This window comes from Aegilops tauschii, chromosome 7 (assembly GCF_002575655.3).
Source record: "Aegilops tauschii subsp. strangulata cultivar AL8/78 chromosome 7, Aet v6.0, whole genome shotgun sequence".
NCBI lineage: Eukaryota > Viridiplantae > Streptophyta > Magnoliopsida > Poales > Poaceae > Aegilops > Aegilops tauschii.
The window spans coordinates 28,914,053-28,986,141 of NC_053041.3; the positions used below are offsets into that span (position 1 = coordinate 28,914,053).

Below are 72,089 nucleotides of genomic sequence, written 5' to 3' on the forward strand. Positions count from 1 at the left end.
AATGCTTGCCTTTCTTTTTTACGGGATGCCTGCTCGGAAGAAATCGACGATGTCCCAGGTACACATTCTTCCTACAATTGTCCAAATATATAATGTCGGTATCATCCAAACAGTGCGTGCATGCGCGGTATCCCTTGTTTGTCTGTCCTGAAAGGTTACTGAGAGCAGGCCAATCATTGATGGTCACGAACAGCAAGGCCTTTAGGTCAAATTCTTCCCCCATGTGCTCATCCCACGCACGTACACCTGTTCCATTCCACAGCTGTAAGAGTTCTTCAACTAATGGCCTTAGGTACACATCAATGTCGTTGCCGGGTTGCTTAGGGTCTTGGATGAGCACTGGCATCATAATGAACTTCCGCTTCATGCACAACGAAGGAGGAAGGTTATACAAACATAGAGTCATAGGCCAGGTGCTATGGTTGCTGCTCTGCTCCCCAAAAGGATTGCCATCTGCGCTTAGACCAAACCACACGTTCCTTGCGTCATCTGCAAACTCCTTCCCGTACTTTCTCTCAATTTTTCTCCACTGCGACCCGTCAGCGGATACTCTCAACTTTCCGTCTTTCTTACGGTCTTCTCTGTGCCATCGCATCGCCTTGGCATGCTCTTTGTTTTGGAACAAACGTTTCAACCGTGGTATTATAGGAGCATACCACATCACCTTGGCAGGAATCTTCTTCCTGGGGCGCTCGCCCTCGACATCACCAGGGTCATCGCGCCTGATCTTATAGCGCAATGCACCGCATACCGGGCAAGTGTTCAAATCCTCGTACTCACCACGGTAGAGGATGCAGTCATTAGGGCATGCATGTATCTTCTGCACCTCTAACCCTAGAGGGCAGACAACCTTCTTTGCTTCGTACGTACTCTCGGGCAATTCGTTGTCCTTTGGAAGCATATTCTTTATCATTACCAGCAACTTTCCAAATCCCTTGTCAGATACACCATTCTCTGCCTTCCATTGCAGCAATTCCAGTGTGGTGCCCAACTTTTTCTTGTCAGCTTCGCAATTCGGGTACAACAATTTCTTGTGATCCTCTAACATGCGCTGCAACTTCTTCTTCTCCAAATCACTTGCGCAGTTTCTCTTTGCATCGGCAATGGCCCGACCTAGATCATCAGCGGGCTCATCTGATGCCTTTTCTTCAGCTTCTTCCCGCATTGCCAGCTCAGCTTCTTCCCCCATTGTTGTATCATCGTATTCAGGGAACCCATGGCCAGGATAGCTGTCGTCGTCCTCTTCTTCTTCTTCATTGTCTTCCATCATAACCCCTCTTTCTCCGTGCTTGGTCCAAACATTATAGTGGGGCATGAAACCGGACTTAAACAGGTGGATGTGAATGGTTCTTGATGTAGAGTAATTGTGATCATTCTTACAGACTAAACATGGACAAGGCATAAAACCATCCGCCCGCTTGTTTGCCTCAGCCGCAAGCAGAAAAGTTTGCACGCCATTAATGAACTCGGGAGAGCATCGGTCATCGTACATCCATTGTCGGCTCATCTTCATTACACAACACCGAATAGACCAAATTAATACAAGTTCATACATAAAGTTCATACAAGACTTAAATGCAACAAACAAATAACTCTCTAACTAAAGAATTTAAATGCAACAACAAATGCGATCAAGATCGCAACTAAGGTAACAATTGATCCAACAGCATAATGATACCAAGCCTCACTATCAATGGCATATTTTCTAATCTTTCTAATCTTCAAGCGCATTTTCTCCATCTTGATCTTGTGATCATCGACGACATCGGCAACATGCAACTCCAATTCCATCTTATCCCCCTCAATTCTTTTCAATTTTTCTTTCAAATACTTGTTTTCTCTTTCAACTAAATTTAACCTCTCGACAATAGGGTCGGTTGGAATTTTCGGTTCACAAACCTCCTAGACAAAAATATCTATGTCAACTTGATGGGCATAATTTGTCATAAACACGAAATGCAACAACTAGTTTTAATATACCACATCCGAATCATAACAAGGACGAGGGCCGACGGGGACGGATATCAAAACCATGGCACTATGTATATCAAACAACGTACGGGTAAGATAATTATACGAGTAACTATATATCCAAATCACACAAACATCAATTTGGTAATGTAAAACATTCATGAACAAGAGGCTCACCACAAGGTGGTGCCGGCGACGGAACGGTGCCGGCGATCGACTGTGGTTACGACGGAGATTTAGAAGGCACTAAGTAAACCACACCTACATATGCAAACTAAGTGTTAATTTTGACCACAAATTGCATATAAATCAAATACTAGCACATATATTTTCTACCAAATTACTAAACTCATAAATTAATCACTATACAAAGCATTGCAAGAGCTAATCTAGCAATGAGAGATGAAAGGACAAAGTTGCTAACCTTTGTGATCATTTGAATGGATGGGGGCCTTCAAATCTTGACAAATTTTGGGCAAAATGTGTGATAAGTTCGAGAGGAAGAGGGGAAGAACAGAGAGGAGAGGGGAAAGGGGAAGAACAGAGCGAGCTCGGGTGGACGAAGGGTTTATGTAGGACGACCTTTAGCACCGGTTCGTGCCATGAACCGGTACTAAAGGTGCTGGAGGGGCCCCGGACTGACAACATCCTGCCACCACTCACTTTAATACCGGTCCGTGGCACGAACCGGTGCTAAAGGTCGGCCACGAACCGGTACTAATGAAAGCGGGTGACTAGCCGTTGGAACCGGCACTAATGCACACATTAGTGCCGGCTCAAAAGCAAACCGGCACTAATGTGCTTGACATTTGACCCTTTTTCTACTAGTGCTTGGACATCTGAAGACTATGAGCACTTACCGTGGGGGCTGTCTGTCTATCATTATTAGAGTCCAGCCAATGCTACTGGATGGTCCATGATTGCCACTTAAGTAGGGAGTTGCTTAGTAGAAACACGCAGCTTATCTCATCTATGAGGAACAACATGGCTGCAGTCTGCCGGATCGAAACTGCTCGCATATGAGATTTCTTTTTTAATCTTTTATTTCCTTTTCCTGTTCAAGGGATTCAGGGGAGATCAGCGCCTCAAATAGAAGATGATGGGAGAGTCGGAGGATGAGGAAGAGCGGCCGCAGGGAACACCTGATGACACTGATTCGATCTGTAGATCGTCGGCAAGGAACTTACGCTGGCTTTGTCGCTACTGCCATGACAAAAACTGCAGATTCTCCAGTTTGAGGCTGGGTGTGACGCTCCCGACGGAGTAGGCCATGGAAGTTCTGGGACGGGAGGTCTCGACGGAACGTTGGCGGAACCCGTGGAAGACCGTGGGTTGAGAGGACTCAAGGGAAGTCTAGGAGGAGGCAAAGTAGAATAAGCATATGCGTTTGGTAGGACTCTAGGAGGAGGGCTTATCCCCTAGAAAAAAAGGAGGGCTTGCACACGGGGATGAGTTGGAAACGTGGGGGAACTATGTACGTGGCTTATTAGGAGAGTATATATTTTTTTTCAGAATTATGTACGTGATGATTCATTTTGGAGTATTATTTACGGGGTTTCTGGGAGTTTTTTTTCCTTCAAGTCATTACATACGTGTAGGTTGTGTCAGTTTGTCTTTTTTGGGCAAAAGTCATGTAACGTAAATTGTAAGGTCAAGATAAATCAATTACATAGATCAAACGGTTAAATTATTCTTAATGATGTGGATTAACATGGGAGTTTGTATGGTGCCTCCAATTAGTAAATAGAAGAAGATTGAGCCCAACACCACCGAAGAACTTGGCAATCATGTAGTGAGTATGACACACCAAGTAACATGTACAACTAATGAGCTGTATTATTTATCGGACTTTTTTCATCCAAATCTATCCATCCATCCGTGTAGCATGTACCATGATTTTTTTCATGTGGTCGACACACTATCTGGATGATCTCTTTTTAAAAAAATCACTATTGAAAGCATTATAGCATAATATCATCCATGTACTATCGAACTCATTTTTAATATATTTTTTCCATTTGACTAGTATGAAAAACCATGGCCTATATGGTCTATAGGTCATGTGTTTCTAGGAAAGCCATGGCAAATGCTAGCTTTCCACGTAGAAAATATCTTAAGTATCGATATCGTTCTCTTAAGGACATGTACAATGGTTGATAAGGCGGTCCTCAGTTATGTATTCAAGTCTTCTAGAGAAGCGGAAATAACATGCTACACAATGTATTATCTCTAACAATTAATAATTGCATGATCTTAAAATATGGGTGATTAAAATTCAACTAGAAAATTTGTGAATAACAGAAGACATCTGGTACAAGACATAGGCTTCTATTTCTTATTAAGAGATCAGCAATTAGCTTAATCATGCCTTTCTTTCTTTCGCACTCTTCCACTTCACCAGTTATCGTATGTAGCATTGTTAAGATAAGGCCACTCTACACACCCTTACTCAATGTCACTCTCACTCATCCCCATGCACCCTAGCCCTAACTATTTGTCTCGCCCTTTCAACTGGCGGCCGGAACCATTACGCACTTTCGCCCCCACTCTCCACCACCGCACCTTCTGCTCCCCCACCAGCCCATAGACCCGCATGCCACCTTACTCCGACGAGTCTTCACCACCATCCTGCACGTTCATCATTCTACTATTTTGCTCCGTTCCGGCCATCATTAGTTAGCCAATGTTCTGTTTGGTTTTGCATTGATCTATAAAATGTTGGACATGAGTATTGCCACCTCAAATCATCATGTTTGTTTATCGTATTTATTTTCTTCTTCCAATAAAGTATCCGGTGTTACATACTACATATGTTCTTCTTTGCATTATAAATCCAACATGTTTCCCATACTACAAAATTTCACATTCGCACAGTTTCACACCACCATAAAAAAAATCTCAAGTGCAACAATTCACAGGAGTGCGGCAATATATGCGCCGGTTTTTCCCTCTCTACCATAGAAATTGGGTGAATACAACTTGTACTTCCCTCAAAAAAAGATGAACCTATCTATTTAAATAGAAGTTATAACTAATGTGATTATCTCAGTTTAATGGTCATATAAATATGCATAGTACTATAGCGACAATGTGTATTGTTCTCGTGCCTCTCTCCTTTTTTAGTGATGGTGGTGCTCAGTATGGTGATCCATGTGATGCAAGAAGTATGACACTACCTACTCAGGAAGACGAGACGGTGGCGACTCCCTGAAGATGGAATAAGGTTCTCCCCGCTTAACCCCCGTTGCAATGGTGTGTCTAGCATCATCGTTGGGTGTGTGGAGGTGTGTCTCCGGCGGATCAGTCCTTGGTTGATTTACTCGGATATGGTCGTAGTTCGTCTACGTTCATGTGTTTTCAGGTTGGATCCTTCCGATCTATACTACTCTTCATCGGCAGCGGTTGTTGTTTTACAGCGCTGGTCCTATGGGGCCTTAGCACGACGACTTCCCAACTGTCTACTATAGCAAGTTTTGCCCGGTTCCGGCGAGGGAGGGACAATGAAGGCGACGCGCCTTCGGCTCGCTTCAGTACTTGTAGTCGTCGCTAGGTGGTCTACAGATCTGGATGTAGTTTTTGTTATTTCTGGTGTTCGTTGCACTGCCATGGTTGAAGATGAATAGGTCACTCGCAAAGAAAAAAGAAGAAGTATGACAGTAAGATAACAGTTGCCCAACTTGCCTCACTATTTGGGCCTGCTTAATCTTTACGTGGTTAAGACTTGCAAACGCTGGGCACCCGATCTATTTGCTGAACTACGGGGCCAGCCAACTAGAGTGGTCAACTCCATACCGGCCAAAGTCTTGTTTCTCGGGCGAGTTGCCGAGTTGGATATCATTGAAATTATCAAATTCTTCTACAAAAAAAGGCTTCAAATTCAGTTTATACACACACACACACCGGATTTTCGATTAAAAAGCATACTAGGATCACACATAATGCAGTGCAATGCAAAGATTTTTTTCATGAATGTGTGTGTTTAACACGGTCTGTCCATATCATGGAGCATGTGGATTGCTCCTAGTCTATCCCACTAATTCTTGAGTCTTGTGTTGAGCTTATCAAAGCACTGCCCTTCGCAGAACACGACTATTAAGGTGACAGCACGGATCTAAGGTCCGCCACTCGCGTGGTGTGACGTGCGCCAAAGTCCTAAATGCGCGTCTGATGGCAAGTTTACCCAATGGAACTAGGTTGTACAGCTATTCGTGTGATCTTGCGGTGTCCTTTGCGTACGGAGGTAGTAGCTCCGGGTAATAGTGGCCAATGGGCAATTTGGTGGACCTTGGGCGTGTAAGTCATCATCGCAAAGAGCAATGGTGGCTGTCCACCCAGGTACACTGTCCAGCATGTTAAACATAATAAAAGGTTGGAGTGAATTGCAAAAAACATCGACATTGAAGGCTAGGGTTGCAGAAATCACACTTCTACGGTTTTGTGCCAAAAATCACTAATCCCGAGGCTAATTTTTTGCAAAAAACACTAGTCGGTGGCTTAGGCCGTTTTGAGCGCGATTATGACAGGTGGAGCCCACATTTGCTGACGTGGCATAACGGTTCACGATAGACAACGTTAGACAGGGATTTGTATAGATTTGCAAAACAGTCCCTGTAATTTTACAAGGACACCCTTCTTCAAAATGCAAGAAAGCAATCAGCCCCTCCCATCTTCCTCGCGGCAACCAGCCCGAGCGCTCGACTCCTGCCTCCATCTTCCCTTGCCGGCGCCGCCCCGACGCCCTCCCATCTTCCTCCGCCGGCGCCGGCCCACCCTGCCTTCTTCCGCCACAGACGAGCTGCTGGACGAGATGACGGCCAGAGCACGCCCGGAGGTGCGGCGATGTGGGCGAATGGCTGGACGAGGCGACGGCCAGAGCACGCGGCGGCGTGGTGAAGTGGACCAGCGGCTGGACAAGGCCGTGCACATGCAGCAGCGGGGCTGCCCGACTCGACAGTGGCTGTGTGTGGGTCGACGACGCGCCCGCCAGGTTTGGGCTCGCGTCTGAGTAGCCGCCATGGTGCAGCAGCTGAGACTGCTGCTGCTATGGTGACGCTGTGGAACGGACCCCCGGCAGCCGCTGGAGGGCGGATCTACGTCGCCGGCGACCATGCAGCGGAGGCTGTCGTCCACCCCGATGCGCGCGACGGTGACAGGGAATACGACGACAAGGGCGCCCGACAGGAAGGAGGCAGCGACCACCTTGGTCCAGGCCGCGGCGGTGCGCCGTACACCAACGGCGACACGCCGGCGACGATGTCAGAGGAGGCGAGGGCGGTCTTGTGCGCCAGTGCGGGAATACTCGATCCGATCTGGATCGGGCTGGGCAGGGGAATTGTTTGGGAGGGGAGGAGTCTTTTTGGAAAAAGGCCTGGTCTAACGTCGTCCATTGCGAACTGGTAGGCCACGTCAGCAAATGTGGGTCCTATCTGTCATAATTGTCATTAAAACGGACAAATAGGCCACTTAGTGTTATTTGCAAAAAATTAGCTTCAGAATTAGTGATTTTTGGCACAAAACTGTAAAAGTGTGGTTTCTGCAACCCTAGCCTTCAATGTTGATATTTTCTGCAATTCACTCTAAAAGATTGGGTTGGCCCTCGAAAACATCCAGCCTGGGGGCAAGAAACCTAGGTAACGAAACTTTTCGTGGGTCGCGACTGCCAAGGTATCTCAGTTCCATCTAATATCTCAACTTGCAGTCGCATCACACAACAAAAATTATATTCTAGACATGATACCTAGATCATCAATGTGATGGTTGGTACGTGAACTTGAATTTTAAATTCCTGGCTAAATAAGAGAGGGCTAGATAGTGCAAACATGAGTGAATATGGTGAAATATGAGAGGGTATATATTGAGCTCAATACCACTGAAAAAACTTGGGAAGCATGCCACAAGTATGACACCAAATAACATGTACAACTCATGAGCTATATTGATAATTGGATTGTTACTTATGACGCAAAATCTATCATCCATGTAGCATTTGCCAAGATATGTCTGTGGTCTGTCACAATATCTGGATGATCATTCTTAGACTTGATTTTATATATACTCCCTCCGTCCTGAATTTCTTGCCACAAAAAAGGATAGAGATGAGTGTATCTAGAACTAAAAATACGGCTATATACATCTATTTCTGCAACAAGTAATTCGAGACGGAGCGAGTAGTAAGTGTACATAGTGCAAAACAATCATACTTGTCAAATTAATAATTTGCGGTGTGGGCCATATGGCTCGCACATTTGTGCGGCTAGTTTTATCTTGTATTACCATATACTCCCTCTATTCCTAAATATATGACGTTTTGGCAATTCAAATTATTTATTCATACACTACTAGGAGAAACCTTATAGGTAAAACCTTAATAGTAGCGCGGGGTAATTAATGGTGCAACGCTACTGTACGAGTGCTACAGGTAAGTGCCTAGCAGTAGCGTCGGCTCGCGACCCCCGGAGGTGCTAAGTAGTCCCCTCCTCACTCACCGGGCCTACCCGTAGTAGCAGGGTTGGTCATGAGCCCGTGCTCCTGCTAAGGCAATTAGCAGTAGCGCGGGCTCCATTACATGCGCTGCTACTGCGGCCAGCCCGGGCCCAGCTCACCGGCCCAACTTAGCAGCAGCGCGGGCTACAGACCCGCGCTACAGCTAAATGGCCTAGCAGCAGCGTGAGCTGGTGCCCCGCGCTACTGCTGATCCCACCTTATCTTCTCTGCGCGCACGGCCTCACTCTCCCTCAACACTCTCCCCATCCTCTCCATCTCCCCCCGCGCCGCCCCCGCATTGCCTTGCTCCGCCGCCGTCGCTTGCTGCTGTCGTCGCCCGCTGCCGCCGTCGCCCCCAGTATGTCTTCTTCCACCCTCTCCCTCCATCCCTCCCTCCCTCCCACCCTCTCCCTCCATCCCTCCCTCCCTCCCACCCTTTCCCTCCGACCCTCTCCCACCATCCCTCCCTCCCTCCCTCCTGCATTGCATAAATTGATGGGTACATAGATAGATAGATAGACAGATGGATGGAACTAGATTTTTTTAGTAATGCTTGGGTAGAGAGATGGATGGATGGATAGATGTTAGGGTTAGAACTAGGGTATTTTGGGTAATATAATTTTTTAGTAAAGAAGTTAGTAATATATTTTTTAGTAAATGTAGGTCTCTCTGAATAGAATACAATAGTAAGTGTAGAATAGAGTAGCAAAATTAGAAAATGTTCAGTAAATTTAGGCCTTTTAAACCAAATACATTTAAGTAAAAATATAGTAATAGAATAGATTTTTAAAATAAATGTAGGTCTTTTGAATAGTGTTGCTAATAAAATTTTCATGAATGGTAATAGAATAGAAAATTTTAAGAAAAAAATAGAAAATTTTAAGTAAAAGATAGTAATAGAATATAAAAATGTTGTTGGCAATTATATTGATGATATAATTTTTAAATCGGTGGACTATGCAGGATTTCTCGTGTCGCGCCTCTCCCGCTCGGTCCCATCCCGCCACCGTGAGCACCTCCCTCTCCTCTCTGTTTAGTTTTATTTTAATATATATGTAGATGTATGTATGTTTGCTAGAATGGATGGTTAGATGGATAGATGCATGGATGCATTATTGATTGTTTCATTATTGTTTTTGAAAAAATCTGACAAAATGGATGCATTTTGCAGGGAACACCTCCGAGTGGCCTATGTTATGCCGGAATGTTGATTAATTTCTGTTCCGGCAAATTTTTGCCGCTCGATATGTCCTCTTTTAGCAAAGGTCATGCCGAAATTTTCCGTGGATTTCAGCATGACTTGTGCTATAAATTAGGGAATATCAAGTGCCCATGATTTGCCAGAACAGGAATTAAATGACACTCCAGCAACCCATAGGTCATTTTTATGTCATTGCACGATATATAACGGGTTGACTGGCATTCTGTCAGGGCTCCTTGTGTAACTTTCAGTCTGCTTTTAAAGGAAGGATGTCGACTGTTGTCGTGGGGGTCCCTTTGTTTCCTTCTTCTTGTGATATACCTTGGTAATGCACGAGAGAAGGAGGGGAAGCGACCATAACTGACGGTCGAAATATCTGTGAGGGAGAGTCCACCATATACTGTCGAAATTTGAGAGAGGAAGAATGCTGACTGTTCTCGTGGGGGTCGCTTCCTTTCCTTCTTCTCTTGATATACCTTGCTAATGCATGAGAGGAGGAGGGCAAGCGACCATCACCAACGGTCCAAATATCTGTGAGGGAGAGTCCACCATATACTGTTGAAATATGAGAGAGGGAGAATCCCGAATATTGTCGTGGGGGTCGCTTCTTCTTCATTCGATGGTGCTAGACATTTTGATGTTATGCACTTTCGATTGAACGGAGGAGCGACCATCACCGAAGGTCACAAAGGTCAGAGAGGAAGAATCCCGACTGTTATTGTGGGGGTCGCTTCTCCTTCGCTCCCCTGTGCACATTTTGGTGTAATACACTCGGCAACGAAGGGATGAGCGACCATCACCGATAGTCGAATATATTATAGAGGGAGTGCCCACCATATACACCATGTGAGATGAGAGTTTCCAAGAAAAGACTCGACAGACCGACAATCAACCCGTGATGAATAATAATGATCAGTGTGTTGAGTTCCTGTTATTTGCCATCGATTTTTAATCTCTGACTTATGAACACAGGAAATATCTGACGGCGATAGGATCCCTGAGTGCGAGTACTGTGAAGAAGATCGGGGCATGTGCGACAGGATGCCTCATCTGCAAAACGGTATGTGCTTCACCATCGTGCTGAATGAGACTTTCGACGTTTTTATTGTACGTAACGACGACAAGTAGTTTTCCCTAATTAAGCATGACTTGTGAATTTTGGCTTCAATGTGTAATTTCCTTCTTTTACAATTCAAATAGTTCATCCAATGTCATGAAAGGCTTGGTTTCGAAGGTAGGGAGAGAACGGAGACGAAGAGAGCTCACCTTAGGACCAAGCATGGTTTCACTTTTTGGTTTAAGCTATTTAATGAACCAAATAGCTCACATTTTGATTGCTCAACTTGGAGAGGACTTTGCAAGGCCTATGAATTTAAGGAGGATATGAAAATAACATTTGATATTCGGCCCGAAGATGACATTGAAGATAATATCGGCATTTGGGTGGATGTGGACACGCTTCCAGTTCTACCTCTTTGTGAGTTTATTAAATAAATTTGTTGAGTAATTTATATTGTTTATTTAAAAATCATTGACGGTTTATTTCCATTGACAACTTATTTCCATTCTTCAAAAAATGTACGGAAGGTGGTAGACAAAACCTACTACATTGATGGCTCTGAACTAACTTACAAGAAGAAAAATCATATTATCTCATTTATTATTGATGTTGAGGCTTTCAATAACAATTATGAAACTCCTCCACATCATGGTCAATACGTGTCACTAGTCCGCGTTTTGAACTACGATAACATCCATGGAAATGGCATGGTAAGATTTTTTACTATATTATGACACAAGGCATCTTTTGCATACATTCTTCTAAAGCTAATTACATTGCTAACTACGTTATTATTGTGTTCTTCAATAGAAAACCCCGAATGATTGTCTGCCTCATCTAATGCATATTAAAGGTTACCTTGATTTTATTAGCTTACGGCCAAGTCTGCCTACGGTTCACCCTATGCATACACGATTTCTCGAAGAGATGAAGACCTCACAATCAAAGGATGGAAAAAAGTTATTGATGATCGCAGGGAGCTACTTGGAGGCAACATGGTGCGAAGCCCACGAATTGGAGACAGCATGATCTCCATTCTCCATAATGGAGAGTCAGGGGCTGTCTTGTTTTATGCTGTTTTACCTTAGAGAGGGTGGCGGGTCCTAGCTAGTACTCATGATCATGTGCTACGAACAATTAACTAGTGTTGATTATGACTATGGTGACGAGGAGTTGTTATTATGATGATGAGTGATGTGCTAGAATGATGAGTTGTTAGATGACGATGATGATGAGTATGACTTGTTATTATGATAATGATGATGTTTAGTTGTTATATCATTATGAGCATGATGAGTTATTATATTAGTGGGTGCCTCCATTTGAATCTAATCCATGTTTCTTTCACCCACTGATATAATAACTCCTCATGATCGGACGTGGAGTTTCTACACCCAGGAGCAAATGCTCCTGGTGCGAACAGTAACACCAAATAAATTCAAAAATAATTCAAAAAAATTTGAAATTTTTTTGTGGTATACTTTCACAAATGTTTGTTGTGCATGCAAAATTTCGTCGCGAAATCACATTGGTGGAAGGTGTGGTAAAAAACAAAATCGATACTCTGAAAATGTTACTTACAAAAGCATTTTGGAGCTCTGATTTTTTGGCACGCCTTTCACAAATGTGATTTCGCAATGAAATTTTGCATGCGCAACAAATATTTGTGAAAGTATGTCGCAAAAAAATTTCAGAACTTTTTGAATATTTTTTCTATTTTTTTTATGTTACTGTTCACACCATGAGCATTTGCTCCTGGGTGCAGAAATGTACTTTCGCTCATGATCATAATGATATAACAATCTATAAATTGCTATTGTATCAAAACTTGTAGAACGGTGTATAAATACATTATAAAACAATAGAGAAATGGAATACAGACAAGCAGTAGTTGCGCAGGTCCTGGGTGCGCAACTAGTAACTATAAGTAGCGCTGGATAGGGCAAGTGCTACTACTATCTGAGTTAGGCGTAGCGCGTGAGTGAACCACACTACTGCTAAAGTTAGCTGTAGCGTCAATACTAGTAGTGCGCCGCTACTATACCAAAAACACCCGCGCTACTGCTAGGGTTTTCCTAGTAGTGATAATATTGTTGATCTTACTTGTTATTAGATCACAACTTCACAGTATAATGTTGGACACGAGTATTGCCTAACCTCTATTTCCCATTTCCAATAAAGCATTCAGCATTATTCACTGTAATTTATGGACCTCGTCTCTTCAAAGTATTTCTAGTTTCTCTACAAAAGAAGAAGTATTTCTAGCTTCTCTCTTAAAAATTAAATATTTCTAATTTCTACTCCCTCCGTTCCTAAATATAAGACCTTTTAGAGATTCCAATACAGACTACATACGAAGCAAAATGAGTGAATCTACACTCTAAAATGCATCATGCATCTATAAACATCTATATGTAGTCCTTATTGAAATCTCTAAAAGGTCTTACATTTAAAAACGGAGGGAGTACTACCTTATTTGCCTATGTATGATTTTACACATTACATATGTCTTCCTTTGCATCATAAATCCAACATGTTCCCCATGCTAAAAAAATTCATCTCCACATGGTTTGGCACCACCATAAAAAATCTCAAAGGGTGACAATTGACGGTACTCAAGAATACTTGGCCTGGTTCTTCTTTCTCTACCATATAACCCCAAATCGCCATCTATAGCAAGTGGATGAATACAACCTCTACATTGCTTTTGGGACTCAGCAGTTTATTGTAAAGATATATTCTAAATTCATACTATATATCGACACTTCAGAGATTTTGGTACTGAGGATAGAGGGAATATGTTGCCCTTAGGTACTCTATGATCTCAGCGCTTTCGAACATCTTCACCCCCGTGTTAGGATCCTCAATATAAGGCGCCTGCAATGACAATACGATAAATGTCACACACTACTAGGGCATGCGAATGCAAAGGCTTAGCATCAGCATGAATCACAAGGTTCCAGACCTGGAAAATGCCATGTTTCTTGAAAATTTCCTGTCGCTTGGGGTTGCCACGAGCACAGCTGCATAAAAAAATAGTAAAGTTAATTCCAGTATTGTTTGATGCTACAAAGATGTATTGTGTCAACAAGAGACTGCACTTATGCCATACATAAGTAGTAGATGTTATGATGGCAGAGCATTTAGCTATCTATTTACAGATGCGTTGTGAAGTTTCCAGTGTCGAATACCTGTGTAGCAAGTGTGGCAACTCCAATTCAACAAGGGCCTCTCGTGCTAATTTACAGAAAGGAGATCCCTGATGAGAAAACATGTACTGGGCAGGTTCTGGAACTGGTACCACACGAGAACAACAAGAAAATAATGACCCCAGATGCTACGGATAGGCAGAAGAGAAGAATTAGACCTCGTATGCCCAGATCTCTATCGGCTGGGGTGGAAGCTTTGAAACAGTGTAGGAAGATCCCTGCAAACAAAATGGGTCAGCCTGATTTGAGCAAACACTTTCAGAGGTCACACACTGTATACATGCTTATATGGTTTACTGGCAATCTACCTTCCATACACGCCAAATCATAGCAAGCCCTGCTGTTATTGTCTACAAAATAAACCACAAAGCATCAGCTTTTGCACAACTGATGACTAACTAATACTAAACCATCATACTTAAGTCAAACAGTAATAAAATCATGAACATATGGCAAATAAAGATCGCGTATAAATAAACGGTAATGTGCTTCTGAACATAGTCTATACTTTTGGATTATGGAATACTTAGTTACTTACCGTAAATAGACCAAGCGATAGCATAATCGGGACAGTTCCATCACCTGAAAGACAAACACAGGGAAGGAGCTAACAGGAAGGACCCTGTCACGAACAGGGGAAGCAAGGTCTGGTTAAATAAATGATGAGATACAAACCGTATGTGTCTGCAAGGTATTTTATAATGGCATCTGATTCATACATGGCAACTCCTGTGTTTGGATCCACCTGCAACATATGATTATCTTAAATGAAGATATAATTTTGCTTTCACATAGCACTTTTTTTAGGCAACATAGAAGAACTAACGATTTTGACTAATAACTGCAGAACACATTGCAAGCAGAAGACTGCAACAACATGACAAAACACCCGATGTCTGCTTACTAATTAATGGCAAAACACATTGCAGCAGAGAAGTATCTGCTTACTAATTAATGGCAAAACACATTGCAGCAGATGCATCATTATGATGCAGAGGCCGGGGGTAAGCCTCCATTTCCAAAAAAAAGCAGAGAACTGCAACAGTATGGCAAATCATAAGATGTCTGCTTACTAATGAATGACAAAACACATTGCATTGCAGCATAAGACTGCAACAATATGACAAAAAAACCCATCTTGCCAGGAAACATGATGTTCAGAAATATTAAAACCCCCTCTGTTCCAAAATCTAAGTTCTATCTTTGTCCTAAGTCAATCTCTATCAAGTTTAAGAAAATTTATAGAAAAATACATCAACATTCACAACAGTACAACACCAAGTGAGTATATTATATAAACATATTTCATAATGGATTTAGTGATACTAATTTGATGTTCTAGAATGCAGATCTTAGTACAATTCTCTATAAACTTGGTCAAACATGAAGAAGATTGACTTAGAATAAACCAAGAACTTCTATCATTTTGGAACGTAGTAAGTATTAGTTAATGGTGATTATGCTGGGATCATGCTTGTTTGTCAGAACATAATTCAGAAACTACATTAGAAAGATATGTAAAATTGGAAATGGTAGCGATCACATATAACCTGACAAACCATAGAACTGGTGAGGAATTCTTGCATACCATGTAAGGGAACTGTTTCTTCCCACCCATCTCTAAAACCTTTGGACGAAATGTTGGCCCCTTTTGAGGACAGGGGTAAAATAAAACATCAAGGTCCAAGACAGATACCATCTCTCTCACCTGCAAATTTTACATGGCAACCATAAACAGCAAGATTTTCCATACATGGAAAATGACAGCTACAAAATGCAGATACAGCAAACTAAAGGACACTCACCTTTCGACAAAATGGACAGCCCTTGATATATATGAATGTTTTAGCCAGAATACACCATCAATTGAAGGAAAGAAAATCAGAAGCAGAGGAAAATATTAGCCCTTGATATATATTAAAAAGCATGTCCAATTAAAAATATGGAGGGAGTGTCATTTTTTTCATAGGAAAGATATGAATCTCAATTGAAAGAAAGCCTGTACCCTTCAAACTCGTATATCTCAATAGGTTTTTCTGGTCGACGGCACTGATCTATCTTTGAGGTCTCCTTCACCTTCAGACCTTAAATAAGAAACATATGCATTTGTGTACTACTCCTTTAAATTGAAACATAATAGGCACTGAACAAGTGAAAATGGGGAATTAGAGAAATTCACCAAGAAATCCCAGAGAATATTGGTCTGAGGGTATTTTATCAGCGGAGACTAGTGATACCGAGTATCTGCACATCACAGGCACGTAGAAATGAGAAACTGACTACATGATATGAATACAGCTTAATATGAGACGTAATCTTCAAACTGAACAGGAATTTCCGATTCGCACTTCTTCACGGGCGGCGGTGCTGAGCTAATTTTCTCGAATTATTGACATCAAAGTAACTAGGCATTGCTAATTACTGGCATCAAAGCAACCACACATTGCTCATTTGGATAGCATCGAAGAAGAAACAGATGAATACACCGAGATTCCACTGTGGTGCTCTATTTGGTGGGTGAAACGAAACAGATTTGCATCTTTATAAGCACAACTGGAGGAGGATTGATTGGAGGGGACCAACCCTAGGACGAAGAGGCCGGTGCCGAGGCGAAAAGGCAGCGCGAGGGCCGCGCCGGCGACGCTGCCGAGCTGGCCATCCTTGACCGCGAAGCGCTTGGGCACCGGAGGCGCGAACCCTGCCGACGGCGAGAACTCCGGCCGCTCTTCAGAGGTAGAGGTTGGGGCGGAGGCGGAGTCCGGCAGCGCGGCGACCCTGAGGGTGGCTGGCGCCGTCCTCCGGGTGCAGGTGGCGGCGGTGGTGGTAGGCGCGGCGCGCGAGGAGAGGAACGGCGGGAAGCGGAGCGCCGCCGTGGCCATTTGCCCGCCGCGCACGGGGCGATGCGAGCGGAGCGGGGGAAGGAGGCGCGAGTGGACAGGGAGGGGTGGGGAGTGTAGCTGAGAGCATCTCCAGCCGGCCCCCCAAGACGCCCCCACGGCCACTTTTTGGGCGCCGGTAGTAAAATATCCCCCCACTCGCGTCCCCAAAACCCCACTTTTTACCGGATTTAGAGAAAATTGACGCCGGCAGTCTCACCCCAAACCCAGCCCCCCGGGGAGCAGCTGGGTGTGCCGGCTGAAAGAGCGTGGATGACGCCTAGGGGGAGGGGTGAATAGGCGCTTTAAAATAATTACGGTTTAGGCTTGAACAAATGCGGAATAAACCTAACGGTTAATTTGACAAGCACAAAAACTAAAACAACTAGGCTCACCTATGTGCACCAACAACTTATGCTAAGCAAGGTAAACAACTAAGTGATAGCAATATATATGACAAGAAACAATATGGCTATCACAAAGTAAAGTGCATAAGTAAAGGGCTCGGGTAAGAGATAACTGAGGCACGCGGAGACGACGATGTATCCCGAAGTTCACACCCTTGCGGATGCTAATCTCCGTTTGGAGCGGTGTGGAGGCACAATGCTTCGCAAGAAGCCACTAGGGCCACCGTAATCTCCTCGCGCCCTCGCACAATGCAAGATGCCGTGATTCCACCAAGAGACCCTTGAGGGCGGTCACCGAACCCGTACAAATGGCAACCCTTGGGGGTGGTCACCGAACCCGTACACTTTGGCAACCTTTGGGGGCGGTCACCGGAACCCGTCAAATTGCTCAGGGCGATCTCCACAACCTAATTTGAGACCCCGACGCTTGCCCGGAGCTTCACACCACAATGATTGAGCTCCGAACACCACCAACCGTCTAGGGCGCCCAAGCACCCAAGAGGAACAAGCTCAAGGGTACCAAGCACCCAAGAGTAATAAGCTTCTCAACTTGTAACTTTCACGTATCACCGTGGAGAACTCAAACCGATGCACCAAATGCAATGGCAAGGGCACACGGAGTGCCCAAGTCCTTCTCTCTCAAATCCCACCGAAGCAACTAATGCTAGGGAGGAAAATGAGAGGAAGAACAAGAAGGAGAACACCAAGAACTCCAAGATCTAGATCCAATGGATTCCCCTCACATAGAGGAGAAAGTGATTGGTGGAAATGTGGATCTAGATCTCCTCTCTCTTTTCCCTCAAAAACTAGCAAGAATCCATGGAGGGATTGAGAGTTAGCAAGCTCGAAGAAGGTCAACAATGGGGGAAGAACACGAGCTCAAGAGATAAGGTAGAATGGGGAAAAAGACCCCCTTTTATAGGAGGGGGAAAATCCAACCGTTACCCCCCAAAACAGCCCCGCAGAGACCGGTACTACCGCTTGGCCAGCGGTACTACCGCTTCCCCTCGCGGTACTGTCGCTGGGCCCAGAGCGGTACTACCGCGGTGGTCAGGGCGGTACTACCGCACACGAGCGGTACTACCGCCTCCACTACCGCGGCTAGTACCGTAAAACCCGACACGGAAAAAGACCCCTCGAATCGAGGCGGTACTAGCACGAAGCCGCAGCGGTACTATGACTGGGGGCTACCAGTGGTACTACGCTGTGGAGCGGTACTGCCGCTTGTAGCACCCAAGCGGTACTACCGCTCCGGCCCGCGGTACTACCGCTTGGACCAAACAGAACTGCCAAAACTTCTTCATAGGAGCTCCGAATTGAGCAAACTCAAGCTTGTTGGATACAAGACGACGAGTAGCATCAAAACAGATATGCCAACAAATAGAGGAGTGAAACCTCCAACCGAGAAGAACCGGTATAACCTCCAACATCGAAAACATCATTGAAGATGCGAGTGAACTCCGTTTTCGATGAACTCGAGCTTGTCATCAAGATGACCATAAGCTCCAAAACTCACAAAGAGAAGAACCAAACAAGAACCAATAAAGATGATGCAAGGATGCAATGGTTTGAGCTCTCTATGAACGATACGATCAAGCTACTCATCGAGAGCCCCCCTTGATAGTACGGCAATCGATCCTATAACCCGGTCTCCCAACTACCATCATGAGACCGGTAACATAGAAAACCTATCAAGGGCAAACCTTTGCCTTGCACATGGTCCACTTGAGCTAGATGATGACGATCTTGACTCCCTCAAGATGGACCACCTTTCTTGATTGCGTTGGCTCGATGAAGACTAGTTGATTGCTCCCCCATACTCCACTATGGGTGAGCCACCCTTCCGCACATCTTCACAAGTCCATTGTCACCACAATGGACGGCAAGCTTCAAGCACTTGATCTCTTCGTGATGCTCCACTTGAACTTGCACACGGCAATGTTGATGACGATCACCACTTGATGTCATCCTCTCCATGGGTTGAGTGATATCTTCCTCTTGACGTAAGCCCATGAACACGTACCTAACCCCACATAGAACACTCACGAAGACCATGGGTTAGTACACAAGGCGTAATTGACAATGCTTACCATACCATGGGATCGCTTGATCCCTCGGTACATCTTGTGCGCTTTGTGTGTTGATCAGCTTGATTCACTCTTGACTTAGTCTTGATCAACCTTGACTCTTTCCAACTCTCTTCATTTGGATGATGTCTTGAAGGTAAACATGAATGATCACACAATCTTCTTCTTCAAGACATGCTTGCAATAAGCTCAACTCTCACATGACCAATCTTTGGATAATTCCTTAATAACACCTTGGTCACCACATAAACTCCTTGAAACCAACACATGGACTTCAAGAAATGCCTATGGACAAATCCTTTAAATATAACTCAAGGCAACCATTAGTCCATACAGATTGTCATCAATTACCAAAACCAAACATGGGGGCACCGCATGTTCTTTCACCGGCGATGCCTTTTCCTTGCGGTTGGCCCACCGTCGGCCTCCCACAACCTCTCTCCTCTCTTTTCCTCTTTCTTCTCGCCTGCCCCTCTATCTCTCGAGCGCGGAGCGCATCGGCGCGGGGCGGAGCGGCGCTGGAGGAGTCCGGTGTCCAGCTCGGGCGGGCGTGGTCGGTGTCCGGCGTGCTCCAGGCGAAGGCCAGCCCCGAATCCCTCTCCAGCGCCTCGTTGCCGTCCGAGGAGGCGGCCGGCAACCCAGCGGCAGGGAGAGCTCGGGCGAGGACGAGCGGGGCCGCGTGCGATGCAACGCGGCACGGGGCCAGGTAGCGGGAGGTGCGGGGGACCCGGCGACGAAGGACCGGGGTGCAGCCGGCCCGGGATGAGGCGGGCGCGTCGGCGGAGACTCCTGCCGACCACGGAGCAGCAGCCGGCTCGGGAGCAGCGGACGCGGGCGCGCGAGATGGCGTGGCAGGGCGCCGGGGGCTCGGGCGGAGGCCGGGCCAGTGCGAAGACGGCCGAGGCGCGGGCGGAGCCGGCCGGCGCAGGAGCGGAGGCCGAGCAGGGCGGTGCAGACCTGCGTGGAGTCGGGGGCGATGTAGGCGCAGGACGAAACGACCGCAGCGAAGCAGGCGCGCCGACGCCGGGGCCGAAGATGCAGGGCGCGCGATGGAGGAATGAAGAGGCGCGGTCGGAGCATGCTCGAGGTTACCGGCCGTTCGCGTGGACGCCGCCGGTGTGGCTGGCCGCCTGTGCTCAAACGAGCCAAGCTAGCTAGCTAACAAGCGCACACACAGCCGAATCGATTGGCTCTGCTCTGCTAGCTAGCTAGGTGGGCACGAGTACTTGTACGCACAGGGATGGAGGTGGCCAGTGAACCCTCATGCAGAGGAGCGAGCTCGGCAGCGAGGCCGGGCCGGCCGTGGCCTGGGGCGGGCGCGGTCTAGGCATGGCTTCGGGGTGGACACGGCTGGAAACATTTTCACCCCCAGGTTAAAATTTCCGCCGGCAGCCCCCAAGCGGCGAAAAAAATGGCTTAATGGCTGGAGATGCTCTGAGGGAGCTGCTCGAACGGGAGAAAGATATCCCTCCACGAACTTCCGCTGGCTCAGTGGGCAGCTCGTACTGCGAGTTGACTCGCAAAACGGTTTTATATCATAGGACGGATAAAGTACTACTACCTTCGTCTCGATGAATAAGTCATTTGCGTAGTTCTAAATCGACAATTTAACTATCTAAATGTGTATTATACGTGACAAAATATATATATTTAGAAACTACATTCATGTAGAAATCTAGTGATATACTTTTCATGACATATAACACATATTTAATTGCTCAAATCGATGACCTAGAACTATGCGAATGACTTATTCACCTAGACGAAGGTAGTCGTACTATTATTATCCTTTCTCTAAATGCATCTTCAATTTAAAAATAATATGAAACTAAGATTGTTTTCAAAAACAAAATATCTGGGCAAACTCATGTTGAAACGATCCAATTTAATCGGTGGATAGAATGGAAAGGAAGATTACATTGTGCACATTTTGTTGACACTACACCTTGATTGCTATGATCTCGATCAACCGGTTGATACTTTTGCCCGGCTGGCTACTATTTCTTTTTTCTTTTTTCCAACAAGGCTAAGGCTATGTATTAAACTTGTTCATCTCTTAGTTCTTGGTACATCGGCATGTCTTCTTTGGCATTGGCGCACGTTGAGCAAGCTCGATGTCGTCTCTTCTTCCGGGCTAGCCCCCTTTGGTTGTACAGAAAAGCCAGTTGATTAGCTTAATTCCGGGTATTGATTACAACACCTTGCATGTGTGAGAACCGATCCTAGGAAAATAAAATATATGTATGCCCCTCCTGCTTTAAGGTTTTGAAAACCCATTGAAGATTTGGGTCATGGGACTGAAGGTACTATATGAGCAGGCCAGTTTCCTCTAATATCTACACCGATGCCATGACGAAACAACACTTTTACCCTAGCTTAATAGATGATGTGTGGTAGATAAAAGCTGCATTCTGATTTCCGAGTAAGCTATCAGAGATCTAAGTGGATCATGCAAATATCAACTATGAAATATGAGAGGTTATATAGAGAACCTAACACACCAAGAAACATGACAAAGAAATGAAAACATGTAGCAAGTATGATACCAAGGTACACAACTTATGAGCACTACAGTTAGTTGGGCTGTTTTTTAAGGTGTGGAAGATGCAACTCATACCTCTAAACTTTAAACTAATTATTAAGGGCGATTTGTGAGTCTCCAAGCATGTGTGTCCACTGTTCCATAACTATCATGATCCTTGGAGGCACAAAGAACTACAAGGCCGTTTGTTAAATAATAACTTACCCTATGCAACCGTTATACCGCTATAGAACACAAGGTTTAAAAAAAATCATACATTAGATTATGTTAGAACAACACTTTCTTTGATGGTAATTAACCAAGCTTGACTTACCTCCCTACATATGTTTTTATTGCGGGAATAGCAGATTTATAATTAACTTCATGCATTCATTGGATTTATTTTGTTAGCAACTCTCCAATCAGTATTGAACTATTGATGGTAAACAAGCATAGTAATATAGCAGAATGTGTTGGGTAGAATGGGTATTTTGTAAGGAATGCTTGGCGCGTGGACCCTTTTCTTTTTAAACATGGGGCGTGGACCCTTTAAATTGCACATGTGTATCAAATACCGCGATGAGTAGATTCCTATAGTTTCAGACCAGAAACTATACTCCACCTCCTCACATGTTAGGGCATCACCAATAAAACACCCAAAATTTAACTCTTCAACTTCCAGGAGTTAAAATTTTTGTGGAGCTCAGCAAATCATCAAACCTAACTACTGAAAAATGAAATTACGCACAAACATCTCATACGAATTTCAAACAGAAACTAGATTAAAGAACACATAGTGCTTAATTATACATAATACTTCATAAATAAACATCGTAGTCCAAAATTAAACTATATAAAGCTTACTTAGAACTAAAACAAGCTAAATTAAAAACTAAAACACACTAAAACAAGGTAAATAAGCTAAAATTACTTGGAGCTACAACAAGCCCGGTGCTTCTCGTTCTCCACCATGGCCTCCTCATACTCCCGCTCTACCCCCTCCCATGAGAGGATGTGGATGTGGTCGCCGGCGTCATCCTCTTCCTCCGTGTCCAGCTGATCCTCGGCCTTGGTATCGCCCCCCTCTGCCTCGCTCCTCACTACCTCTTTCCTCAACCTCCTCCTCATCGTCCGAGCTCGACGAATCGAGCGATCAGATTAATTTGAGTTACAAACTTTCATGACTCATGGTTTAGCTTAAATGCTGAATTTATATATGTTGATGATATGGAGTCTAGAGCCGGCGGCATGAATGGAAGGGCTCACGACAACCTGACAAATGGACAAATGTGTTGATAAGGTTTCCAGAAATGATATAAGATACATCTACAGCCATGTAATTAGCTTGATTTTAGGTATTGATTCAACCAGCGCATGGTGATGCTCGAGTCGGCGCGCGGCCGTGCTGGGCGAGCCAGTGGGGACCGTGACCGGCGAGGCGTAATGCTAGGACCGGCAAGGTCAATTGCTGCAATCGACAAGGTCGTTTGCTGGAACTGGTGACATCATTTGCTAGAACCAGCAAGGTCGATTGCTACAACCAGAAACGCGAAATGTTTTGACCGGCACGACATCTTACAACCCACGACAATGAGTTTTGATGCAACGCCATCATCGTTGTTTGCTACGACTTCCGACGGAAATCGCTGCGACCAGCATAGCGGACGGCAACCAGTGACGTCATTTGCTAGAACCGTCAAGGTCATTTGGTACAACCAGAGACGCGAAATGTTGCAACCAGCACAACGACATGCTAGGACGGCAATAGGCAGATGCTACAATGGCGAGCGCTGCAACATGGCCTGTGACATTCTCGAATCGGGGGATGCTGTGATAGTAGCCACCGGATGTGGTCTCCTCACTGTCCGATTCGCGCCAACCGAACCCATGCAAATCCCAGCGTGCAGGTGTATTTGTCTATTTGGTCTATTGGCGTACAGGTTAGTAAACGTTTGCTGGCTAGTCACGTCTTTGTATTTTTTTTGGTCCCCAAAACAAAGTTTTTCAATCAAAAGTATTTGGCACTTGCCATTTTTGTTTGCCAAATATACTTCTACTTATGGTCAATTGATCATGGAAGACCATGATTTTTCTAATAAATAGTCAAAACGCGCCCAGTTGAAAAAATCACCTTCAACTGAACTTGGGGACCGAGAGCCTGCAGAACAGAATGCAATCCCACGTCTTCCCCCACTGTAAAACATAGTACATGTGATGGTTATAAGTTTGATCATCCTCGCAGATTCTTGAGTCTTCTGTTGACCTTATCAAAGCGATGCCCTTCACAGAACATGACTATTAAGGTGACAAGCGTGGATCTAAGGTCCGTCACTCGCATGGTGTGACGTACACCAAAGTCCTAAATGTGCGTTTGATGGCTACTTTACCCAAGGGAACTAGGTACCGCCCTTCGTGCAATCTTGCGGTTTGTTTGGGTACAGAGGCAGTAAATCCGGATAATAGTAGTGAATGGGCAATTCAGTGGAGCCTGCACAATAGGATCAAACTTTTTGAAGGGGTTCCACCGCCTACAAGTGTTACTAAAACCCTGGGCGTACAAGTGTCATCATCACAAAGAGCAATGGTGGATGTCCGCCCAGATACATTGTCCACCATATTAAGCATAATAAAACAGTTGGGTTGGCCCTCTGAAAACATCTAGAGATATATTACACTGCACTATGCGTGACAAGACCGAAACAAAACTTGGGGTGGGTCGCGACTGTAAGACAATAACTGCCTAGAGAGAATGACAGAGACTCGGTGAAGGAATCACGGGATACATTGTACTGAACATTTAGCACGTTATCTGGGTCAAGTGTGCGATTCATGGAGGGGGAGTGGAGAAGAGGTAAACAAGAAGGTGGTGAATGATCGACATGGTGATGTGTGTGGCACATCAGTGGTGATGATGCACACTGAATGGACACACGGGTCGAGACGATGCTATTTATGCAATCTCAGATTATCAACTTGTTCAAGAATAGCATCCTCTATGCAGCATTGAAGACAGAGACGAAACATAATGTATGAGCCTCTCAGTTCCCTCCAATATCTCAACTTGCGCCGTCACATCACACAACAAAAATTATAATCTAGTATGATCTTTGATACGTAAAAATTAAATCTCAATTCCTGTCTAAATAAGAAGGGGCCGGATAGCGCAAGCATGAATGGATACAATGAAATATGAGAGGGTATATATTGAGCTCAATACCACCGAAGAAACTTGGGAAGCATGTGGGAAGTATGACACCAAGTAACATGTATGACTCGTGAGCTATATTGGTTAAGAGCATCTCCAACCGCCGACCAACGCGTCGCGCGCTAAAAACTACTTTGCCGCGCGCCCATCACCTGGTTTGGCGCGGCGGGCAGCGCTGGCTCCAGCAGCCGCGCAAAAATACAGCGCGCGCGACTCTCGCACAAACAACATATGCGCTCCAAACACAAGCAAAAAGATCAAACACAAACAAAATAAATCAACAATAAATAGTTCAATTTCGTTATTACAAATCAAACAAATAGTTTATCGTTCAATACAACAAATAGTTCAACAATACAACAAATAGTTCAACAATAAAACATCAAACACACTAATCATGATGCTCTTGTCGGCCATTCCAAGCCCACCACTCCTTAATGAGATCCTTCTGAAGATCATCATGCGCGGCGGGACATCGAATGGCATGATAGGAGGCAACAAAACGGGCCACCCTTTCAGCCCTCCGCCGCACTCGCACGGGATGTCCCAAGAGCTCATACTGAGAGTAGTCTACATCTTGGCCACGCTCATTCTCGATGATCATGTTGTGCATGATCACACAAGCGTGCATGATGTACCAAGGCATCTTTTGATCCCAAAATCCAGCCGGTCCTCTCACAATAGCAAATTGAGCTTGCAAGATCCCAAAAGCCCTCTCCACATCTTTTCTAGCCGCCGCCTGAGCATTGTGGAAATCAAGATTTTTCCTACCTTCCTGTTTTTTCAACGGCTTCACAAATGTTTGCCACTTTGGGTAGATGCCATCGCAAGATAGTAGCCATAGTTGTATGTACGGCCATTTGCTACAAACTGCACCGGTGGCAGATTGCCATTTGCAATCTTATTCATCAGTGGTGACCAGTTGACAACGTTGATGTCATTCAAAGATCCCGTCATTCCAAAGAAAGCATGCCAAATCCAAGTCTCTTGATCGGCCACCGCTTCAAGGATTATAGTGGAACCCTTTTTTTGGCCGTGGAGTTGCCCATGCCATGCCTTTGGACAATTCTTCCAACTCCAATGCATGCAATCTATTGAGCCAAGCATACATGGGAAGCCGCGAGCTTTGTTCATCTCCAATAGCCTTGCGGCGTCTTCAGCATTGGGAGATCTCAAATACTCCTGGCCAAACACTTGCACAATTCCGACTGCGAAGCGCTTGACATACATGATGGCTTGGCTCTCACCCATGGCCAAGTGATCATCAACTAGATCAGCCGGGATACCATATGCCAACATACGCAAAGCGGCTGTCACCTTCTGAAAGGTGCTATGCCCAAGCTCTCTGGCGGCATTCCTCCTTTGCTGAAAAAATTGGTCATGGCTCGCTAGTTTCTCTGCAATGCGCCAGAACAACTCGGTGCTCATCCTAAACCGGCCATGAAAATACGACTCCGGGTATGTGGGATTCTCCACAAAATAGTGCCTCATCTATCTGTTATGGGCATCGATCCTATCCCTCCAAATTTTCTGCCGACCCATAACCGAACCACCGTGCTTCGGTTTTTTATTGATGTGCAGAGCTAGGATCATTGCAAGATCCTCCTCCTCTTCCATATCAAATTCTTCTTCAGAAGAATCATATGACGAACTCATCTACAATGTTCAATATAAACTAGGGTATAAAAACTACAATCAACATGCACCAAATTCATGAAGTTTGAGCAATACATACCTTGTGGGCGTTTTGTTGAAATCCTTGCGGGCGCCGAGCGGCAGTGGGCGGCCGGGAGCTTTTCGTCAGAGGACTGTCGCGCGCGAGGGGCGGCGGTGACTAGAGGGAGACGGATGAAGCCGTCACGGCGCGGGGATAGGTCGGGGAAGCGCCGGGACGGTCGCCGGAATAAATGGGGTGGCGCGGGCGGCGGCGGCTGGATGGGGTAGGTGGAGTTGTGAGTGAGCGCTCTAGAGTCCAACGCGCTGGAGCGGGCGCAGCAAATAAGCCGCGCGATGGCGTTTCGGCCCGCGTGCTAAACTAGATATGCCGCGCACGCGGTTTTTGCGCCTCCGCTGGAGCGCCCGGAGCGGTAGCGTGCGCGCGCAAAAGACACTGATTTTTTAGCGCGGCTGTTGGAGATGCTGTAATAGGCTATTACTTTTGGCGCAAAATCTATCATCGGTGTAGCATGTGCCAGCATTTTGTCCGTGATCTGCCACAATATCTGGATGATCTTTCTTACACTTTATTTTATATATAGTAAGTTGTACATAGATAAGTGGTGCAAAACTCTCATACTCATCCTCTATAACACTAAGAGAGAGCACATATTCAATTGAGGTCTTCAATTAGGATGGGCTTACTCAATTTTGACCAGGTCAAAAATTTCTCAAAGTTATCTCATTCTATTCTTTTATACTATACAATACTTCTCAATTTTGAAGGTCTCGCAATTAACCGAGGTCTTCAATTTAGAATTGGATCAGCCTGATTTTGACCGGGTTAACAATTTCTCAAGAGCTCTCTCATTCATTATTTTAGTTCTCTATATTCCTATTTTGAAGCTCTTTCATTCAATTGAGATATTCAATTTTAGATTTGATTTATGATTTTGATCGGGCCAACGATTTATCAAATCAATCAGTAGCAACTGGCCTATAAAAATATATTAATCCTGCGCACCCTTCCACCACCTAGAGAAAAGAAGTATCACCATGTGATACTATAGCATCAATATAGTACATGCAGTTCGACGCAGAAATTTCCCCACATAAATATACGTTCATTCAGAGAACACACTACTTGGTAGTGTAGCGGATAACACAACTACACCACAAAAGGCCCATCAAACAATCGCACTGTAAATAAAAATAAAACGCACTCCATCATCTCCCCACTCGTCAAACTAAATTTTCCATCAGTTCCAAAATATAAGGAGTATTATTTTTTGAAAGAAAATTTTCTTTAATTTGAACAAGTTGAGAGCAAAAAATATCGGCATCCACAATATTAAACAAAAAAATGTATGGAAATTCATTTCATGATGAATCTAATCATACCAATTTGATATCATGAATTTTCGTAGATTTGTCTACAAATTTGATCAAACTTAAAAGGTTTGACTTTTTAAAACAGTAATACACATTATATTTTGACACAGAGTGAGTAGTTTTTTTAAGAAACCCAACATCACCAACGGCGCAGCAAAGCGCGTCCAACCTTTCTAATCAAATAATATTTAGCAGTGTGGCCCATGTGGCTCATGCATTTGCGCGGCCAGTTTATCATATACTACGGTAATAGTATCGTGTCAAATGTTTGACTTCCTCCCAATTATATGTTGATATTTTCGGTTATTAGATTACAACTTTACAGTATAATGCTGGACACGAGTATTGCCAACTTAGATCATCTTCGTTGCAATTAATTTATGGACCATGTCTCAAAGTATTTCTAGTTTCGAGTACCTTATTTGCCTATATATGATAACACACATTACATATGTCTTCCTTTGCATCATAAATCCGACATGCTTCCCACGCTACAAAATTTCATCTCCTCATGGTTTCGCACCACCATAAAAATATCTCAAAGGGTGACAACTCACAGGAGTTCGACAACACTTGGCCCGGTTCTTCCTTATCTATCATCTAAGCCCCAGTCGCCAACCAAATCAATTATAGCAAGTGGATGAATACAACTTGTACACTGCATTTGGGACTCAGTGGTTTATTGTAAAGAATAAATTCTTAATTCATCCTATATATGGATACTTCAGATCTCGGGTGATAAGTTTACAGAGGATAGAGTGAATATGTAGCCTTAGATACTCTATGATCTTAGCGCTTTCGAACATCTTGACCCCCGTGTTAGGATCCTCGATATAAGGTGCCTGCAAAGACAATATGATACATGTCACACGCTACTAGGCCCTGCGATTGCAAAGGTTTAACAATAACTTCATAAATCACAAGGTTGCAGACCTAGAAAAGGCCATGTTTCTTGAGAATTTCCTGTCGCTTGGGGCTACCACGTTCACAACTGCAGCAAAAAACAGTAAAGTTAATTCCAGTGTCTATTTAATGCTACAAAGATGTATTCTGTCAACAAGATACTCCACTTATGGAATATACAAAATAGAAGATGTGAACATGTATTAGGGTTAGTTGTAGAAGTATTCCACACTGTCATCATGTTATGATGGCAGAGCATTTAGCTACCTATTTACATATGTGTTTTGAAGTTTCCAGTATTGAATACCTGTGTAGCAAGTGTGGCAACTCCAATTCAACAAGAGCCTCTCGTGATATTTTTCAGAAAGGATATCCCTAATGAAAAACATGGACTGGTCAGGTTCTGGGACTAGTACCACACGAGAACAAAAAACAAAGAATTAGACCTCATATGCCCTGATCTCTATTGTCTGGGGTGGAAGCTTTGAAATAGTGTAGGATGATCCCTGGAAACAATATGTGTCAGCCGGGTTTGAACAAAAACTTTCAGAGCTCACATACTGTATACATGCCTATCTGGTTTATTGACAATCTACCTTCCATACACGTAAAATCATAGCAAGCCTGGCTGTTGTTGTCGACAAAATAAACAGAGCAAAAGTTTCAGCAACTGCACATCTGATTATTAACTAAAAATGAACCATCATACTTCAGTCAAACAGGAACAAAATCATGAACATATGGCAAATAAAGATCACCTAGCTACAATTCAAAGGATGTGTTTCTGAACAAAGGTACACAGAGAAAAACAATAGGATATACTTTTAGATTATGGAATACTTAGTTACTTACCGTTAATAGACCAAGCGATAGCATAATTGGGACAGTTCCATTGCCTAAACACAAACATAGTTGAAGGAGCTAACAGGAAGGAGCCTGTCAGGAACAGGGGAACGAAGATTTGGTAAAATAAATGATGGAAAACAAACCATATGTGTCTGCAAGGTATTTAATGATTTCATCTGATTCATACATGGCAACTCCTGTGTTTGGATCCACCTGGAACATATGATTATCTTAAATGAAGATTGGTTTACAACTAAATTTGCTTTCTTTGCATAGCATTTTCTTTTGGGCAAGGTAGAAGAGAACATCAGATGTCTACTTACTAACGAATGACCAAACAAATTGCAGCGAAGACTGCAATAACATGACAAAGCATCCGATGTCTGCTTATTAATGAATGACAAGACACACTGCCTAGAAGATTGCAACGATATGAAGAAAAAAACATTTTGCCAGGAAACCAGAAGTTCAGAAATATTAATACGCTCTCTGTTCTAAAATATAAGAAGTTCTCTACACATGAAGAAGATTCACCTAGAACAAACCTAGAACTTCTTACATTTTGGAACAGAGGGAGTATTAGTTAATGGAAATTCTACTGGGATCATGCTTGTTTGTCAAATATGATTCAGATATTACATTAGAAAGAAAGATAAAATTTGATACAGTAGCGACAGATATCCCCTAAGAAACCACAGAATTGGTCCATGCAAAAAAAAACCCACAGAATTGGTGAGGAAATTCTTGCATACCATATAAGGGAACTGTTTCTTCCCTCCCGTTTCTAAAACCGTTGGATGAAATGTTGGCCTCTCTCACCTGAAAATTTTGCATGGCAATTGTAAACACCAAGATTGCCCACATGAAAATTGTCAACTAAAAAATGCAGATGTAGCAAACATAAAGATATTCCCAGATGATAAGTGCCACACGTGTGGCACGAAGTAACACCGCCCTTACGTTTTTACAACTAAAATTGCCATAAAAAAGACTAACCTAAAAAAACAGAAACTTGCAATCCAAACGGAAAGTTGCCATGCTTCACACATAAAGTTGCCATCCTTCAGTCGCTAAACTTGCCATCAAAAAAGGTCAGGACAGAATTGCTTCGTGCCACACGTGTGGCACTTATCAGGGTGTAGATACTCACCTTTCAACAAAACGGACAGCTGAAAGTTTTAGCCAGAATATACTAATAATTGAGGCAAAGCATAAATCAGAAGCAGACAAAATTATCAGCCCTTGTGGTGCTCAATTTCAAGCTCAGCTGGCAGAGGATCCAAGGTGGCGAACCCTATGAACAAGAGGTCGGTGCCGAGGCAGAAGGCAGGGCGAGGGACGTGCCGGTGACGCTGCCGAGCTGGCCATCCTTGGACGTGAAGCGCCAGGGCACCGGGGGGGCCAACCCGGCTGACGGTGAGAACTCCGGTGGCTCGTCGGAGGCGGAGGCGGAGTCAGGCTGTGTGGCGACCCTCGGGTTAACTAATGTCGTCCTCCAGGTCCCGGTCGTGGGTGCGATGCGCGAGGGGAGCAGTGGCGGGAAGCGGAGGCCGCCGCGGCCATGCATCCACCCGCGGCGTGTGGTGCCGGAGGAGGAAGCTGCCGCTGGAGCGAGCGAGTGGACAGGGAGGAGCGGGAAGGTATATCCACAAACTCGCTTTTCCTTTATCGCTCTCTATATGGCTGGGTGCCTCAAAATATTGTTGTTATTAAATTCAGAAAGATGGTCGTAATCAGTTTCGTGTCAATTTCAGAACTGATCCAAATAGCAGTTCTTTCCCATAATTTTCTGCACGAGTGGCAATGTTTTGAGTCCAGAATTTTGAAACTGGTCAAAAGACCACCTCGACTCCAAGTGCTGCTAAGGAGAGAGGCGTTGCATGGACGGGAGAAGCAGACATAGTCGATGGAGCTAGGTTGCCGGATCATGTAGAAGAGAGGGTGAACAGGCTTGTTGGGTTGACACCGCACAGCACACCCAAACCCTGGAGGAAGTGCAGAGGGATGGGATGCAGGGTGGCGTCATCGATGCCATCCGCCTGGGCACCAGCACGACATCAGGTGCGCCATTGGAGATGTTCAACGGGACAATCATCGCAGCCCAAGCCTTCGAAAGCATGTTGACGTAGCTTGCAGAAAAATTCCATTCGAGGCCAGTGCCCCTCTGAACCTTGAAGGTGGACTCAAAGGGGAATACATGAGCTGGTCAGTTTTCTCTAATATCTCAACTTCTGCCCTGTCTCCCGAAAGAACATTTGGTGTAGACATGATACCTAGCTCAATCAAGCTGTTGTGTGCTAGACAGAAATCACATCTTCATTCCTGGCTAAATAAGCTCATGGTGGCCTCGCAGAAAAAGAAACTGCGGGCAGGGTAACTCAAATATGAATAAACATAGTGAAATATGCATGCTATATATATTGAGCCCAACACCACCGAAAAACTTGGCCATCATGTAGCAAGTATGACACCAAGAAACATGTACAACTAATGAGGTGTATTATTTATTGGACTTTTTTCTTTCAAATATATCTATCCATCCGGGTAACATGTGCCATGATTTTTTTCATGTGGTCGACACACTATGTGGATGATCTTTTTTTCTCAAATTCACTATCGAAAGCATTATAGCATATATCATCCTAGTTCCAAAATATAAGAAGTTCTAGCTTTTCCTAAGTCGATCTTCATCTAGCTTGATCAAATTTATAGAATAATATATCAACATTTACAACACATTTCATACTGTATCTAAAGATACTGATATGGTGTTGTAGAACATTCATTTAGAGCAAACCTAGACATTCTTACATTTTGGAGCGGATCCATTGGTGGTGATTCTGTTGGGATCATGCTTGTTTGTCACGTATAATTCAGATATCACATTAGAAAGATACATAAAATTGGATATTGCAGCGACACGTATAACCTAACAAACCACAAAATTTGTGATAAAATTCTTGCATACCATGTAATGGAACTGTTCTTTCCCTCCCATTTCTAAAACCGTTGAACGAAATGTTAGCCCCTTTTGAGGGCCGTGGTAGAATAAAACATCCAGTCCAAGACGGATATCATCTCTCTCACTTGAAAATTTTACATGACAACCGTAAACACCAGGATTTTCCATACATTAAAAATGTCAACCAAAAAAAGCAGATGTAGTAAACAGAAAAAATATTCACTTTTCAACAAAACGGACAGCTAAAGTTTTAGCCAGAATACAACAACAACTGAAGCAAAGAATAAATCAGAAGTAGAGAAAATTTTAAGCCCTTGTGGTGCTCAATTTTTGTACTCAATAGATCAGAAGCAAATAATTTTATTGTGGTGCTCTATTTGGTCGCTGAAACTACATAGCTTGCATTGATATAAGCCCAACTAGAAGAGGATTGAAAGGGGTGAACTCTAGGACGAAGAGGTCGGTGCCGAGCTGGAAAGGAAAGGCGAGGGACGCGCCAGCGAAGCTGCCAAGCTGGCCATCCTTGACCGCGAAGCGCCTGGGCACTGGGTCTTGAACCCGGCTGGCAGAGAGAACTCCGGCGGCTCGTCAGAGGTAGAGGTGGAGGCACATTCAGGCTGCACGGCGACCCTCAGGTTAGCTGACGCCATCCTCCGGGAGCCTGGTGGTGGGCGCATTGCGCGAGGGGAGCAGAGTGTTGTTGCCGATCCGACGAGAGAACGAACTCGAGAGGAAGAACACGATCGTGGAGAGAGTGGTTTTTTGCTGCCAAAAACTGCTTTTCTGTTTCTGTTATTTCTCTCTATATGCGATTACACACATGAGCTAACCACCTCCCGGCGCTCCATCCAGCGACTGGATCTCAGCGAACACCAACAAACTGGGAGAGAATAAGGGCACGTACAAAGGGGTCGAGTCAGCCGTCTATAACCAGGCCCACGTATAGGATTTTTTATTACGTGGATGAAAGAGAAGGATGAGAGAGAAAGAGGTTGTCTGTATAATTACCGATCGTCTAAACGCTTAAAAATCGCTCCTTAAAGACAGGATTCCTTCCGTTGTACGATGGGTGTCTGCAATCAGCGGTTTTTCCTTCCAAGGATCGGCTCAACTTTCCCCGTAATTTTGGGGCCTATACAGACAGCTAACTAGACGAAGCATTGCACAAGATGTTTGTACTGCAGACTAGATCTGACATGGACAGAGGCTATAGACAGAAGCGGTCTAAACTGTTGCACATGCCCTAACGGGACGAGGGAGGTGCGTTGCTAAGAGCAACTCCCACTACTTGCATGCACACGTCACATCACGACCATGCACATGCATTATTACAAACAGAAAAGAAAAACCCATCCGTAGCAAGCATGAGATTAGCCAGGTTCAACACAGAGGTGGGAAGCTGACGCTGCATGGATCCGTGCGCGGCGCCTGGTGTGGACGGTGCGGGAGGAAGCTGCCGCTGGACATTCGATGTGAAGCCTTTGAGAGCATGTTGACAAAGCATGCATCGACATTCGATGAGAAGCGAGTGCCGCCCTGAACCTTGAAGATGGAGTCGAAGCGGAATACATGAGCTATTTAGTTTCCTCTAATATCTCAACTTCAGTCTGCCTCATCGCACGACAAAACATTTGGTGGACATGATACACTAGTAGAAAAAGGGCCATTTGTCCCGGTTCATAAGGCCCATCTGTCCCGGTTGGGGAACCAGGACTAAAGGGTCGTTACTAACGCCTAGGCCTTTAGTCCCGGTTCTTATACTAACCGGGACAGATGGGCCTCCACGTGGCCGGTGCTGCGAACCCAGGCAGGAGGCCCTTTAGTCCTGGTTGGTGGCACCAACCGGGACCAATAGGCATCCACGCGTCGGCTGTTCAGGGGCTAGGGTTTTTGTTTTTTTTCTGAAAGAGGCGGGGGGGGGGGGGGGTTGTGGATTTGGGGGTTTTGTATGGTTAATTAAGGTGTTTCATATATTGTGTTAGGTAGCTAATTAATTAATAGAGAGAAGTGTCCTCTCTTATCTCCGTGCTTGGTCGACGCTACGTACTATACGTATAGAGAGGCCCTCGACACGCTAGCTAGTAAGAAAATGAAGGAAACCATTAAGTACAGAAGTTCGTCATGCATACCGAGAGAAGTGATCGACCTCTCCTTCTCCGAGAGATTGGTCGAACAACAAGTTTTCGTATTATCTATCCGACGCTACTGGCTACATACATATACAATATGTAAGATCTCTTACAATCCCCTAGCATTTGAACTCAACTTCCACATGGTATTCTCCGGCTTTATTGATGACGTGGTCAAGAAAGAATCCCGCCAATTCCTCTTGAATTGCTTTCATGCGATCTTGTGGTAGGAGTTCATTCCGCATCTGCCACGTCTAATTTGAAGAAGGGGGTTAATACATATATATGAATGAAACTCAACAGAAATGATGGTGTAATAAAATGAAATTGTGAATATTATTGCTTACGCACTTCATATTGTCTTTTAGAGTAGCCCCGCTTATCTTTGCAAGTCGCGTTGTAGATGAACTCGCACACGTAGTATCCACAGTAATCATTCCCTTGTTCCTGCCGCAAGCACTTTACGAGAAATAGAGGTCAATCAAACTGATAATGAAGCATTATAAATGGCATTGATGAAAGTAGCTAGAATCAACGGGAGATGCGCGCAACTAGCTAGCTAGTAGTACTTACTTTCGGGTATGTATATCGCAGCTCCTTCGGCAGTCCCGGAGCTTCTGCGGTGAACTGTTTCCAAATCCTGCAAGACAAAGAAAATAATTATTACTTGAGATATCAGGAAATGAACAAAAAGTTGCCGATATGGTGCGATAATGATCGATTGAACTTACTTGTTGAGAATTTTAGTCATGTCCGCATAGGTCCCGGGATCTTTTCGTCTCGAGTCTAAGACGGTTACTAGTCCACGCTCAAGCTTAATCTCCAGGAGAATATAGTGGAAGCTGCGCACGCATGCATAACTCATCAATTACATTACTATAACCTCGCTCGAGTAATAAGGAAAATCGAATATGCACACAATAGTAACACTCACTTGAAGTTGTAAGGAAAGAGTATTAAATCTTTGTTTTGATTTATTAACAATGATTTGAGCAAGTTGGCCTCGGCATCTCTGGCGCTCTTTTTAACCTGAAATTCATCTATGAAATTTGTGTTAATGAACCCAATATCATACATTTCTGCTTTTCTGCACTCGATGATCTTCAATCTGCATAATACAGTGAGGATAATTATAAATACATGCAATGAAAGAGCTGACCTATATATAGAGACTTAATGACAGAAGTAGTACTTACAGACAGTAGCAAGTGACCGTTAATTTATCGAGGGCCTTTTGATTGAAGAACTGGAAGAACTCCTCAAATGGAACATGCAACAGATCAATTCCAACGAGGTCGTGCTCCTCTTTAACTCTCAGATACAAAGTATTCGTCCCCCCAGACCCTCTGCAGGTTTTCATGTACCGATCATGGAATCTTCGCATCATCGTTGTTAGAGATTTTTCATCTTTGACGAGAGGCTTCCCGTACTCGTATCTGTGTTCGTCCACCTCCAAGAAATCATAATGTACATCGTCAGGTAGGTAATCTCCAAGATTGCTATAACCGGGCACCATCCCCGGAGCATTAGAGACGATGTCGCTAGACACATTGAGCGGGGGGCACGATTGGTTCGCTTGTTCGCCGAGCTGGGCAATTTTTTTCCCAGTTGCTCGTCGTTCTTTTAACCTTTGATCACTAACAGTACTTCCCGACCGCTCCGCTTCGAGATATGCCTTTTCAGTAACGCGCTCATAGTTGGTTTTCGGCAGAGACTTTGGTGGTTTCCTCAGGGCATCGATAGTGCGCTTTGCTTTCACCGGATCTACCTTCTCCTTCGGAGGTGGATGTCTCTCTGCTTTCGCCCCTTCAAAGAAGTCCTTCACTTCTTTTTGCACGATCTTCTTGTTTTCTTCCACGGTCATCTCGTACGGTAACTTCTCTAGAGGCTTGAGAGGTGGACCGTATTTGTATTGCCTCCCGCTTCTAGCTGTACTGCTAGACGCCAGAGCAGACGGAGCAGCTGCGGCTGTCTTCTTTCATGCTTGCTTACGAGGCGGAAGAGAAGGACTACGACGCGCCGGAGCAGCCGGGGCGGCGGCGGGTCTCTTCCACCCTTGCTGGCGAGGCGGAGAAGGAGGAGGCTGGTGGCTGCTCGGGCGCGCCGGCGCAGGCGGAGAAGGAGGCGGAGTGCCGCCACGCGCTGGAGAAGGAGGCTGAGTGCCCTGATCGTCACTCGCCGGAGGAGGAGGCGGTGGAGGAGGCGGAGTGCCCTGACTCGCCAGAGGAGGAGGAGGAGGAGGCGGAGGCGTCCAGTTCGGAAGGTTGATGAGCTCCTTCCGCCATAGGCATGGAGTCTTCAGACAAGAACCCAGCCGAGTCTCCCCGTCACCCGTAGGGTGGTCAAGCTAGAGATCCTCAAATCCTTCTGTGATTTCATCCACCATCACCCTAGCATATCCTTCTGGAATCGGCCGGCAGTGAAAAGTTGCGCCAGGTTCACGAGGTGCAACAGAGCCAACAACCGCCTTGACTTTCAATTCCATCCACTGCGTCATAAGGTGGCAATGTTGAGACTCCGTGATAGCATCCACGGGGTAGCTAGCAGGAGCCGTGAAGACAGGCTCCTGAAGCAGCTCCGTGGAAGCCACGCTGCTTCTTCACTGAGATGGCGGTGTAGCTTCGGGTGTAGCTTCGGCAGGTCGCGTGCTGCGAACTGCCTCTCGTTCCTCTAGCGCTTGTACCCTTGCGTGCAGCGCCTGTAGTTGGGTCAACTCCTTTTCTTCTTCCTCTCCTGGCGTTTGTAACCGCCCGCGTCGGGAAATCCAGCCTTCCACGAAAGGGAGCCTGGCGTGCCTCGTGTCCGTCCGGGGTGCTCAGGATTCCCGAGGGCCTCTGTGAGCTCGTCGTTCTCTCTGTCCGGAACGAACGTCCCTTGCTGCGCCTTTTCGATATACTCCTGAAGCTTCTCGATGGGTGTGTTCAGCTGCTCGTTGGTCCAAACGCACTTCCCTGTTACAGGGTCCAATTTTCCCCCAACCCGGAAGAACCAAGTCCTGCAACGGTCTGACCAGCGTCGCGTCTCTGGTTCGATCCCTTTATCAATGAGGTCATTCTCGGCCTTGTCCCACAACGGCCGGGCTTTCAGGTAGCCACCTGACCCCATGCGATGGTGATGCTTCTTCTTTGCAGCATTTTTCTTGTTTGTTGCTGACATCTTCGCTGCTCTCTCAGATTTCTTTTTGGTGACAAATGCGGGCCACGGATCTTTGATCTTCTCAAATCGGCCGATGAATTCTGGAGTCTTGTCTTGGTCGACAAACGATGATTTCAGCTCATTCTTCCACCTCTTGAATAGCTCAGCCATCTTCCTATGAGCATAAGCCTTGATCATTGGCTTTTTAACTGGATTCTCCGGATCTTCCTCTGGCGGGAAGGTGAAATTTTCCTGCAGCGCGGTCCAAAGATCAGCTTTCTGCATATCGCTGACATAAGACACCTGAGAGTCTATGTCCTTAGGCTTGAACCATTGCTTGATGCTGATCGGGATCATGTCCCTAACTAGAACCCCGCATTGAGCATTAAATTTTTGCTTGGTCCGGAGGGGTTCAATCGGTTGGCCAGCGCGATCAATTTCGATGATCGTGTACCTTTCATCCGTGCGCAACTTTCTCTTCGGGCCTCGTCTCCGTAGGGCTAGAAAAGAAGAAAAAGAAGAGAGTTAATATGTGTACATACCAAAAACAATTAATGCATCAATTAGCTATATAGTCAGCACATGCTTAATTAATTAATATATATATATATACCTGGCCGGACTCCGTTCGGTCACCGGAGCCGTCATCACGATGTCCTTCCCCTCCATTCGGTCACCGGAGCCGTCATCACGGTTTCCTTCCCCCTCCATTCAGTCACCAGAGCCGTCATCACGCTGTCCTTCCTCCTCCATTGTTTGATCATCGTCGTATCCTGCTTCTTCATCCTGTCTTTCCAGACCATCGGTGCATGTGTCGTTGAGAAACGACAAGACGGCATCACTTCCGTGTGCGATTATCTCCCCCAACACCGCTTCTTTTGCTTCGTCTCGGGGTGCGGATCCATAGTTTCTGCAAATATTTACAACATGGCAATTATTATTCAAACATGACAGATGGATATATTAGTGGCAAATGTTGAACTAGCTAGCTAAGCACAATAAGGAATCATATTAGTGGCATGGCCTCGACGCTTCTCTAGGGTTTGGGGTGGCCTCGGCAACGCTTCAAGGGTTTGGGGTGGCCTCAACAACGCTTCAAGGGTTCGGGGTGGCCTCGACGACAACGCTCTTTTAACTTGGGAAATTTGGGTGGCCTCAAGAGAGTTTGTCGATCGGGTAGGGGCGCGGCGGGAGGGGGTAGGAGACCGACATCGTTTTTTTCTAGGGTTTGGGTGTCCTCGAGAGTTTTGGTCGAGCGAGAGGGTCGGGGGGTGCTCCCGTGGTATAAGTTATCACGGTCGAGAGGGGGTATATATATCGACCGCCCCTCATGTCGAAGTTATCCGGGAGGGGGTTATATCGACAACGACGAAATACATACATGGGAAAATAATGTTATCGGGGAGGGGGTATATCGACCCCCCCCCCTCGTGTTGAAGTTATCGGGATAGAAGAGAAGAAGAAAAAATAGAATTTTCTTATTTTTTCTTAAATGTAACTTTTTCATATATGAACATACATACATGGAAAAAAATTGCTATGTACAAAAAAACCATCATATATGAATATTTTGTATATACATCCATATCCATCCATCCATCCATTCATACATACATACATGGACAAAAAAATGCTATGAACAAAAACATCAGTAGTAATTATTGTTTTAATGATTTGGCCTCAAAAAATTCTTTTATTAGTATTTTCAAACTCTAGAATGACCTTTTTGCACTAGAACTATTTCAAATAATTCCTTTCAAATGCCAATTTTTTTTTAGAAGTCCTCTGATGCCTATAGATCATTTTTATTCAAAAACCCACTTTGGTCATTTGAAAATTTTGAGAACAACTTCCATTTTTCAATTTTGGTCCAATCTTGGCATTGAACTACAACCCTATTTTTCCTTGCTAAAAAAATTCTGATTTTTTTACATCTTGTAGTCCTTCCTACTAAACCCTTAAGTCCAGAAGGGCAGCCCCAATTTCATCTAGCAAGTCCACCAAAAAAATTCATGTAGTTTCTGTCCAGCACTAAATTTTAATAAAACTTGCACTAACAAGTTTTTCCTTTTATCAAACCAACTTGACCATCTTCACCAACATCCAAGGAGACATCATCCTGCCAAGTTTCACATAAAACAAAGTTCCCTAGCTAGCCCTAGCATTTCATCAAACACCTTGTGGACATGGCTGAAAACATGCAATTCTCTGAAGCTTTGCACTGAACCAACTTCACCTTCATCACATACATGATGGAAAGACAGAGGAGAGGGGTGGGAGGGAGGAGGGAGTACCGGCCTGTCCGGCGGGCAGTGGTGCGGCGGCGTTGACGGCAGGGCAGGGGCGTGGCGCAGCGTCGGGGCAGGGCAGGGGCACGGCGGCGTTGGCGTCGAGGTCGAGGCAAGGGCGCATGGCGGCGTCGTCGGGGCATGGTAGGGGCGCGACGGCGTCGGGGCTAGGCAGGGGCACACATCGGCGGCGTCGGGGCAAGGGCAGGGGCGCACGACGTCGACGTCGGGGCACGGTAGGGGCGCGGCGGCGTCGGGGCAGGCAGGGCGCGGCGGCGGCGTCGGGGCACGGCAGGGGCGCGGCGGCGTCGGGGCAGGCAAGGTGCGGCGACGACGTCGAGGTCCGGCAGCCTGGCGGCGTCGAGGTGTTCGTCGGTGTCGAGGCGTGCGGCAGAGAGGCAGATCGAAGAACTGAATGAAATATTTCACAAGTCCAGCTTATATACACAGAGCATTGGTACCGGTTCGTGCCACCAGCCGGTACCAATGCCCCCCTTTAGTACCGGTTGGTGCCACCAACCGGGACCAAAGGTCTCTTTTCAGCAGTCCAAAGGGCGGGAAGCGGCGGCCTTTGGTCCCGGTTGGTGGCACCAACCGGTACTAAAGGGGGGGAATTGGTTTCGGTTGGTGGGACGAACCGGTACCAATGCCCACCTTTAGTCCCGGTTGGTGCCATCAACCGGGACCAAAGGCCATGCACAGCGGCGTGGTGGTGGGAGTTTAGTCCCACCTCGCAAGTTGAGAGGGGCGCGCAGTGGTTTATAAGCCCAACTGCCGCACCCCTCTCGAGCTCCTCTCTATTGCAGGCTTACGGGCCTAATTGTCACTACTATGCCAGATGGGCCTACTGGGCCTTCTGCGGGCCTGAATCCTGGCCCATTGATGGGTTTCTAGTCGTATTCAGGCCGTGGTGGCCCAGTAGGTGGCAAATTTTTTATTTTTTTCCCAGTTTTTTTGTTTTCTTTTTTGCTTTTTTTTGTTTTGTTTCTACTTACAACAAAATACTTATATTATTTAATTTTATTTTGTTTCTAATTACTTATTTATTTTATTTTATGATAATTCTGTTTGCTATTAAAGTTTCTAACAAAAAAAGTTCTTTATGAAAATTCTATTTGCTTTTAATGATTTTGAATAGAAAATACTTTGATAATTTTAGTTGCATGAATTTTATATAATTGTAGTAGAGGTTGCTTATAATGTTTTGAACAGAAAATACTTTGATAATTTTAGTTTCATAAATTTCATTTATGTTATTAAAGTTTATTATATTTTATTTTATTTTGTTTCTACTTATATATTTTATTATAGTTTATATTATTTTGTTTCTAATTACTTATTTATTTTATTTTGTGATAATTCTTTTTGCTATTAAAGTTTGTAACAAAAAAGTTGTTTATGAAAATTCATTTTGCTTTTAATGATATTGAATAGAAAATACTTTGATAATTCACCATAGTTTGGGATTTCATTTTTTTGAACTTATTTGAACTCCATAGTTTTTCTGTGTTCAAAATGCACCATTCAAAGCCACACCATCAATTTTCAACCCTTTCTGACTTCATTTGTTATTTTTCATGCATTTACTGATTTTTGCAGCTATAAGACCCTGAAATTGAAAAGCACTACAAATGAACTCTGAAAAGGTTGAAAGTTGGCATGGTATCATCATTTCACCCACATAGCATGTGTAAGAAAGTAGAGAGGCTTACGGCAAAAAATGGATGCACTTCGTGTACAAAACGGACAATCTCTTTCGAAGTATCAGGGTTTCATACGGAAACTCGTATGTTACAAAGGGATTTCATTTTTTTAAACTTATTTGAACTCCATAGTTTTTCTGTGTTCAAAATGCACCATTCAAAGCCACATCATCAATTTTCAACCCTTTCTGACTTCATTTGTTATTTTTCATGCATTTACTGATTTTTTTTCAGCTATAAGACCCTGAAATTGAAAAGCACTATAAATGAACTCTGAAAAGGTTGAAAGTTGGCATGGTATCATCATTTCACCCGCATAGCATGTGCAAGAAAGTAGAGAGGCTTACGGCGAAAACTGGATGCACTTCGTGTACTAAACGGACAATCTCTTTCGAAGTATCAGGGTTTCATACGGAAACTCGTCTGTCACAAAGGGATTTCATTTTTTTTGAACTTATTTGAAGTCCATAGTTTTTCTGTGTTCAAAATGCACCATTCGAAGCCACATCATCAATTTTCAACCCTTTCTGACTTCATTTGTTATTTTTCATGCATTTACTGATTTTTGCAGCTATAAGACCCTGAAAAGCACTACAAATGAACTCTGAAAAGGTTGAAAGTTGGCATGGTATCATCATTTCACCCACATAGCATGTGTAAGAAAGTAGAGAGGCTTACGGCAAAAAATGGATGCACTTCGTGTACAAAACGGACAATCTCTTTCGAAGTATCAGGGTTTCATACGGAAACTCGTCTGTGACAAAGGGATTTCATTTTATTTGAACTTATTTGAACTCCATAGTTTTTCTGTGTTCAAAATGCACCATTCAAAGCCACATCATCAATTTTCAACCCTTTCTGACTTCATTTGTTATTTTTCATGCATTTACTGATTTTTGCAGCTATAAGACCCTGAAATTGAAAAGCACTACAAATGAACTCTGAAAAGGTTGAAAGTTGGCATGGTATCATCATTTCACCCACATAGCAGTGTAGGAAAGTAGAGAGGCTTACGGCAAAAAATGGATGCACTTCGTGTACAAAACGGACAATCTCTTTCGAAGTATCAGGGTTTCATATGGAAACTCGTCTGTTACAAAGGGATTTCATTTCTTTGAACTTATTTGAACTCCATCGTTTTTCTGTGTTCAAAATGCACCATTCAATGCCACATCATCAATTTTCAACCCTTTCTGACTTCATTTGTTATTTTTCATGCATTTACTGATTTTTTTTCAGCAATAAGACCCTGAAATTGAAAAGCACTATAAATGAACTCTGAAAAGGTTGAAAGTTGGCATGGTATCATCATTTCACCCACATAGCATGTGCAAGAAAGTAGAGAGGCTTACGGCGAAAACTGGATGCACTTCGTGTACTAAACGGACAATCTCTTTCGCAGTATCAGGGTTTCATACGGAAACTAGTCTGTCACAAAGGGATTTCATTTTTTTTGAACTTATTTGAACTCCATAGTTTTTTTGTGTTCAAAATGAACCATTCAAAGCCACATCATCAATTTTCAACCCTTTCTGACTTCATTTGTTATTTTTCATGCATTTACTGATTTTTGCAACTATAAGACCCTGAAATTGAAAAGCACTACAAATGAACTCTGAAAAGGTTGAAAGTTGGCATGGTATCATCATTTCACCCACATAGCATGTGTAAGAAAGTAGAGAGGCTTACGGCAAAAAATGGATGCACTTCGTGTACAAAACGGACAATCTCTTTCGAAGTATCAGGGTTTCACACGGAAACTCGTCTGTCACAAAGGGATTTCATTTTATTTGAACTTATTTGAACTCCATAGTTTTTCTGTGTTCAAAATGCACCATTCAAAGCCACATCATCAATTTTCAACCCTTTCTGACTTCATTTGTTATTTTTCATGCATTTACTGATTTTTGCAGCTATAAGACCCTGAAATTGAAAAGCACTACAAATGAACTCTGAAAAGGTTGAAAGTTGGCACGGTATCATCATTTCACCCACATAGCATGTGTAAGAAAGTAGAGAGGCTTACGGCAAAAACTAGATGCACTTCGTGTACAAAACGGACAATCTCTTTCGAAGTATCAGGGTTTCATATGGAAACTCGTCTGTTACAAAGGGATTTCATTTTTTTGAACTTATTTGAACTCCATAGTTTTTCTGTGTTCAAAATGCACCATTCAAAGCCACATCATCAATTTTCAACCCTTTCTGACTTCATTTGTTATTTTTCATGCATTTACTATTTTTTTCAGCTATAAGACCCTGAAATTGAAAAGCACTACAAATGAACTCTGAAAAGGTTGAAAGTTGGCATGGTATCATCATTTCACCCACATTGCATGTGCAAGAAAGTAGAGAGGCTTACGGCAAAAACTGGATGCACTTCGTGAACTAAATGGACAATCTCTTTCGAAGTATCCGAGTTTCATACGGAAACTCGTCTGTTACAAAGGGATTTCATTTTTTTGAACTTATTTGAACTCTATAGTTTTTCTGTGTTCAAAATGCACCATTCAAAGCCACATGATCAATTTTCAACCCTTTCTTTCAGCTATAAGGCCCTGAAATTGAAAAGCACTACAAATGAACATGGATAGAGATAAGTGACCAAATTAATAGTAGTTCATGATCACATTAAAACCAAAGTCCATACATAGTTCAAATTGAACAACATATAACTCTCCAGAGCATCTAGTTAAACCATACATTGAAACTATGAAAAACCTTTCAATGCAACAACAAATGCGATCATAATCACAACTAAGGTAACAATTGATCCAACGGCATAATGATTCCAAGCCTCGGTATGAATGGCATATTTTCTAATCTTTCTAATCTTCAACCGCATTGCATCCATCTTGATCTTGTGATCATCGAAGACATCCGCAACATGCAACTCCAATATCATCTTCTCCTCCTCATTTTTTTTATTTTTTCTTTCAAGTAATTGTTTTCTTCTTCAACTAAATTTAACCTCTCGACAATAGGATCGGTTGGAATTTCCGGTTCAACCACCTCCTACATAAATAAAATCTATGTCACGTTGGTCGGCATAATTGTCATAAACAATAAATGAACCAAATAGTTATAAAAAGATAATATATACCACATCCGAATCATAGACATGACGAGGGCCGACGGGGGCGGATACCAGAACCATCGCACTATATAATAACAAGGAATAATAAAAGTAAGAAAATTAGACAAGTATTTATCTCAAGTAAGAATTTTTTTTCTTTCAGAAAGAAGATAAGAACAAGAGGCTCACCAAAGTGGTGCCGGCGACGAGATCGGCGCGGGCGATCGACGGCGGTGAAGACGGGGACGGGACGTGATGGACTGCTAAACCTAGAAAAATCTCGGGGAAAATGGAGCTCAGAGGTCGAGTTTCGAGAGAAGAAATATTAACTAGTGTGGCTCGGACATTTCATCGAACACCTCATGTGCATAGGAGGTGAGCTAGAGCACCCAAATGCCCTCCCCTCGCCGGCCAGCAAAAAACAGAGCAGTGTGGAGTGCTCTGCTCGCCGGCGATGGACTATATATAGGCAAATCATTTGTCCCGGTTCGTGGCTGGAACCGGGACCAATGGATGTGGGCCAGGAGCGAGGCCCATTGGTCCCGGTTCGTGCCTAGAACCGGGACAAATGGGTCCAGACGAACCGGGACCAAAGCCCACGAGGCCCCGGCCGGCCACCTAGGCTCACGAACCGGGACGAATGCACCCATTGGCCCCGGTTCGTATAAGAACCGGGACTAATGTGCTGGCCAGGCCCGAACGAAAGCCCATTTTTCTATTAGTGATACCAAGCTCAATCAAGCTGTTGTGTGCTAGACAGAAATCACATCTTGATTCCTGGCTAAATAAGCACATGGTGGTCTCGCAGAAAAAGAAACAGCGGGCAGGGTAACTCAAATATGAATAAACATAGTGAAATATGCAGGCTATATATTGAGTCCAACACCACCGAAAAACTTAGCCATCATGTAGCAAGTATGACATCAAGTAACATGTACAACTCATGAGCTGTATTATTTATTGGACTTCTTTTTTCCTAATATCTATCTATCCATCCATGTAGCATGTGACATATTTGTTTCATGTGGTCGACAAAATATCTGGATGATCTTTTCTTTCTTAAAAAAATCACTATTGAAAGCATTATAGTATAATATCATCCATGTACCGTCGAACTCATTTTTTATTTTTTTTCCCATTTGACTAGTACGGAAAACCGTGGCCTATATGGCCTATACTCATCCGTACCTAGTTGTGTATCGGCAGGTGGACCAATTCCTTCTCGAGCGTGCGAGTGTCCCGGCATCCGAGCTTGGCCAGGTACGCGGGTATTCGGACACGGATAGACGCGTGGCCGGCCGGTACATATGTATTCGGGTACGTGCGACGTCCACTACAAGGATTCCGGTCTATTGCAACAAAAATTATTGATACAACTATCTTTTGTTGCAATAAAATGCTATATCACCACAAAATTCCAGTTCGTGGTAATAGGATCTACATATTTCACAATTTCGTTTCATCGCGCTAAGTACTCGTTTTGTTGCAATAGAAGCCATGTATTGCCACAAGCTGCATCGGCGTTGTAATATGGTAGTGATATTGCGACAGTTTGTTCCGTTGCATGAATTGGTCATCTTGTTGCAATAAAGGTTAGGTATTGCAACAATTGCAAAGTACATCTTTGTGGTAATATTTAGACATATGTTGCAACAACTCTGACATGTGGCGCTAGTCATGGATACTATTGCAACAAAGCATGTATTGGTTGTAATAGGGTGACTTTTTGCCTCACCTTATTTGCGTTGCTATAACTATTACATATTGCGACAAATTGAGCATTCATGGTAATACGTACAAACATAATGCAACAATCCTTTAGTGTTGCCAAAAAAGGGAGCACGGTATTCTCGACTCCTAATTTTTTTTCCTTTATTTATTATACTATTTCGCATGATCTGATTAAAGGGGCGTACTAGTTTACAGAGGTATTAAGACATTAGGTACCACAACTTGCACCTGAGTTGCATTTTAGTCACATATCTTGCAAAGTGGGCATCAGTGGTACCACAACTTGGAGGAACCCTCGCTTACGCGCGTGTGAAGCGTTGCACACTCGCGGACGCCCTTCACTTTTGGGTTCTAATCAAGATTCTGAGTGCCCGGTTGTAGGACCTTGTTGGCAAGCATCTCATACTGACTACTGAGCGAGCTTCGGAGGAAAGATGCCAAGGTACTGCCTTGCAAAGACCTGAGGTGTTCCATCAAGTTGGACAACTGGGATCGTATCAAGGGAAACAAGCTCTCACTGCCAAGAACTAACTGGTCAGGACATATCAGTTATTTGTTTTGCAGTAATGTACTAGGTGGAGCAATTTAATTAGCTTGGCTAACTTGGTACAGTACGTTGCCTAGGCCACAAGTATGTTGATTAGTGTTTCATGTTAAGATGCCCATTTATAGCGTTGTCGATTTAAGTGTAAATCATGAAAGGGAAAATTTGCCATTTGCTTTGTTTGTCCACCACCTGCATCATGATCTGCTCTTCTGCTCAAGAACCTCCACGAATGTGTGGTTCTACATACCAATAAAACAGCAAGCAAGGGAAAATCAGTCTGCCTGGCGTCGGCGCAACCCACCAGACAGACAGGGCGTCTGATCCATTGCGCGGACGCGGACGCGCTCCACCAGATAGCGTATATTACTTTTTTTTTGAATGTCTGATAGCGTATAGTATTACTTAAATATGTCCACGCAAAAAAAATTACTAAAATATGTGATCGACGTAGCCCTTCTTTTTCTGTTTGAAAGAAGATAGTAATTCTATTGACCAAACTTTGATTATCTGCAACTTGTAAACCACAAATCCAAATGACCTCGTTATTTTTGAATTTTTTAAATTAAACTAATTTTTATATAGTAATTTGGTTGCATACTTTTACCTACTTAAGTAGTGTAGGTAGCATATGTCGGCCAACAATTGACATGTATCAACATCCTGCACCACCCATGTGATCACTAATGTCGCCTTCGATGATCGGGTCGCCCTCGACGACCGAGTCGACTCTGGTCGCGGCTCCGTCGAAAGCTTCCAATACCGTGCACTCCATTCCCGAGCCCTCCGTCCATCTACCCAGGAGTCGTTGCAATAAATCAGTATAAATAAGAAATATATAAATATGCAAATTTTGACATATCCCAACCTAAGGCGACAGGGCTCGTTCGCCCCCTTGCGTGTGGATCCGAAGTAGGACAGATCCGACAGGGAAAGCGTTGGGATGCAGGGTTGTTTAATTTACATAGGTGAATCTCTATGCTTATCGTTTGAACAAAAGCGGCATAATTATGTTGGACCTGCTCTAGTGTGGACAAACCCTCGACGAATTGTCCGGTAAAATGAAAGATACTGAGATCAGCCCATCTCAAGATCGGAATGTAAGATCGAGACTGATACAGATCGACCGTCTCATCAACCCATCCCATCAGTACTTATGTTCTGAGACAAGAGTATAACCTAATAGTTTTAAAGTGAGGGTCGCATGAGGTTTCTGTGACATGTAGTTCAGAACTGGCCAAAATTTTCCTGCTTTGACCGACAGTTGACCAAGGCACAAATTTTTGACATATCCCAACCTAAGTGTAGATCCATGATGAAACAACACCTTCCTAATTGGCTGCGGGTGGTTGGCGGACCGGGATTGCGGCGGAGGGGTTGAACCACCGTGGTACATACCCAGTCCGTTCACTGGTTGACGGTGAAGGCGTCCATGGACGTCGTGTTCCTCCCACTCCTTCCATCTTACTCTGGGTGAAAACTTGATCTTCGGATCGGACGATGACGACGTTCGTGGTCGTGCCCTTCCTGGAGGCATCGTCTTGGAGTCCTCGGTACGGCATGTCCGTCGCACATCTTCCAAGATGATTGCTCCTCGCGCTGGTGGTCTCCGTTGGCTCTATCCGGATCCCTTTTTTGGACATCTTATAGGTGCTTGGTAGTCGTTGAGGTTGTGTGTCGGTGCCCGTCATTCATGTATCTTGCCTTGGGTGTGTGTGGCGTCCGTTTGTATCGGTTGCTTCGATGTATGTGATGGTTATTTTACAGTATAAACATGGTCTTCCTTGGATTGGATTATATTGCATCGGCGTCGTCCTCGCACTAGAAGCACCGATGAGTTGGTAGCTCGAGAGAGCTAGTTACGGTTAGATAGCTAGATCAGTTAGCTAGGGTTTGCTAGTTGGAAAATGCCGAATATATGTGGTGGCATTGGATTATGTTGGATCGGCATCGTCCTCACACTAGAAGCCCCGGTGAGTTGGTAACCCAGGAGCGCTGGTTACGGTTAGCTAGCCAGATCGGTTAGCTAGGGTTTGCTCGTTGGGAAATGCCAAATATATTGGCGTGAAGACCTCAGGGCAGCGGTGTAGACCATGTGCCACACGCAGTATGACTCGAAGGGGCGATGCAACGACAGCGCGAGTGTCGATGCAGCCGGAGGAACCATGTGCAGCGAGGCTACGATCCGAAGGGGTGATGCAGTGGTGGCGGGCGAGCCGGTGCAGTCGTGGGGGAACCACGGGGCGGTGGCAGCCCGATGCTCGATCGATGGAGGGGCGCATTGTACTAGGGAGAGTCTTCACGGGACCTGCGGAGGCGCACGCCACCGACGGGCCAGATCGGCCGCACGGCGTAGATGAGGCGGATCATGGGCGGGCGGGCCCGCACGAGGTCGACGACGCTGCTTGGTGGAGGCGGGGGTGGCGGCGGAGTCCAAGATGAAGCCGGCTACGATGGATGGCGTCGGACGACGTGCAGACGAGCGTGTCAGCTCGGGCAGCAAGGCTCGAGTGACCAAAGCAGCAGTCGCGCCCGAGCTGAGGCAGCTGGCGAGCACGACGCAGCCGGCGAGCCCAATGCATCCGGCTATCCTATATTTCCAATCCAATCATGATACTTAACATGATTAACATGATGATCCCCTATCTATGTGTGTATAAACTACTTGATCTAGGACAGAGATGATGATAAGACAGATGAGCTATGGCTCTATTCTCCCCATATGTGTGGAAACCACAACACCTTCGACGGAGACAATCTATATATGTTCTTGGTGTAGGTATTTTCATGCGAGGTTCTAGTATGCCCTGATAGGCGATAGCTACTATTTCTGCCATGTGATTCTCACAACGCCAATCTTTCCCTTGCGAGGTTCTACTTCGGCATGGTCATCGGGTCTTCCTTGGATTGGATTATATGGATCGGCGTTGTCCTCGCACTAGAAGCCCGGGTGAGTTGGCAGCCCGGGAGCGACAAATTGTCAAGATTGGATCTGAGCTCTCTCATTCGGGTTCCTCGGTCCTCACGGTGTCATGTCGGCATCGACACTACGAACCACACCGACCAGAGTCCATCGAACGAACACTACCTCAAGTTATTCCTTTCTCCCAAATCTCCTCCTTATAGATGTGCATCGCAGCACCTACAGGCGGGCGAAAGCGGCGTCCTGGAGGAGGCGGCACTCGGAGAGGCCGGGGATGAAACCGGCGAGGTCCTTGTAGTCGGTGAGCGTGGCCCAGACGGCCTCGAGCGACGCGCCGACCCGCACCCGCGCGTGCACCAGCCGCTGGTTCTTCTTCCCCGGCAGCTTCCGCACCTTCTCTCGAACCCGTACCGCTCACCCGGTCATCCCACTACAAAAAACATGTTAATCCATGATGGAATTGTGATGATATTGCCAGAAACTGCATTATTTATGACGATTTATCTGGTTCGTCGCAAAATCCGTCATATATAAGCAACATGAGGATGGCACCCCAAATCATAGACCCATCATGACAGACAAAGAGAGACCGTCACCATAATCGTCATGGTTCGAACAATTTGCTCCGTTCTTATACACCATTTAGACCGTGATGGATGGATGGTGCTGACGTGGCAATCCAGCGAGAGGAAGAACTTGCGATGTGATTGGTGGAGCGAGCCCACCCACGGATCACAAATCCAGACCGTCTACTCTTCCGTGATCCAACGGCAAGCAGTCAACTCCTATGTAGATCTCCGCCGGCTTCTTCCTTCCCCTTTGTCCGCCCCGACTCCCCTGATCTCGCCGTCCTCCTCTTTCAGATCCTCCCCCTCCCCATCCACGACCGCCGCCACCTCCCCATCCATGGCCATCTGCCCCTATGCGTCCCGCAACCGCCGCGACGACATCCTCGTCCCCAGAGGCGGGGACTTCCCTTAAGGCGAACCTAGTGCACGTGGCGCCGGTACCGTTGATGCGGGTCGGGCGGCGGTCAGATCTGCCACGGCCAGAACCGGCGTCCTCTTCCTCCCTATCCAGCTTCCTCCCATGGCTGAGAAGAGGGCTTCGTCAAGGATCCCATGACGGAGGTCAACGTGGGAGGCTGCTTCCTCCGATCCCAGATCGACCATCCGTCGATGGAGGCCATGAGAGCCACGTGGGCACACACATGGCTGCGCTTCAAGGTCAACCCTCGCCCATCCTTTCTCTTCGATTTGATTTGATCTCCTCCCCTGATTTCCTTCGCCACGCAGCTGCAGCTCGATAGATGCAGGGACGCGTCCCTTCTCTTCCCGTTTAGTCCGATCCGCCACTGCCAGCCATTTCCGGCGCCCCTGCACCAAAGCGGTGGTAAGGCCACGACCCTTCCTTCCTCCTTGCAGCGTTTTAGTCCCCCCCCTTCCTATAGCTAACAAACTAGTTTGCTTTGACGATCCTATCATATCCTATCCATGGAGTAGCTTGGATTTGGTTTCAGTTTACTATGTACATGCAGGGATGGTTGGTTTCAGAGATGGTCTAGGCCCTATTTTTTTCAGCTGTAACAAATTCATCAACTGAGCTAGCTTTCAACCATCTTTTTGCCATGGTTTTGGGTTGGTCCTGCTTACGCCAATCCATTGGCTTGGTTCAGTTTATTTAGAGCTCTCCATGCCCAAGAATAAGAAAATCTTGCTGCCAATCTGATGCTACAATTGTGTCTTTTTTACTGTTATATTATGTGTGCCACTGAACATTCAAACTTTAACCTTTGCTTGTGTAAAATCAGACTTTCTTCTATTGTGAATGGAGTGTTTGCTTGTTGTGCTGGAAAAGTAGTTCATTCATCGCTCATTTGACATGTGCAAGCAATGTGTACAGACTGCATTTAGATTCCAACCCAACTAGATTATAGTTTAAGTGTTTTAGACCAAGCCATCTTGGTTTGGCGGCCATGGGGAGACGAGGAGGGGCAGCAGGAGGCGGTGGACGACATGGCCATGGCAGTGCCCCCTTTCCAGCAATATATTTGGCATAGGTATATGACAAAAAGTACTGCGTACATGCTTGAGTTCAGACTTCAGAGAGTACGCGGAGTGAGTTAACAACTCAGCTTCAGTCCAGATAAACTAGTCTAAGCAAGCCAACAGTTCACCAATCCCCTCCAAAGTTCCAATTTGAAATTGCATTCATGTGTAGCTTCTGTTTGGATTTAGAGATGTATCTTTGTAAATAGAACTGTCCTGATGTAATTGATTCCATTAATAAAAGAATAACAAATGAATTTTTTAAAAGCAAATGTAGGCTGAAACGAAAAAAAAAGAGTTGATGTTAGGGTGAATTTTTTAACACCCAAAGATGAATTCTTGGATCCGCCACTGCAACAACCCCGGGGATGCAACATGCCCCCTCGCTGGCGGTGGTGGCGGCACTCATGCCGAGCTGAGAGACGGTTGACCTGCTGTCATCAATGCCGTCACGGCCTCGGCCACGGTGACCACAGCCATAGCGGCCACGGCCACGACCACGACTAATTTATTTTTGTATTTTGGAGTGTCCCACATTTGGTGTAAATAGTCCCAAGTTTTCCTTTTCACTATGTAAAATATTACCAAGCTAATACCAGAACCACTGTCCGGACTTCTTAAAAGCGTATGTGCCTATACTAAAGCATACTGCCACATTCAGCTTATTTAACCTTGGTAGTTTGCTTACCACATTCGGGCTAGGTTACTGCATCTGTATGTATTGGAAATAGCCTTGTCAGGATGGGCTCTAATTGGTGTGTCATGTGTATGCCTCACAGCTTTAGTATACACTTGATTACCTTTTATTGATGTACACATATATATGTTCCGTTTGATCTTTGAAGCCTAGCTTTCAATTTCTAAATCAAAATTATAGACATATGTTATGCTAAAAGACTTCTGTTCTGCACGCTATAACACAATTTGATTTCATTTAATCTTTGAAGCCTAGCTTAGTTTTGCTTACAACAGCTTCAGTATAGACTTGAATAGATATTTTTCCGGTTACTTTTTTATGCCTGCTTTAAGTATCGCGTTTCTTCTGAAATTGACTCAAATTATGATATTACGTACAGAAGGGCACAATGATGAATTCAACGCAAGATCCTACTGGTGATCCAACAGATGGGAGCCCAACAGACGCAAACACATAAGGTGATTATGTCATATGCTTGCGAACTTGTCAGATTTGTTTGCTTACTTGCATTGCTGAAAGTGCACTTCTATTTGCAGATGCCTAAGAAAAGGACTGGCAAATAAAATAGGAATCCAAACTTGCAAAATTCTCTTTTACAGACCGCTAGTACTACTGGGACTCTAGGTACAAGGCACAATGTAATTGCTCCAAATACGCTCATACAAGTTGCAACAATGAATTTTCGAATGTTTCGAGCAATGGTAAGTCACAAGCTTGGTTTGTCTTCATGTTGGTCTTTATTTGATACGTAAATGGCCTTCATAATGTGCAATCATCTACTTGCTTGCACTATTGTACTTTTTTTGTTGCTGAAGCACATACAGTAGGGAAGCCAGAAATAGAACAGTTTTCTCTTAATTAGAAATTGTGAACTTGCGCCGGCATGTAGTTGTTTCGGAGAAATTTAGTTTGATTAATTTAGGTAATTATTCTTGTGTTTGAACTACAAAATCTTTTGTAAAATTATCCAATTCTTTTTGCATAGCACCTAATTGTTGATGGAGTAGTACAACAGGCACAAGAATTTGCTTGCTAGCTGTTGTGGTCATGACAATTTGTCAGGAAGATACCCATGCATGCACGAATATAGTAATTATACAATTGTCATGATAGTGGTTATATCTTTCTGCTAATTAGTCGTTGTGTTGTTTCTTTATTTTCCTGACTAAGTATTTTCTATTTTCAATTAACTTGAGCTAAATAAATTTCTGATTTCTTCATAGCAGGATCCAAAGATTTAGCTGGAATGGACTATAGACCACGGACAATTTAATCTTTGCTCTTAAATAGGATGGCACATTCAGTATGTTGAATGCATGCTAAATTATGTTACAGTTTATTGTGATGGATATTGGGTATGCGAACTTTGATGTCTGATGAATCTACATCATATATGCATTATTTGAATTTTGTAATTGAATGCCTGTATATTTTTTTCGGTTACAGTAGGCTATTACAACAAACTACTTTTGGTTGCAACATGTTGGCAACACGAAAAATTAGCGTTGCGTCAAATCTTAGTCGCCAGCTGACCTGTTTTGTAGCACTAGGCTGTGGCGACGAAACACTTCATATAGTTGCAATAACTTATCACCACAAAAACTCAGTCCGTTGAGATAACTACTTGTCGCCATGGAATTCAGTTTTGTTGAAATAGGCCTTTCGCCATGAAACGTTCATATTGTCGCAACAACCTCTCACCACAAACAGTCTGCCTGTTGTGATAACTATTTATCACCACCAAAAGGAGTATGTTGCAATTTTAGTATTACCACGTCTGAAAGAGTCGTTGCCATACTTTACTGCCACAAACATAGGGTTCGTGGCGAAAGGACTATACCCACAAAAACAAGAGTTGTTGCCATAGGGTATTGCCACAATTGAGTATTGCCACGGAAGAGCACACGCCGCGAAAAAGAGTTGTCGGTATAGGTTATTGCCACAAATGCCTATCGCCACAAACAACTAAATCGCCACGGTTCGCTACGTGTTGCATTAAGCTATTGCCACAAACCAAATTGTGGCATCAAGTGCACGATGCCACGAGAAAAAATGTGGCAACTTGCAACATGGTTGTTGCAATAGCACGCTTTCTTGCCAAGTTTATGTTTTTGTGGCAATAACCTATTACCATGCGTCCTGTCGCAACGGCTGGCAACGAACACCATGTCGTGGCAATAGGTACCTGTTGCGACAATTGGGTACTTATTGCGACAAATGCTTTTGTGGCAATAGACCCGGATCCTTGTAGTGGTCCATCCGATCGGTGCAAGTATTTGGGTACATGCTTACCACGGTACACACATGGCCACGATCATGCATGTCATCATCGTATACTTGCTCACGACGCATGCATGGATGGGCACGTAAAGGATCACCTACATTCATGAATCAACATCTAGCTAATGTACTAGTACACATGTGTATCCTTGACAGTGCTTTTCTCTTTTTTTTTCCTTTCTCTTTTTTACAATGCCAATTATAAATATTTTTGGCATAGCTCGGTACAAAACCGTTTCAAACAGTGCTCTTTATCTCTTTTTTTATATGAGCTACGTGGACGGGGATGTGTTGCATTGAGCTTCCGCATATATATGCATACACACATAGGTATGCTTGCAATATACAGTTACATATGGAGCTGCATTTCATGTATGCATGCGCCTGCAGACAAGAATTCGTGGATGTACGAGTTGCCTATTAGGCATTGATGCGGCAATATCATGGAAGGGAGTCGTCCTTGCATGCATTAGCTCGGGCGGTAGCGTCATTACTTGCTCCTAATAGTCACGGCTTTAAGAAATCACAAAGAGGCAAATACTGACTGACCCAAGTATGATATTCAGTCGATTCACATGTAGTCAATCCCATATATTACACATTACACTGCATTATGTGTGACAAGACTAAAACAAAACTTGGGGTGGGTTCTCATTGTAGGACAATAACTCCTAGAGAGAATGACATAGACGTCCGTGAAGCGATCACTGGATACAGTGTACTGAATGTTCTGCACGTTGTCTGGGTCAAGTGCGTGATGGATGGAGGGGGATGGAGAAGAAGAGGAAAAACAAGTAGGTGGTGAATGATCGACATGGTAATGTGTGTGACACATCAGTGGTGATGATGCACTGAATGGATACACAGGTCGACACGAGGCTATTTATGCAATCTCGACTCTCAATTTGTTCAAGAGAGCTACGTAGATAGCATTGAAGACAGAGACGAAACATAATCTATAAGCCTCTCAGTTCCCTCCAATATCTCAACTTGCGCCATCAAATCACATGACAAAATTTATGTTCCAAATATGATACCCAGATCATAAGGATGGTCTTTGTTAAAAAAAAGTCTCAACTCCTATCTAAATAAGCAGAGGGCAGGACAGCGTAAGCATGAATGGATACAATGAAATATGAGAGGGTATATATTGAGCTCAATACTACCTAAGAAACTTTGGAAGCATGTGACAAGTATGACACCAAGTAACATGTACCACTCATGAACTATATTGCTTTTTTTTAGGGGACATGAACTATATTGCTAATTAGACTTAGTTTTGGCGCAAAATCAATCATCCATGTAGCATGTGCCAGCATTTTATCCGTGATCTATTACAACATTCGGATGATCTTTATTACACCTGATTTTATATATAGTAAGTTCTACATAGGTAAGCGGTGCAGAACTATCATAGTCATCAAGTAATAATTAGCGGTGTGAGCCGTGTGGCTGGCGCATTGGCACGGCTAGTTTATCATATAGTACTATGCTAATTGTGTCGTGTCAAATGTATGAATTCCTCCCAATTATTTGTTGATCTTATCGGTTGTTAGGTTACAACTTGACAATATAATGTTGGACACGAGTATTGCCAACTCAGATCTTCATCTTTGTTGTAACTAATTTATGGACCTCGTCTCAAAGCAGTGGCGGAGGACGAAAAAATTTAAGGTGGAGTGGACCTTACACTAACAACCATCGCGGCAACACGCCACCCAGCACCGGCCACCAGTAATGCCGCTGCTGCTCACATAACCGACAACCATTTTTTCAGTTAAATTAAGGTCAATGCACGGGGAGTTGTGAGTCATTTTCCGATCATGAAAATTTCAGTTCATTGTCACATAAGCACATAAATTCCTGCATAAGCTGGTTATACTTCATTCAAAACCTAGAGCCAAGCACCCGTTTCTAATATCTCCTCGTGGCCTCATCTAATAAAATTGCCAAGCTGTGATACGTTATAAGAAAATTACCAAGTATGAATGAAAATTTTCAAGCGTAGAGACAGCCGGCGCGGCTGCCCTGCTGTGAACGGAGGCAGCGGCATATGCGGCCGGGACGTTCTCTCGCAGCCAGCAGTGGGCGGCGCTCGCGAAGGATGGCGGGGGATGGGGAAAAGACGAAGGGAGTGGGGAGGCCAGGACGGCGACAAGCGGCGGCACATGAGCAGCCGATTAGGGATGCGGCCGGCGACGCTCTCATTGGAGGATTGGATCGCATGGTGCGTTTGTGCAGAGGAGTTAGTTTGTGTGGATCAGTGGATGCCGCTGTGTTTGGGCCTTTCTTTTCTGAGTTGTGTCGGGCTGAACTCAAGCCCCACGACCATGTCCTCCTTTTTCTTTGGAAAAAACTAACGCCCACACATATGGCATTTTGTACATCGCCCACACGCCTTCTTTACCACTCATTTTGCTACACGTGAACAGATAACATCAGCAGGAATATTTTTGGTTTCGGCTTAAAATTGTTTTATCTCCTAATTAAAAAATCGAATTAAAAATCCGTTTTCACCATTAAATCTGTCTCGACGAGATCTTCAAAACTAGAACCCATGTTGATATGTTTTGATGAATTTTTTTACCCAAAAGTTACCATGATGTTTACACTGTAGTTGCCATAGTGCTTAAACTAAAGTTGCCATGTGGCAATTTCAGTTCGTAGAGCATGGCAATTTTAGTATTTTGATGATGGCAACTCCGGTATTTGACAATGAAAATAATTTTTTGTATGAACCATGACAATTTTAAGTGCATGTATCATGGTAATTTTAGTTTATGGTTCAAGTCAAGTCTAGTTTCTTAATTCTCCGTTTATAAATGTCAAAATTTTACTTTTAAATGTAGAAGAAAATAGTTGAAACATATCATGAAACTTTAGTGTAAACACCATGGCAATTCATGTGTAATAGACATGTCAACTTTTAATCCAAAAAAAATCGTCGAGATATATTGATATGAGATCTAGTTTCGAAGATCACGTCGCGAGGGATTTAATGGTGAAAACGAATCTTCAATCAAAATTTTCATTTAAGAGATAAAACATTTTAAAAACTGACAATCCAAAAAGATTCCCACGTGCATGCATGCGGTAACGTGGCGCAGTGTGTGTTATAGGGCGTTGTCCTTTTCTTTTCTGCCGTGTGCGGTGTAGTACTCCGTAGGCGTATGTACACAATGAGACAATGTACCTGTATATAAAATCTTGCGCTAAATCAAGGTAGGGTGGGCGCCTGACCTCGCCCTACCGGGTCCTTCGCCTGTGTCTCAAAGTATTTCTAGTTTCTACTACCTTATTTGCCTATATACACTACCGGACTGCCCCTCTATACCGCCGGCCGCCGGCCTTCGGCATATAGGCACCAATGCCGTCGGCTTATATCTATGCCGACGGCCCCCGTCGGCATATACCCATCGGCGTAGATCACGTCAGCGTAGATGTGTCAGACCGTCGGCATAGGAAAGCCGTCGGCATAGGTATATATGGCGACGGTCTCCGTACGGCCGTCGGCATATATAAGCCGTCGGCAATGATTTTCAGCTGACGGCGGTCGACGGCGCCGTCAAACGGGCCGACAAATTGTGGGCTGCCATGTGGCAAAGGACAGCCGTCGGCATACCTTTGCCATGTGGCAGCAGCTGGGAGCTCCTGGCAGCAGAGGTATGCCGACGGGGCAAAGCCGTCGGCATACCTATGCCACGTGGCAATCGTTGGGCACTCCTGGGCATAGCTATGCAGACGGCTTTGCCGCCGGCATAGATCTGTGTTGTTTTTTTTTACATTTTTTTTGTTTTCTCTGTTTCAACTCATTTTGACAGCATTTCAAAGCAGAAAATATATATACACAGAAATATGACAGATCTGTTGGGGAACGTAGTAATTTCAAAAATTTCCTACGCACACGCAAGATCATGGTGATGCATAGCAACGAGAGGGGAGATTGTTGTCCACGTACCCTCGTAGACCGAAAGCGGAAGCGTTATGACAAAGCGGTTGATGTAGTCGTACGTATTCACGATCCGACCGATCCAAGTACCGAACATACGGCACCTCCGAGTTCAGCACACGTTCAGCTCGATGACGTCCCACGAACTCCGATCCAGCAGAGCTTTGCAGGAGAGTTCCGTCAGCACGACGGTGTGATGACGGTGTTGATGATGCTACCGACGCAGGACTTCGCCTAAGCACCGCACACGGCTAAGAGATCAATGATCAATTGTTGTGTCTTTGGGGTGCCCCCTGCCTCCGTATATAAAGGATGGAGGAGGGGAGGCCAGCCAGCCCCTAGGGCGCGCCAGAAGTGTGGAGTCCTACCAGGACTCCCTAGTCCTAGTAGGATTCCTCCTCCCACATGGAATAGGAAAAAGGGAAGGGAAAAGGAGAAGGAAGGAAGGGGGCGCCCCTCCTCCCTAGTCCAATTTGGACCAGACCATGGGGAGGGGTGCGGCCACCTTTTGAGGCCTTTCTCTCCTTTCCCGTATGGCCCATTAAGGCTAAATACGAATTCCCATAACTCTCCGGTACTCCGAAAAATATCTGAATCACTCGGAACCTTTCCGATGTCCGAATATAGTTGTCTAATATATCGATCTTTATGTCTCCACCATTTTGAGACTCCTCGTCATGTCCCCGATCTCATCCGGGACTCCGAACTACCTTCGGTACATCAAAACACATAAACTCATATTACTGATCGTCACCGAACGTTAAGCGTGCGGACCCTACGGGTTCGAGAACTATGTAGACATGACCGAGACTCGTCTCCGGTCAATAACCAATAGCGGAACCTGGATGCTCATATTGGCTCCTACATATTCTACGAAGATCTTTATCGGTCAAACCGCATAACAACATACGTTGTTCCCTTGTCATCGGTATGTTACTTGCCCGAGATTCGATCGTCGGTATCTCAATACCTAGTTCAATCTCGTTACCGGCAAGTCTCTTTACTCGTTCCGTAATGCATCATCCCGCAACTAACTCATTAGTCACATTGCTTGCAAGGCTTATAGTGATGTGCATTACCGAGAGGGCCCAGAGATACCTCTCCGATACACGGAGTGACAAATCCTAATCTTGATTCATGCCAACCCAACAAACACCTTCGGAAACACCTATAGAGCATCTTTATAATCATCCATTTACGCTGTGACGTTTGATTGCACACAAAGTGTTCCTCCGGATATTCGGGAGTTGCACAATCTCATAGTCCGAGGAACATGTATAAGTCATGAAGAAAGCAGTAGCAATAAAACTGTAACGATCACAATGCTAAGCTAATGAATGGGTCTTGTCCATCACATCATTCTCTTAATGTTGTGATGCCGTTCATCAAATGACAACACATGTCTATGGCTAGGAAACTTAGCCATCTTTGATTAACGAGCTAGACAAGTAGAGGCATACTAGGGACATTCTGTTTGTCTATGTATTCACACATGTACTAAGTTTCCGGTTAATACAATTCTAGCATGAATAATAAACATTTATCATGATATAAGGAAATAAATAATAACTTTATTATTGCCTCTAGGGCATATTTCCTTCAGTCTCCCACTTGCACTAGAGTCAATAATCTACACTAGTAGAAAAAGGGCCTTTAGTCTCGGTTCATAAGGGCCTTTAGTCCCGGTTCTGGAACCGGGACTAAAGGGTCATTACTAAAGCCTCCCCCTTTAGTCCCGGTTCTTACACGAACTGGGACTAAAGGCCCTCCACGTGGCCGCTGCCTGGAGGTCCACCTTTAGTCCCGATTGGTAACACCAACCGGTACTAAAGGAAATTTTATGATTTTTTTTGAAATTTTTTGAATTTTTTTTATTTTCAAATTTCTGAATTTTTTAAGCTCTAATCTCTAATCACCCCTCATCATTCCAAATCATCTAACTTCCCGGACGGGAACCCATCCTCTCACTACTCCAGCCTGAGCACGCTTAACTTCCGGGTTCTATTCTCCCTCGTTTCCAAGTCAGCACTTGTTGTTTTCCTGACAATAGTAAGATGTCAATCCTATTAACCCTCAGGAATTTAGCTTGAGCATGAAATCATACATTTCACTGTTTGAGTTTGAAACTATTGTTCTAAAAAACAATAATTATTTAGTAACACTAATATTTCTTGAATAAGTAGTTTGACCATAGTTTGACCACAGTTTGACCAGATTTGACCAAAATTCAAAAAAACTGAAATAATTATTTAGTAACACTAATATTTCTTGAATAATTACTTTGACCATTGTTTGACCACAATTTGACCACAGTTTGACCAGATTTGACCAAAATTCAAAAAAACTGAAATAATTATTTAGTAACACTAATATTCTTGAATAATTATTTAGTAACACTAATACTTCTTGAATAAGTAGTTTGACCATAGTTTGACCAGATTTAACAAAAAATAAAAAAAAAAGAAATTTGAGCTAAGTTTTTTCCTTTTAGAATTTGAGGATTCTAAAAATTTGCAAACAGGCCGTAGGCGGTCAAAATCGGATGCGGATTTTCGTGCTGAACATTTTGATATATTATACTTTTTTTCTGACATCGTATGCAAAAGTTATATCCGTTTTACATTTTCCCTACACTTTTTGCAAAACATGTCCAAATTTAAGTTTTTAAATTTTCTAACTAGTACATGTAGTAACATAACTACATCTGGAAGGATTTTAATTTTTGAAGTTTTTATCATTTTCTTTTGCTTTTTACAAAACTGAAAAGGCGATCCAAAGGGGGGGTAGAGTTTGAAAATGGGACCTTTAATACCGGTTGGTGCCATGAACCGGTACTAATGCCTCAAACCCCATTAGTACCGGTTGGTGGCTCGAACCGGGACTAAAGGTCTAACCTTTAGTACCGGTTGGTGCCACGAACCGGTACTAATGGGCATCGCACCCTTTAGTCCCGGTTCGTGGCACCAACCGGGACTAAAGGTCCCATTTGAACCGGGACTAATGCCTGTACGGTGCCCTAGCCGCTCGAACCGGGACTAATGCTCACATTAGTCCCGGTCCGTAATGCAACCGAGATTAATGCTCTTTTCTGGCCGAACCAAAGCCCTATTTTCTACTAGTGCTAGTTCACATCGCCATGTGATTTAACACCAATAGTTCACATCACCATGTGATTAACACCCATAGTTCACATCGTCATGTGACCAATACCCAAAGGGTTTACTAGAGTCAATAATCTAGTTCACATCGCTATCTGATTAACACCCATAGAGTACTAAGGTGTGATCATGTTTTCCTTGTGAGAGAAGTTTAGTCAACGGGTCTGCCAAAATCAGATCCGTATGTATTTTGCAAATTTTTATGTCTACAATGCTCTGCACGAAGCTACTTTAGCTAATTGCTCCCACTTTCAATATGTATCCAGATCGAGACTTAGAGTCATCCAGATTGGTGTCAAAGCTTACATCAACGTAACTCTGTATGATGAACTCTTTATCACCTCCATAACCGAGAAATATTTCCTTATTCCTGTAAGGATAATTTTGACCGCTGTCCAGTGATCTACTCCTAGATCACTATTGTACCCTCTTGCCAATCTCTTGGTGAGGTACACAATAGATTTGGTACACAGCATGGAATACTTTATAGAACCTATGGCTGAGGCATAGTGAATGACTTTTATTCTCTTTCTATCTTCTGCCGTGGTCGGGCTTTGAGTCTTACTCAATTTCACACCTTGTAACACATGCAAGAACTCTTTCTTTGACTATTCCATTTTGAACTACTTCAAAATCTTGTCAAGGTATGTACTCATTGAAAAAGTTATCAAGCGTCTTGATCTATCTCTATAGATCTTGATGCTCAATATGTAAGCAGGTTCACTGAGGTCTTTCTTTGAAAAACTCCTTTCAAACACTCCTTTATGCTTTCCAGAAAATTCTACATTATTTCCGATCAACAATATGTCATTCATATATACTTATCAGAAATGTTGTAGTGCTCCCACTCACTTTCTTGTAAATACAAGTTTCACCGCAAGTCTGTATAAAACTATATGCTTTGATCAACTCATCAAAGCGTATATTCCAACTCCGAGATGCTTGCACCAGTCCATAGATGGATCGCTGGAGCTTGCACATTTTGTTAGCACCTTTAGGATCGACAAAACCTTCTGGTTGCATCATATACAACTCTTCTTTAAGAAGTCCATGAAGGAATGTAGTTTTGTTTATCCATTTGCCAGATTTCATAAAATGCGGCAATTGCTAACATGATTCAGACAGACTTAAGCATAGATACGAGTGAGAAACTCTCATCGGAGTCAACACCTTGAACTTGTCGAAAACCTTTTGCGACAATTCTAGCTTTGTAGATAGTAACACTACTATCAGTGTCCGTCTTCCTCTTGAAGATCCTTTTAATCTCAATGGCTCACCGAGCATCGGGCAAGTCAATCAAAGTCCACACTTTGTTCTCATACATGGATCCCATCTCAGAATTCATGGCCTTAAACCATTTCGCGGAATCTGGGCTCATCATCGCTTCCTCATAGTTCGTAAGTTCGTCATGGTCAAGCAACATGACCTCCAGAACATGATTACCGTACCACTCTGGTGCGGATCTCACTCTGGTTTACCTACGAGGTTCAGTAGTAACTTGATCTGAAGTTACATGATCATCATCATTAGCTTCCTCACTAATTGGTGTAGGAGTCACAGGAACAAATTTCTGTGATGAACTACTTTCCAATAAGGGAGCAGGTACAGTTACCTCATCAAGATCTACTTTCCTCCCACTCACTTCTTTCGAGAGAAACTCCTTCTCTAGAAAGGATCCACTCTTAGCAACGAATATCTTGCCTTTGGATCAGTGATAGAAGATGTACCCAACAGTTTCTTTTGGTTATCCTATGAAGATTTACTTCTCCTATTTGGGTTTGAGCTTATCATGTTGAAACTTTTTCACATAAGCACCACAGTCCCAAACCTTAAGAAACGACAGCTTAGGTTTCTCGCCAAACCACAGTTCATACGGTGTCATCTCCACGGATTTAGATGGTGCCCTATTTAACGTGAATGTAGCTGTCTCTATTGCATAACCCCAAAATGATAGTGGTAGATCGGTAAGAGACATCATAGATCGCACCATATCTAATAAAGTACGGTTACGACGTTCGGACACACCATTACACTGTGGTGTTCCAGGTGGCGTGAGTAGTGAAACTATTTCATATTGTTTTAACTGAAGGCCAAACTCGTTAACTCAAATATTTTACCTCTGCGATCATATCGTAGAAACTTTTATTTTCTTGTTACGATGATTCTCCACTTCACTCTAAAATTCTTTGAACTTTTCAAATGTTTCAGACCTGTGTTTCATCAAGTAGATATGCCCATATATGCTCAAATCATCTGTGAAGGTCAGAAAATAATGATACCCGCCGCGAGCCTCAACACTCATCGGACCGCATACATCAGTATCTATTGTTTTCAATAAGTCAGTTGCTCGCTCCATTGTTCCGGTGAACGGAGTTTTCGTCATCTTGCCCATGAGGCATGGTTCGCAAGCATCAAGTGATTCATAATCACGTGATTACAAAAGCCCATCAGCATGGAGTTTGTTCATGCGCTTTACACCAATATGACCTAAACGGCAGTGCCACAAATAAGTTGCACTATCATTATTAACTTTGCATCTTTTGGCTTCAATATTATGAATATGTGTATCACTATGATCGAGATCCAACAAACCATTTTCATTGGGTGTATGACCATGATAACCCACAAGTATGGGGGATCAATTGTAGCCTATTTCGATAAGTAAGAGTGTCGAACCCAACGAGGAGCTAAAGGTAGAACAAATATTCCCTCAAGTTCTATCGACCACCGATACAACTCTATGCACGCTTAACGTTCGCTTTACCGAAAACAAGTATGAAACTAGAAGTACTTTGTAGGTGTTTTTGGATAGGTTTGCAAGATAATAAAGAGCGAGTAAATAAAAGCTAGGGGCTGTTTAGATGAAGACACAACTAAATTTGTTTTAGTAGAGAGCTTTTGTTACGAGAAAGTTATTTGTCCCTAGGCAATCGATAACTAGACGGTAATCATTATTGCAATTTTATATGAGGGAGAGGCATAAGCTAACATACTTTCTCTACTTGGATCATATGCACTTATGATTGGAACTCTAGCAAGCATCCGCAACTACTAAAGATCATCAAGGTAAAACCCAACCATAGCATTAAAGTATCAAGTCCCCTTTATCCCATACGCAAACAACCTACTTACTCGGGTCTGTGCTTCTGTCACTCACGCCACCCACCATAAGCAAATCATGAACATATTGCAAACCCTACAGCGGGGATCCCTCACGCTTGCGCGACACGGAGAGCACCATAGGACAACACCAATAATAAAACATGCAACTCAAACCAATCATGATCATCAATTAACCCATAGGACAAAACGGATCTACTCAAACATCATAGGATGACCATACATCATTGGGAAATAATATATAGTGTTGAGCACCATGTTTAAGTAGAGATTACAGCGGGTAAGAGAGAGAGGTTACACCGCTGCATAGAGGGGGAAGAGTTCGTGATGATGGCGGTGAAGTTGTTGGTGAAGATTTCGTTGATGGTGATGGCCACGGCAGCGTTCCGGCGCCACCGGAAGAGAAGGGGAGATGGGGCCCCTTCGTCTTCTGCTTCCTTGACCTCCTGCCTAGATGGGAGAAGGGTTTCCCCTCTGGTCCTTGGCCTCCATGGCGTGGGAGGGGCGAGAGCCCCTCCGAGATTGGATCTGTCTCTCTGTTTCTCTCTGTTTCTGCGTTCCTTTCTGCTTCCCTTTCACCGTTTCTTTTATATCCGGAGATCCGTAACTCCGATTGGGTTGAATCTTTCGCCCAGATTTTTCTCATAAAATTAGCTTTTTGCGGCAAAAGAAGGGCGTCAACTGCCTTACGAGGTGCCCACGAGGGTCCAGGGCGCGCTTGCCCCCCTGGGGCGTGCCCCCCTGCCTCGTGCCCCCCTCGGGCACCGTCTCGCGTTGATTTTACTTCCGAAAAATCATAAATATTCCAAAATAATTCTCCGTCCGTTTTTATCCCGTCTGGACTCCGTTTGATATTGGGTTTCTGCGAAACATAAACATGCAAGAAACAAGAACTGGCACTGGGCACTGGATCAATATGTTAGTCCCAAAAGTAGTATAAAAAGTTGCCAAAAGTATATGAAAGTTGTAGAATATTGGCATGGAACAATCAAAAGTTATAGATACGACGGAGACGTATCAGCATCCCCAAGCTTAATTCCTGCTCGTCCTCGAGTAGGTAAATGATAAAAAAGATAATTTTTGATGTGGAATGCTACCTAGCATAATCTTGATCATGTATCTAATCATGGCATGAATATTAAGATACGAGTGGTTCAAAGAAATAGTCATCATTTGACATAAAAACAATAATACTTCAAGCCTACTAATAAAGCAATCATGTCTTTTCAAAATAACATGGCCAAAGAAAGTTATCCCTACAAAATCATATGGTCTGGCTATGCTCCATCTTCACCACACAAAATATTCAAATCATGCACAACCCCGATGACAAGCCAAGCAATTGTTTCATACTTTTGATGTTCTCAAACTTTTTAAACTTTCACACAATACATGAGCGTGAGCCATGGACATAGCACTATAGGTGGAATAGAATATGATGGTGGAGGTTGTGTGGAGAAGACAAAAAGGAGAAAGTCTCACATCGACGCGGCTAATCAACGGGCTATGGAGATGCTCATTAATTGATGTCAATGTGAGGAGTAGGGATTGCCATGCAACGGATGCACTAGAGCTATAAGTGTATGAAAGCTCAAGCTGAAACTAAGTGGGTGTGCATCCAACTTTCTTGCTCATGAAGACCTCGGGCATTTGAGGAATCCCATCATTGGAATATACAAGCCAAGTTCTACAATGAAAATTCCCACTAGTATATGGAAGTGATAACTCAAGAGACTCTCTATATGAAGAACATGGTGCTACTCTGAAGCACAAGTGTGGTAAAAGGATAGTAGCATTGCCCCTTCTCTCTTTTTCTCTCATTTTATTATTTTATTTTTATATATACATATATTTTTGGTGGGCTTCCTTGGCCTCTTTTTTTGGGGCTTCTTTGGCCTCTTTTATTTTTTGTAAAGTCCGGAGTCTCATCCCGACTTATGGGGGAATCATAGTCTCCATCATCCTTTCCTCACTAGGGCAATGCTCTAATAATGATGATCATCACACTTTTATTTACTTACAACTCAATGTTACAACTCGATACTAGAACAAAGATATGACTCTATGTGAATGCCTTCGGCGGTGTACCGGGATGTGCAATGATCTAGCGTAGCAATGACATCAAAAACGGACAAGCCATAAAAACATCATGCTAGCTATCTTACGATCATGCAAAGCAATATGACAATAAATGCTCAAGTCATGTATATGATGATGATGGAAGTTGCATGGCAATATACCTCGGAATGGCTATGGAAATGCCATGATAGGTAGGTATGGTGGCTGTTTTGAGGAAGATATAATGAGGTTTATCTATGATAGAGCATATCGTATGACGGGGTTTGGATGCACCGGCGAAGTTTGCACCAACTCTCGAGGTGAGAAAGGGCAATGCACGGTACCGAAGAGGCTAGCAATGATGGAAGGGTGAGAGTGTGTATAATCCATGGACTCAACATTAGTCATAAAGAACTCACATACTTATTGCAAAAATCTATTAGTCATCGAAACAAAGTACTACGTGCATGCTCCTAGGGGGATAGATTGGTAGGAAAAGACAATCGCTCGTCCCCGACCGCCACTCATAAGGAAGACAATCAATAAATAAATCATGCTCCGACTTCATCACATAACGGTTCACCATACGTGCATGCTACGGGAATCACAAACCTCAACACAAGTATTTCTACTAATCCACAACTACCCACTATTATGACTCTAATATCACCATCTTTATATCGCAAAACTATTGCAAGGAATCAAACATATCATATTCAGTGATCTACAAGTTTTATGTAGGATTTTATGACTAACCATGTGAATGACCAGTTCCTGTCATCTCTCTAAGTAGATATAAGTGAAGCAAGAGAGTTTAATTCTTTCTACAAAAGATATGCCCACGCTCTAACAAATATAAGTGAAGCAAAAGATCATTCTACAAATGGCGGTTTTCTATGTGAAGAGAAACATGCAATCCAAACTTCAAATGATATAAGTGAAGCACATGAAGCATTCTATAAAGCCAAACTCAAAAGATATAAGTGAAGTGCAAAGATAATTCTATAAATCAACCAAGGACTATCTCATACCAGCATGGTGCGTAAAAGAAAAATGAAAACTAAATGCAAAAGACGCTCCAAGCTTTGCACATATCACATGAATGAAACGAATCCGAAAACATACCGATACTTGTTGAAGAAAGAGGGGATGCCTTCCGGGGCAAACCCAAGCTTAGACGTTTGAGTCTCCTTGAATATTTACTTGGGGTGCCTAGGGCATCCCCAAGCTTGAGCTCTTGCCTCTCTTCCTTCTCACATCGAGACCTTCTCGATCATCGAACACTTCATCCAGACAAAACTTCAACAGAGAACTCGGTAAGATCCGTTAGTATAATAAAGCAAATCACTACTCTAAGTACTGTTGCAAACCAATTCATATTTTGTTTTGGCATTGTGTCTACTGTAGTATAACTTTTTTCATGGCTTAATCCACTGATATGAATCAATAGTTTCATCAAAACAAGCAAACTATGCATCAAAAACAGAATCTGTCTAGAACAGAACAGTCTGTAATAATCTGAACATTCACCATACTTCTGATACTTGAAAACTTTCTTCCAAAATTGGGACAAATAAACAATTTGTATAGAAAGACAGTGCAAAAAGAATCATAACCGTTTGATGTACCAGTAAAAAAGTAAAATCGCGCACTACAGCCAAAGTTTCTGTCCTGCACCGTACAAACCAACAAGCATTGTAAACATCCTAAAGGAAAACCTTGGCACATTATTTTTATAATACAATGGAATTGTACAAGGGGATAATTATTTTTGTTGAAAAGTTTCTGTAATTAAGATTCACAAAGTTTCCATGGGCATGAACAAAGTTCAAGGCTAGCTCCCACTTTAACAATGCTCGTCTTTCTCACTTTCACTTTCCTTTTCGAAAAAGTTTTTAGGTTCCCCTCTTTATTTTTTTGTTTTTAAAATATATAAAAGCACTCAACAGAAATAAATGACTCTCTAAAACTTCCGGGTTGTCTCCCTGGCAGCGCTTTCTTTAAAGCCATTAAGCTAGGCATATAGTGCTCAAGTAGTGAATCCACCCGGATCCCAAGGTATATCAAAGCCAATTTTAATTAGCAATGATTTAGCATTTAGTAGTGAGCACAAGGCAACATATATCATGCAACAATGAAGTCTAACTCTCTTCCTATGCATCGGCATGTCATAAAACAACAATTCGTGAACACAAAATAAAGGCCAATGCATAGTATAAACAGTTTCTTGCAATTTTATCGTCTTGGAAACATAGAGAGGTGGAGATATAGTTCCTCTCTCATAATAATTGCAAGTAGGAGCAGCAAGCACATGCATATTATATCTATCAAAATCATTATGTGCAACGGTAAAAGGCAACCCATCAATATAATCCTTAATAAGGGCAAACTTCTCCTATATAGTGTAGTTTGGAGAATTCAAAAAGATAATAGGACTATCATGTGTGGGTGCAATAGCAACAATTTCATGTTTAACATAAGGAACTATAGCAAGTTCATCTCCATAAGCATAATTCATATTGGCATCTTGGCCACAAGCATAGCAAGCATTATCAAAAAGGGATATTTCAAAAGAATCAACAGGATCATAGCAATTATCATAGCATTCATCCTTCGGTAAGCATGAAGGGAAATTAAAAAATGTATGTGTTGAAGAGTTACTCTCATTAGAAGGTGGGCACGGGTGATCAATCCGCTCTTCCTCCTTTTGTTCTTCGCTCTCCTCCTCATCTTTTTCATCCAATGAGTTCACAGTTTCATCAATTTCTTCTTCCATAGATTCCTGCAAAATATTAGTCTCTTCTGGGACAGCGGAGACTTTCTCAATAAACGCATCAATATCGGAATTGTATTCATAATTCTCATAACAATATTTAAGGATAGCTAAATTTTCAGGTCTGTAAACAGCATCATAAAGATTTTCATATTCTTTGAACATAGATTCAATTTCATAAGCACCCATAAAAGCAACAAATTCTTCTATTTGTTCCACATCATAGTAATCATATATCCCTCTAGCATAAGAAGCCAAGGTTTCATTATCATTAAATTTGCATGAAAAGGGAAGGTGTGGAGACTTCATCCTAGAGCAACAAGTATAATCATATTTCAAGCATAGTTGCCTAGCATACCACTTCAACATATAAATTTGATCCCATAATAGTTTCCCTTTTTGAGTCAAGCGATAATCCCTAAGGTATTCACATTGATCCAACGTGTCTCCCATTACCAAATTGAATGGGGTTTTCTCTGGATTATCAAAGTAGTACATAATATCTGTCACATAACGAGCATCGAGGGTTTTTAGGAGGTTCCTCATCTCCATGAGTAGCAAGTACACCTTTTTTTTGGTATTTCGTGTTCCATATCCATAACTAAAGATAGAGAACAACTAAGAACAGCAAAAATAAAAATTACTTAGTGATAAAGCAAACAAGCACACACGAGAATATTCACCCCACGCTATTGCTCCCCGGCAACGGTGCCAGAAAAAGGTCTTGATAACCCACAAGTATAGGGGATCAATTGTAGCCTCTTTCGATAAGTAAGAGTGTCGAACCCAACGAGGAGCTAAAGTTAAAACAAACATTCCCTCAAGTTCTATCGACCACCGATACAACTCTACGCACGCTTAACGTTCGCTTTACCGGAAACAAGTATGAAACTAGAAGTACTTTGTAGGTGTTTTTGGATAGGTTTGCAAGATAATAAAGAGCGAGTAAATAAAAGCTAGGGGATGTTTAGATGAAGAAACAACTAAATTAGTTTTAGTAGAGAGCTTTTTGTTACGAGAAAGTTATTTGTCCCTAGGCAATCGATAACTAGACCGGTAATCATTATTGCAATTTTATATGAGGGAGAGGCATAAGCTAACATACTTTCTCTACTTGGATCATATGCACTTATGATTGGAACTCTAGCAAGCGTCCGCAACTACTAAAGGTAAAACCCAACCATAGCATTAAAGTATCAAGTCCCCTTTATCCCATATGCAAACAACCTACTTACTCGGGTCTGTGCTTCTGTCACTCACGCCACCCACCATAAGCAAATCATGAACATATTGCAAACCCTACAGCGGGCATCCCTCACGCTTGCGCGACGCGGAGAGCACCATAGGACAGCACAAATAATAAAACATGCAACTCAAACCAATCATGATCAACAATTAACCCATAGGACAAAACGGATCAGCTCAAACATCATAGGATAGCCATACATCATTGCAAAATAATATATAGCGTTGAGCACCATGTTTAAGTAGAGATTACAGCGGGTAAGAGAGAGGTTACACCGCTGCATAGAGGGGGGAAGAGTTGGTGATGATGGCGGTGAAGTTGTTGGTGAAGATTTCGGTGATGATGATGGCCACGGCAGCGTTCCGGCGCCACCGGAAGAGAAGGGGAGAGGGGGCCCCTTCGTCTTCTTCTTCCTTGACCTCCTCCCTAGATCGGAGAAGGGTTTACCCTCT

General features: G+C 43.7%; 1 protein-coding gene, 1 long non-coding RNA gene and 2 pseudogenes across 3 annotated transcripts; 1 reads left to right on the forward strand and 3 right to left on the reverse strand.

Annotated features, from left to right (window-relative positions):
- Nucleotides 1-13,205: 13,205 nt before the first annotated feature.
- Nucleotides 13,206-16,870, reverse strand: LOC109732456 (uncharacterized). The gene is made up of 12 exons (XM_020291633.4): nucleotides 16,508-16,870; nucleotides 16,104-16,168; nucleotides 15,934-16,008; nucleotides 15,730-15,752; nucleotides 15,513-15,632; nucleotides 14,600-14,669; nucleotides 14,463-14,506; nucleotides 14,233-14,274; nucleotides 14,083-14,142; nucleotides 13,907-13,974; nucleotides 13,681-13,738; nucleotides 13,206-13,592 (listed from the first exon to the last, which is right to left on the reverse strand). Exons 1-12 carry the CDS (start codon nucleotides 16,801-16,803, stop codon nucleotides 13,482-13,484), a joined length of 1,032 nt encoding a protein of 343 aa, XP_020147222.1. The 5' UTR covers nucleotides 16,804-16,870; the 3' UTR covers nucleotides 13,206-13,481.
- A 7,175-nt stretch (nucleotides 16,871-24,045) lies between these two features.
- On the reverse strand, nucleotides 24,046-24,646 carry LOC109732470 (uncharacterized; annotated as a pseudogene).
- A 4,126-nt stretch (nucleotides 24,647-28,772) lies between these two features.
- Nucleotides 28,773-32,950, reverse strand: LOC109732471 (uncharacterized; annotated as a pseudogene).
- Nucleotides 32,951-51,074: 18,124 nt separating this feature from the next.
- Nucleotides 51,075-54,468, forward strand: LOC109732445 (uncharacterized). Of its 2 annotated transcripts, none has more exons than XR_002225409.4 (5): nucleotides 51,075-51,534; nucleotides 51,604-51,700; nucleotides 53,433-53,511; nucleotides 53,590-53,754; nucleotides 54,280-54,468. It is a non-coding gene; the product is annotated as an uncharacterized lncRNA (long non-coding RNA). The 2 variants fall into 2 exon arrangements; XR_005763662.3 differs by having other exon boundaries at nucleotides 51,157-51,534; nucleotides 51,610-51,700.
- The last annotated feature ends 17,621 nt before the right edge of the window (nucleotides 54,469-72,089 follow it).

Coding starts and splice junctions, on each gene's coding strand:
- LOC109732456 (XM_020291633.4), bottom strand. CDS start 16,803: ATGGCCACGGCGGCGCTCCGCTTCCCGCCGTTCCTCTCCTCGCGCGCC. Junction 15,753..15,933: donor TATTGAGATATACGAGTTTG/AAGGGTACAGGC, acceptor TCATATATATCA/AGGGCTGTCCATTTTGTCGA. Junction 14,670..15,512: donor AGAAACAGTTCCCTTACATG/GTATGCAAGAAT, acceptor CATATGTTGCAG/GTGGATCCAAACACAGGAGT.